General features: G+C 42.3%; 4 protein-coding genes, 1 non-coding gene and 2 pseudogenes across 5 annotated transcripts; 4 read left to right on the top strand and 3 right to left on the bottom strand.

Moving 5' to 3' along the window:
• Positions 1-2,551: 2,551 nt before the first annotated feature.
• Trnam-cau (transfer RNA methionine (anticodon CAU)) lies at positions 2,552-2,623 on the bottom strand. The gene has a single exon. It is a non-coding gene; the product is annotated as a tRNA-Met (tRNA).
• A 250-nt stretch (positions 2,624-2,873) lies between these two features.
• LOC149099429 (uncharacterized) lies at positions 2,874-4,146 on the top strand. The gene has a single exon (XM_089277585.1). The coding sequence runs from the start codon at positions 2,878-2,880 to the stop codon at positions 4,144-4,146; it is 1,269 nt and encodes a 422-aa protein (XP_089133711.1). The 5' UTR covers positions 2,874-2,877.
• Positions 4,147-14,392: 10,246 nt separating this feature from the next.
• Positions 14,393-15,585, bottom strand: LOC149099428 (uncharacterized). The gene has a single exon (XM_089278159.1). It carries the CDS (start codon positions 15,485-15,487, stop codon positions 14,393-14,395), a length of 1,095 nt encoding a protein of 364 aa, XP_089134285.1. The 5' UTR covers positions 15,488-15,585.
• A 1,009-nt stretch (positions 15,586-16,594) lies between these two features.
• LOC149099427 (uncharacterized) lies at positions 16,595-17,854 on the bottom strand. The gene has a single exon (XM_089278160.1). The coding sequence runs from the start codon at positions 17,852-17,854 to the stop codon at positions 17,027-17,029; it is 828 nt and encodes a 275-aa protein (XP_089134286.1). The 3' UTR covers positions 16,595-17,026.
• Positions 17,855-20,819: 2,965 nt separating this feature from the next.
• On the top strand, positions 20,820-29,271 carry LOC110058646 (uncharacterized). The gene is made up of 7 exons (XM_089276835.1): positions 20,820-21,453; positions 22,953-22,958; positions 23,830-24,029; positions 24,986-25,315; positions 25,557-25,629; positions 26,576-27,830; positions 28,453-29,271. Exons 1-7 carry the CDS (start codon positions 20,820-20,822, stop codon positions 29,234-29,236), a joined length of 3,282 nt encoding a protein of 1,093 aa, XP_089132961.1. The 3' UTR covers positions 29,237-29,271.
• Positions 29,272-39,117: 9,846 nt separating this feature from the next.
• LOC149099426 (uncharacterized) lies at positions 39,118-43,732 on the top strand (annotated as a pseudogene).
• A 1,126-nt stretch (positions 43,733-44,858) lies between these two features.
• On the top strand, positions 44,859-50,747 carry LOC110047783 (uncharacterized; annotated as a pseudogene).
• The last annotated feature ends 10,201 nt before the right edge of the window (positions 50,748-60,948 follow it).

Raw genomic sequence — 60,948 nt, 5'->3', positions numbered from 1 at the left:
TCGTAGTGATCGCCTTCTTTGACGAGACGAATGATCTTGGTCGAGGGTTCGGGTCCCGCGTAGATGATCATGTGGGGTGGGTCGATGGACATGACTTTGAGCTGGTAGCCAGGTAAGGCGGCCTGAAACTTTTGCAGTTCGGGAATGCCACAGGGTCCTTCGGGAACGTTGGCTCGACGGTGGAGGTCTTTGGCCAATCGCTCTTGGACAGGATAACCCTGTTTGAGATTGTGGTAATCTTGGTCACGCGAATTCTCGTTCGCGTCTACCCAGGCTTTCATGGTGACGATGGCTCGGGCGCAGCAGAGAGTGTCTTTGTTTCGGATGGTCACGCGCGACCGTTTGACGATTCCCCGCACGGTGGCGCAACTCGGCTTGTATCGTTTTCCGTTTCCGCTGCCACGACCTGGGGTACGTATGAAAGTGGTTTCCATGGTAAACGTGTCGTCGGGGGTGAATTCTTCGTTGGAGTTGAGTTTGGCCGCGAGAGACTGGAGATAAGTGGTTAGTCTTTCACTCCCTTCTTCGAATTCGCGCACGGTGAAGGTGGTGGACTGAAAGGCGTGCGTGAAGGCATGGGACTGCATGGTGAAATGGACCGTGGAGTCGGGTGTCAGGGTAGGATCCTGAGCGATTTGTTGCTTGATGGATCGTTGAAGGGCCTGAGTCAATTCTTGGCCTAGATTGTCCTCGCGAGTCACGTCTCTGTGTTGTCTGAGCGTGGCTTCGTACCGTTGTTTGTGGAGGATGTTTCTCCAGTGACGTCGAGCGCCTACGGGTCTTAAGTCGAAGTCTAGGAGGGGTCTTGTATTGCTACCACCTCTGGTTTGGATCATCACTCGGTCGTCGAAGGGGAAGGCTTCGTCGTAGGTCCGTCTGTTCTGTAAAAGGACATGAACGAGACAAAATGTTACGAACATTGCTTTTAATTAATGTAGTCTAGTAACATTCTATGGGTAAGGTGAATAACGTATACTTAACACCCCATACACGGTAATAGGCTCGATCTAACCCTAACCCTAACAATACGGTTCTTATACTGCTGTATTGGTCTACGTAGGTTCCGTACACGCGCATTTTCCTATTTCCATTTTGTGGGCATATCCGTTGAACCACTTTGATTGGGCCTAGGTCCCATGCTGCTTTGACCTTGGCGAAGGTGCGTATCTCTTTACAAAGCTCTCGCCTGATTTGACGTTCGCGCGCCTCGACGAGAGCCTGGGCCTCTCGTAAGTGGAGAATGTAGGTCTGCATCTCGGGCGGTAACCAATCCCAGTAACTCTATGAAAAAAGATTAGGGTTAGAGTTCTAAAGATGACTTTCTTACATGGGGTACACGTCATACTCACTGCTTCATATTGATCCATAAGTTGGTTCATCTCTTCATCGGTCACTGATTCATGTTGATCCATCTGTTGGTTCATCTCCTCGTCTGTCAGCTCTTGTGCCATGATTTTTTTCCAGCGCTCGATACAAGTCAAAAACTCAGAGTGACTTGAACGGTTCGAACCGATCTTTTTTATACCTACGGTGAAACGGGGTCCAGTCTCCGACCGAGTGGGGGGTATAGGGGGTAACCCCCACTCGACCGCCCCCAGTCTCCGACTGAGAGAGGTATAGGGGTAACTCCCACTCAACCCGCCCCAGTCTCCGACTGAGAGAGGTATAGGGGGTAACCCCCACTCGACCCGCCCCCAGTCTCCGACTGAGAGAGGTATAGGGGTAACTCCCACTCAACCCGCCCCAGTCTCCGACTGAGAGAGGTATAGGGGGTAACTCCCACTCAACCCACCCCAGTCTCCGACTGAGAGAGGTATAGGGGTAACTCCCACTCAACCCGCCCCAGTCTCCAACTGAGAGAGGTATAGGGGGTAATCCCCACTCAACCCGCCCCCAGTCTCCGACCGAGTGGGGGTATACCCCCCTATCCCCTGGGTCTGGTTAACACGTGACTTGGTTGGGCAGATCTTTATAAGGCGAATCCGCGCCGTCCCCGATCTTCACATGACTAGTTTCACGTGGAATGCTTCAATGTGGCTTACATGACGACGACATTGCGAAATCACTCAAGTCAAACAAGCGTTTTGTTGAGTGATGTGTATCATTCATTGATTTTCGGAAGCGGACACAACATTCCTAAAGGTATTTGAAGTAAATACGAATGTAATTTTACGGTTAGCAAGAAATTAGAAGCGAAAATTTTAGGTAAGTGAGCTTGCATGACGTTCGCCATGTGCTACTCAAATTCAAATTCAAATTCAAATTCAAATTCCCTTCGGACCGCCGTTTTTCCGTTTGCAATCTCAAATAATTCTTGAATTATGTGTCTTGAATCGTTTTTGGGATCGTAGAGCTCAGGAACTTTGGAAAAAAGCTTCGTTTTGTTGAGTAAACACACTTTTCGAAAAGACGCGTAACTCGATTCGAGTTAATATTCAACTGGCTGTTGCCATGGTGACGGAAATGCGAGATTTTTTTTTTGTGATTTTTTTTTTTGTGATTTTTTTTTTTAGATTACCAAACGTGTAAAAAGAAATGTGAATTAAAAAATGGGCGGGGCGAGGTTTCGATCCTCGGACCTCTGGGTTATGAGCCCAACGCGCTTCCACTGCGCCACCCTGCCTTTATTAGAAATAAAAAAATCGGAGTGTGTTTTTTTTTTTTTTTTTTGAAGTTTAATTTATTTAAATTGTTTAAAAATTACTACTAGCTTCCATGAAGGAAAACTTTTTTTCTAGAGAGTATTTTTTATGCTCTTTTAAATGAGATATAGTAGATTATTCTCCTGTAAATATTTGCTGAGATATTAATGAATAATCTTATGACCTTTTCCACACCCATTTTAGAACTTCTATTGACCGTCCATTACGAAAGACCATGCCTGCCAGCTCCACCGAAGCGTTAAAACGAAAGAGAGTGAAAACAAGAGAGATTGTAAGAGAGTGGAAAAAGAAGAATCCTGAGAAAGTTCGAGAACAGAAGAGACGATATCGTGCTCGACGCAAGGACGAGGTACGGTTCAATGACATTGCGTGCGATGCTATAAAATCATTAGAAAGGAAGAATGGGGCTAAGTACAATCAAGAGAAAATTCTTCGGAAACTGTTTAGAGCCCGTATTGTGTTGATCGATTTCAGGCCCACCGCGAAAACCCCAGGGCGGAGTAAGAGGAACCCAGAAAGAGCTAGAGAGTACAAAAGAGAGTGGAGGAGGAAAAACCCCGACAAAGTTCGAGAGTACAAACGAGAGTGGAGGAGGAAAAACCCAGAAAAAGCTCGAGAACAAGAAAGAAGACGTTGGGACCGACGCAAGGACAAGAGGCGTGAGGTGAGGAATGAGGATATGTATGATCCGGATGAAATTCTTAGAGGTTTGTTTCCGGGTTGCTCGATAACATCATCATCATCATCATCCATCACCACGGCCACTTCTAACGAAAGTGCCATCACCTACGCCTCCACCACGACCGCCGCCGATAAGAGCACAAGCACCACTACTGCATCACTACCACCACCATTTCCACTAAGAGCAGTAACACTAAGATCACCACCACCACAAAGAGCACTACCGTCATCCACCAACACCACAACCGCCGCCTATAAGAGCACAAACACCACTACTGCAACACTACCAGCATCACCCCCACCGCAACGCCGTGGGAGACGATTGTCTTATTCCTCCTCCTCCTCTGACTCTGACTCTGAGCCTGATGAAGGGTTGGTGGCAGAGTTGGAACGTGCGTTAGCGGAACCAGAAGACCCTCCACCGAAACGTCGTGGGAGACGATTGTCTTATTCCTCCTCCTCCTCTGCCTCCAACCCTTCATCAGGCTCAGAGTCAGAGTCAGAGTCAGAAGACCCTGTAAAACGGAGACTTTCCGAAATCAGAAAAAATAGAAAAAAGGCAGAAGAAAATAGAGTGACTCAAATGCAGGAAAGACGGAAACGAATACGAAAAGAACAGGAAATGGAAGAGAGGATCGTAGAAGTGGCTAGGGAGCTGGATCAGATGACATCCATGCTTCACGACATGGGTAGATGGTTCGCGCAGTTTGAGCGCGAAGACACAGTAGAGCAGAACTTGTGTCATCTCCCAGTCTCCAACGACTTTATGGATCAATTGGAACGTTATTTATTTTCGTCTTAAAGAAAAAAAGAGACTTTTTTGAAAAACAACAAAGCGTGTGTAACTTTTAATTACAACAACAATAAAAGGTTTTACAATTTCCAACGTTTCTTGGTTTGCATGATTTTCTTAACAATGCGTTCTGTCATGGTTTTACGTCCGGGTAATTTGTCGATGGCCTGGATCATCTTGGTGTCGGCATCCCATTTGTCCTGTAAGTTCTTGGCCCTGGAATAGTCAATGTCGTGTTGTTTGGCCAGTCGGTCCAGACGGTTGATCCCGGGGTCTCCACGCGCCAGACGTTTCTTCAGTTTGGTACCAGGTCCCATGTACTGATAACCGGGCCAATGAAACTCGATCCCAGTCTTGGCCAACCATTTTTGGATGTCGATCCCATACCCTCGTTGGCGACGGCGACGTCGGGTACTTCTCCTCGGGGGTGGAGGTGCCTTTTTCCTCTTCTTAATCCGAGTCATAGTCCAGTCCCCTTCTCCAGGGGTCTTCGAAATCTTCCCACCCTGCTTGTAACTTTTCTGTGGCTGACGGTTTGACCTTCTTGTACTTCTTTGCCTTGCCTTTGGGACTGTAACCACCGTCGTCGTAGTCGATACCGAGTGATTTCAGTACACGTCTGGCTCTATCGGAGATGGGTGCTTTTTTCTTGGACGATAGGGGAGTTTTACCTAGCGTGACTGGTTTGGGTGGAATGGTAGGTTTGGGGGTTTTCTTCTCCTTTTTAAAACCTGACGTGGAGGGTATGGGGGTTTTCAGCTCCTTTTTCAGTCCTGTCGTAGAAAGGGGTTGTGGCGGGATGATCACGGGGGCTGCGGCTGGTTGGTTGACTCCCTTGAGGATCTGTTTCAACAGAGTTTCGACGGGTGCGTCGACCATGCCTTCGGGTTCTGTCGTTCCCTGGTACGAGATGGGACCGCTTTTACCCGTCCGTATACGTTTCACCAGTTTCCCTTCCTCGGAGGCGATGGGTTTGGTCATCTTGACGGCCATGCTGTCGGGGATGCGTTTGTCGTTCAGGATGAGATGTTCTTCGGCGGCCAGACGTCCGGCTTTGTTCAACAAGGCATTCTGGCTGATCTTCCCCTTGTAATAATCTTGCAGACGATTGAATTCTTGAACGGGCACCATCATGACTTCGTTCATACCTTCTGACTCAAGGTCGTGTCAGGAAACTCGGACAATTCTCTCAAGGCCGTCTCGTAACAGTCTTGCCAGTACCGTATGGATTCGTCTTTCTTTTCCAACTCGAGTTCGAGACTTCGAACGGTTTGCTTGCCTTTACCGCACTCCCTGCACAACTCGATGCACCCACCGGGCAGCGTGGTATCTCGTTTCGTTTGACAGGTTTGGCAGAAGTCACTGAACTTTAAAGCCATGTATTCTTGATACAGGTCGTGGTACCTCTTGTTCAAGTACTCGTACGAGTCTTTCCATCGGGCTTCGCGACGATTGGCGTCTTGCAACAACTGCACGAGTTTAGGAATGGTATTGTGGGACTCGTCTTCTCTCGGTGGGAAATTGGGTATGACGTCGATCCCCTCCAGCGGGTAACCGTCCTCACTGCGTCCTTTCACCGTACACAACATGCTTTGAAACAACCGTGCAAACCGCTCCAGAACCCCGCTCCGTTTTGGGTGAGGAGATGTTCTCTTCGACGCTTGAGAGAGTTTTTGCGTCTACCCACTTCGCACAGAACCCTTTTATGTCTTTTCAGTTTCCCATAAGTCGTTGCGTTGATGGGGATCCTCTTTTTCAGCAAATTGAGAACCATCTCGCTGATGGCGTTGATCTGATCTTTGTCAGCGATTTGTAACATCCGTTGACGTTTGTTCCGATTGGCTTCTTTCAGGACGCGCGTCAGGAAAGGACGTTGTCGTCGTAACCGCTTCATCGTGGACTTATGCGTACGAGCGGATTGGTGTACTCTTTTTATCGCTTTCCTCGACGCCTGAAGGCCGTTTGAAATGGTATCCTGCGTAAGACTCCTTCGATCTTTCCCCTGTTCTTATGGATATGTTTGTCCATTAAACCGAAGGGTCCAGCCAAAGAACCCAAACCCGCTGCTCTCATCATACTCGCCAAATCACCCCCTTTCTGTCTCCTTCTTCGTCTCCTCTTCCTCCGTGCTCGCATGGTGTCGAGTGAGGTGTACGACGGCTAGTCTCGTCCTTTTATTTTCACATGATGGAGCATCGGAACTCTTCGCCCTTGTGTGGAATTTTTTCACCTCGTCTCATTCGTTCCTGCATCCTTTTGGTATGCGCCCGTTCTTGTTTGGCTCTCAGGCTTTCTATGCCTTTGGTGATACCCCAAGCCGCCTTGGGTAAACCCGCCACCACAGTGCCGATCCCTTCTCCCCTTTGGTACCGTCTTCTTTTAGTGGTTTTAGCGGTTTTACGCCTTCTCGAAGACGCTTTCTTTCTCCTCGACCTCTTGGGCATGTTGGTTCTGAATGAAGAGGATGCCCGAGATGTCATTTTTTATAGCGGCACGTGCCTAAATCGTAGGGCGTAGTCTCGAACGTATCGGTCGTACGTGGGAGATGTGAAATCCGTCACCACGTCGTCCAACGTTTGCATCTTGGTCAAAAACCCATCCAATTCCTCCACGCCACCCAGAGCGTAGTTCCTGAGTTCTGTCAGCGTCTTTTCGTACGTCGTGTAAGCGAATTGGGCCATGTCCATCTTGAACGAATACTTCTTGAAATCGTTCCATCCTTTCAGTAAGGTGGCGAAAGCCGTCATTCCTACCACCGTGTACCCGTCTTTCCACACGGATCCCAAGACGATACTCACGGCCACCGTCAGTAAGGCCAGTCCGTTGAGAATGGCGTTACACAACTTGTAGTAACCGAACATCTGCCTTCGACACCACCAATACTTGTGGTAGAAAGCGTACAAGACGTCCAAACGTTTCAGGGAATCCAAATCCACCACAGTGTTGAAAGGTTCATCCAATAAACAGACAGAAGTACTCATGACTCTTCTCTAACCAGTGCCAAACGTAGTCTGACTTTCTGTCGGGACGTTCGATCCTTTTAGCTTGTTGCTTGTATTCCCAGATCTCGTCCTTGAAGGCGGTTTCCACGGATTGGTTCTGGATGTCCTGGACTTGTCGGTAACTGTCGCACTCGTCCGCGATACGTTTCATGTCTTCGTGATCCATGCTGGTCGCATCCCAGTAAGAGTGAGAGCATCGACATAGATGCAAAAAGTAGGGGAACCACTCGACTTCACTCCTCAACATCTTGATTCGAATGGTTTTTCATCGACGAGGGGGTCGTCATTTCTTAAGTCTCACGAGTCTTCGGATCCCTCGACCCACGCCCACTCCCACACCACCAATGGCAGCGGTCGTTCCAGCTCGGATGCCTGTTTTCACGGCGCGGCCACCCAACGCTTTGGCCAATCCCAAGGCAGCACCTTTACCAATGGGTAACATTGCAGACAGGGCATTCGCAAGAGCACCGCCCCATTGCTTTCTCCTTTTCGGTCGACGACGGCGTCTTCTCATGGTTGTTGTTCTCAGTTACGTACACTGGTCGAATTGCGTGTGACGGTAGGACGTTGTCCGTTTTTATAGGTGGTCGTAATCGTGTTGGTGGTCGTGATGCCCGCAATGCGACGACCCGCGGCCGTCTGTTGTTGTTGGCGTAAAATCTCTTCCAACTGTTGCTGCATCTGGGCTTGGTCGAGAACACTGTCTCCTCGCCTCCTTCTTCTTCCTCCTCGACCCGATCGAATCGAGGAAGGCGGTGTGGAGTCACTACCACTTCCTCCGCCTCTGCCTCTGCCTCTTCCACCGCCGCTACCACTAGCACTACTTCGTCTGCGGCTGCCGGAATCACTGGAGGACGTCGGTGTGTTTTGACGTGGGACGCGTCTCGGTCGTTTCCCTCCTCGAGCGGCTCGTGCCAAAGGGGTGGACATTGTTATCCTGGGTGCCCCGACACCTGCCGTGACATTGGCGCGCGACACCGATCCAGCACTGCCGACACCCACCGTGACGTTGGTCTGCGGTGCACCCGAGCCAGCGGTGCCCACTCCGACGGGCGAGACATTGGGCAGAGGCGGTGTCGCCAGTGATGATCGCGGTGAAGGAGGCGTGTTCAGACTCGCACCCACACCCGCGGCAGGCGGAATCAGAGTACTCGTCCGAGCCGGTGTCCCCCAAGGCGAATAATCTTCCAGAGCCAAGAAGTTGAAATCGTCACTACCATAAGAGCTCATTTTTATCCATGTACCTTTCTCTTTCTATCTTCTTCTCGGCGAGTTCTCGTTGTTTATGAACCAAATAATCGAAACCTTCACCGTTATATGCGTTGATGATGGACCGTACTTGACGGTAACTCTCGCATTCCGTGACCTGTCTCATCGGTTCGTAGTCCAGCTCGTGGGGGTTCATGATGTATTTGAGCCTGTTTTTACACAGGTGAATGAATAGCGGAAACCACTCGACTTCGCTCCTCAACATGATGATGTCGCAAACTGATGGCATCGGACGAATCCTTCGTCTTTTAATACGTGACTGAGGACACGTTGATCGTCCTGACTGGCTGGATGAAGATCCAATAGCATGTAACCGTAAGGTCGATCGGTGACCTTGCGAAACGTGTCCAACACCTCCTGCCATTGCGTGGGAAACGATTGCAGAAGTAAATTCCGTATCCCCAACTGATCCCGAGGGTTCTTGAAGGCCGCGATGTAATGCGCGTTTCTGGAAATGGTCTTGGCGAATTTTCCGTTGGGGAATAGATCCTGACACAAGTAAATCACCGTGATGTTCCGATGATGCGAATGTTTGGTGAAAAGATCCAACACGCGCTTGTCGTTACCACCCTCGTCCATCAGATCGTCCAGGACCAACACGCCCCCTCCAGGAAACCATCGGGGTAACTGTTCGCTGTCGGGGATGCCTTCGTAAAACTTGACTCCACCCTTCTTGAGCTTTTGGAAACCGTCTTGCCACGATCCGTAGCAGTAATGAATACTCTTTGGTGTCTGTTGGAACAAGTCGCCGTTCTCCAAGAGCAGTTTGGTGGTGAACACCGTCTTGCCGCACCCCGACGGACCCGCTATCAACAAACTCGACGGCGTGTGAAATTGAAACGCTTTGCGTCGTTCCATGATCATGAAATGGTCCAGGGTCTCGAGACGTTCCGTTTTTATCTGAACAACTTGGCCAATGGGGTCTTGACGGCCAGGATGCGTTTCAACAGACCCAATAGGGTGACCTTACGATTGAAACAGATGGGTTTCTTCTTGGCCCGACTCCTGATCTTGGCCATGGCCCTCTGGGCAGCGGCTCTCTTGGGACGTCCTTTTTTCTTGGCAGGCGCCGATCTCTTTTTTCGAGGTTTTTTCTTGGCGAATTTACTCAAATCTCCGAACTTGTCTTCGTACCAATGCCTCTTTTTCATTCTTCTTTTCCTATCTTCTTTCTCGGAAAGCTTTGGCGTGGCAGGGGCGGCTCTCTTGTGTTTCCTACGCGTGGTCACCGTCGCCGGTAATGCACCGGTGTCCAGGACGGACGGCAGTTGAAAAGACACTTGTCTTTTGGCGGGTTGAAGTATTTTCAGATTGAGTTGTCGTTTTGGCGGTTGGTTTTTCTTGAAATGAGCCTCACTGGGTTGAGGCGTCTTTCCACCCGCTTTTCCATAGCGCTTTTCTAACCTGGCTATCACGTCGTCCAAATGTCTATGCCCTTGAAACTGAAGAGCCATGACTACCACACAACCTCTTTTTCAAAAATGAACCTCTTTTATTTCGAACAGCTTACTTTATAACAAATGACGCACTCCTCGGGAGGAACCGCTCGTGTCCTGGTGACACGGGGTTTTACAAATCTTGCGCCAGGCCAACTCGTCCACGATCAGATGTTCTACCATGTGTCCTACTTTACGATCGTTCTCCACAAACTCGTTTTTCTTAAAACGATTCAAGAACTCGTTCATGTCCCGACCTTCGGCTCGGTCGATCAGGAACATCAGGGCGTAACCGCCGCAACTCTGGCTGAACAGGGACTGCAGACTCTTGCCGTTGTGAATCTGGTACTTGAAATGATGATCCAACCATTCTTGGATCGGTTCGGCGGTTCTGTACGCGTCCAACGGTAGACCGTAACTGTCCAGGATCTCGCACTTGTTCTTGTCGGCCCACAAAGCGATCCAATGCACGCCCGGTTTGTCGTGAGGGTCCGTGTTCACAATGTAAGCGGTCGGTCCTTCTTGAGGGACTGTCCTGGGAAGCCGATCGCAAGGGACCGTGCCGTAAAAGACACAGCGTAGGGACGGATTCGTCCGGGCCAAATGATCCAATTGTATATTATTCAAGGCTACTTTCTCCATTTTTTCTTCTTCTCATTGGTACACGTCGTAGATGACAACTCGGTTCTCGTTGATCTCCAGCAAATTCTCGAATTCGCCGTACAACAAGATAGGTTTTCTCCAGGATTGGCTCCGAAATCGATCACCAGACGCAGTTCACCTTCTTGCTTGGGGTTCAACACTGGACTGTCCAAACATCCATTGGCCGTGTTGTCAAATACAAACATGTTGCATCTCTTGCCGTCCCCCCAGTCCACTTTTCGGACCATGTTTCCTTTTCCCCTGCACAACGCTCCTGAGGCTTGGAGGAATCTGTAGTAACCTCTCTGATCTTTACTGTCCCCATCGTGATCGAGCTCCAAGGTCTCGTAGGGGTATTCTTCACCTCTCACCAATTGTTTGATGGAAGCCAGATTGAATTTTCCAAAATTGAACGGATTGATCGTCACAGTTCCGTTGAAGGCAGTTTGTTTCATCAACAACACCACTAACCGATTAGGTAGCTTACTGTGGAAAGGATTGCTGCACTCGAAATGACGATTGTCGTTGGGATGCGAGTAAGTACGAATTTCACCTCTCACCGTGGGGTAAGTGGCCACTCTTCCTCCTTTCAGGCTGGTCATGATCTCTCGGTACACCGAGGGAGTCACTCTCACTTGAGACAGGAACAATCTCACTTTCACGTCGGCTTCAGTCAGTCTCAGAGTATCATTACCATGCCATCGGATGGTCCACAGGGCTGGGGCATTGAAGTACATGTCGATCTGGATCTGCACGCCAGGTAACAGTAATTTGCTGAGATGAAACACTTCCAGGAAAGGTTTGAACCTCAAAGTCACGGCTTCTCCATCCAGAAACTGGGATCGTCCCTGGACCAAATTCTTGAGATCTTGGGTTAAAGCAGTATATTCAGCGTGAGGAGTAGTAAAATCCAGCGCGTTGGCTGTCAATTCATCGGCATCTCCGTCGTCGGGTACACCGAGACAGTTGTACCATCCGCTGGGTGTCAGGATCGATTCACCGTCGTCTCGGTCGTGGTTCAACAGGGTCTCGATGTAGGCTTTGAGGTGGTAAGTATCCGTCTGGGGGCTGATGAGAGTCCCATTCAATCTCACATTGATCTGTTTGAAGAGGGTGTGGGCCAGATTATTGGCGAGTCCCATGACATCCGCTGTCAGCAGATTCGTGTTGTTACTTTTCTTGACAGTCAATTCCACTTCAAAGAAACTCTCGTTCAAGTCGATAAAGTCTTCTTGAGGATCGACTTGGAAGGTCACGGGATTGATCCCCGTATTGAACGGGTTGATTCTCACCAAACGTCGAGACGACATGCTGACATCTGTGGGAGGGGTACTGAACATGTTCAGGCGAGGGTTACGAACCCCCGCCGACCGGGCATGAGCCACGAGGTCCGTCATCGTCTACGTCGTCGTCGTCTTCGTCTCCTTCTCAGGGCCGACTGCACCCAACGATAGTTCAGGTGTTTTGATCGGGACGGGAAGATCGATCCGCCTTTATACGTTCGTCGTATCGGAATAAGTCTCACGCGCCTCGAGTCAATGGGATTCATACTCCAAAGAGGTCTTTTCTCACTTTTTTCGCCAACGCCCGTTTGATCTCTTGCGTCGCTTTACGTTTCACGGCCCGTGTCGCTCCTCTCTTGACCCCGGCGAGACCTCCTCTCCAATTGGGCTTTCCTCCCTTGCCGCCCGAATTTAAACCTTTCAGACCCTCCGTGGCCGTCTCGGTGATAAAGTCTCGGAGAATGCCGGGACCTCGTTTCTTGACACCTTTCCAAGCCATGCCGAATCCGTCTCCGGATTGCCTCATTTTATCGGGATGAAATCGTACCAACGTTCCACCGATCATTCTTTCTTAAAGTGTAACGTCACGATCGTATTGCCAGGTCCAAATCTCACCAGTTCACCAGTTGTCTCAGCCACTTGCACCTCTATTATGTCAACGACGTCTTTGCGCACGGGAATATATTGAATGTGGTAAGGCTCGAAATACTGGACACCCGCACCTGTTCTAATCAAGTTGACCTCTCAGTACATCCGTGACTTGATTTCCCACCACGCCACTTCTACACACGTCAGAGTAGACGAACAAGGAATGCGAACTGCTTCCCACCACCACCTCGAACGCTTTGTTCAGGTTTCGAAAATGCCAATTGCAAAAGATGCTGAGTTTTAAAAAATCTCCATTTCCTCCTGTATCTGTGATGACACCCCAAAAGACAGGTGATCCATCCTTGTCATGGACGTCGCCGACGACGCTAATGTCCGGAACGACATCGTCAAAAAGTTCGAACTGCAAGTTAGGTCCCAGATTGTAACCACTACTGTTCTTTTTGAGCCATCCCATTTTTAAAGCCAGTTCAACATTGATGTGGAACGCGGGGAAATGCGTGACCGGACGAAAGGTGTTTTTGTTGTCCGTGACCAGTTCATCACCTTCCCACTTGAACTTGACGTAGGTTCTCTTCCCGTCATTCGTGACATATTTGGCTCCCAATTTGGGTCCGGAGTTCTTGAAGATGCGTTGTCGCGTGAAAAAGGAGATCATGGATTTCATGAATCCGACACCGTCCACGTTGTAAAATACCTCTTTGAGGTCATCCATGTCGAAGTAAGCTTCTCCAAACGAGTAAAAACTACTCGATTCTATGCGTCTCCATGCGAAGGAGGACAAGATGGTTTTATCCTCAGAAGCGGTGAAAGAAGGCAACGTCACGTGCGCATCCGGCATGGCGATGCTACTCATTCCCACTTTCCAACCTCCTTCTCCATTCAGGCGTAGGGGACGTGGTAACCTGATCTTGAAATGGTTCGCCTTGTTGTCCGGGAACTCGCTCTTACCACTGTGACTGGGTAAGCTGACGTAAAAATTACTCATCCTTTCTTGAAATGCAACGTGATCGTGGTCACGCCCGACGCAAAGTCCACCAGTCGTCCGTCGTTCTCAGATACCTGCGTCTCGACAATGTCCAAAAAGGTCGTGCGCACCGGTAGATATAGGATGTGTCTCGGTTGAAGGTCGATCACGTCCGGATCGTAACGCACTTGTTTCAACAGGTCCGTGACTTGATTCCCCGTCACCATACTCTGTCCCACATTCGAATACACGAACAAGGAACGACGCTCGTGACCGAACGCTTCCTCGTAACTGCGATCCAAATCCGTGAACACCCAATTGATGAAACAACTCAAATGTAAGGTGTCGGGGTCGATCTTGTAAAACGTCTCGTCCCCGTCATTCTGAGCTATGATCAAGTCCGTGGCCGTGGGTACGACTTCCTTGGGAAATTCTTTCCTCAAGTGAGGTCCCAAGACGTAACCCAGTCGACCGTTTGGCAAGGTTCCCATTTTGACCCATTTCATCTTCTTGGCCAATTCGATGCCGATGTTCATTTGCGGGTAGACGCGTTTACCGTTGATCAGGAGGCTGAGGCACATTCTCGAATTGTCCAGGATGCATTCTCCATGCTCGGCCCGATGCATGACCGTGTACAGCAATTCGGTGGGATCGTCGGGTTTACTCTTTTTCTTGTACATCGTCACGTCGGCATCCGTTCGATCTCTCATCCTACGCAGGTATCGATCTCGTATCGCGTTCATCAACTCGGTACCGGTCCACGGCGTGAACTCCAAATCGCCCTCTCGCATCGCTGAAGAGACCCGACTGTGTAGGTTTATGGAGGCGTTCACCATGTCGATCCACCAGATTTCAAACAGAAGAGAATCCTTCAAGTCCATCTTACGCGTCGCGGACAGAAACGAGAGGTCGCTGATACCCACTTTCCATCCCGGCTCTCTCAACTACAACGGGTTCGGTAGACGGTTCTTGAAACCGTGGGCCTTGTTGTCCGGGAACTCGCTCGTGCTGGCATTGCTCATCAGTTGCACGTAAAAGTCGTCGACAGACTCATTCATCCTTAAAGTGCAATGTCACCGAGGTCACGCCCGAGGTAAAGTCCACCAGTCTTCTGTCGTTCTCGGCCAATTGCACCTCCACTATATCCAAGACGTTGCTGCACACGGGTTTATATTGAATCTGAGTCGGTTCGTACGTCGTCTTGAGCGAGTCGTGGGGGACTTCTCTCAAGAGATCCGTGACTCGATTCCCCGTGATGGTGCTACGACCCACATTCGAATACAGGTACATGGGACTGCGAGGCGGAGGGAGGTCCGGATGAACGACGACTCCACGATTGTAGGTCTTGGCGTATTCCTCGTCCAAGTAACTGAAGCGCCAGTTGCAATAGGGACTGAGCTGTAACGTCCCGTGGCTGTCCAAATTCCAAAATTCACGAGATCGATTGCTGTCATGGTTGGTCCAGTCTTTCTTGAAATCAGACGGGACTTTGTCGTTGGGAAAGACCTTGATCATATTCACGTTCAAGTGAACGGAGTAATACGATTCCTCGCGAATCAAACCCAACTTCTTGACCAGTTTAGTACCAAAATACACTCTGGGACGTTTTCTGTCTCCGGACTCGTCGAGGAACGTGTCGGTGTTATCGATAATCAAATCGTTCCCCTCCCATCGGAACACGGGGTAGTATTTTTTCCCGTTCGGTGCTCGTAGACTTTCACCCTCATGATCCATGTAATGATACAGGCGTTCGTGAAAACGATGGATGAGGTATTGCATGAGAGATCTGCCACTCGTCACTTTGTGTCGGTCACGGTTCAGTTCCTTTCCGCTGACGTAAAATGTGACGGGGTATCGATAAGGACGCCACGTAATCCCGTCGTCTAGCAACCTGAACGTTTCAATGGTCCAGTCCAGGCCAAACACGTAGTCGTCGTCGTCAAAGTCGTGCGCTTGAGGGACGGGTACTTGATGCGGTCGTGACGGAGGAATCGGGTAAGACACGCTCGCCAATCCCACTTTCCATTCCTTGTCGGATTCAAACAGGAGCGGATACGGCAGACGGTTCTTGAAACTGTGGGCCTTGTTGTCCGTGAACTCGCTCGTGCTGGCATTGCTCATCAACTGCACGTAAAAGTCTTTCATTTTTTCGTCTTGGGCTTTTGGGTCACGTACAAGCCTTTTTTATCCACCCAACTGTCGTACTTGACTGGCCAACCTTTCCAACGCACCAAGACTTTATCCCCTTTTCGTTTGACGATCTTGTCGATGCGGAACAGATCGTCGTCTTTCACGTCCACCTTTTGCAAATCTTGCGCGTAAAACGTGCCCTCGACCGCCGTACCGTCCCATTCTTCCACCTTGTACATGGTGACCTTCCCAGGACGCACTCGACGTATCACAAACACCTCTTCGGTCCAACCGGGTAAATACCCTTTCTTGAATTGACGGAACTTCTTGTTCAGTCTCACACGATCCCCGACTTTGAGTGGAGGTCGTCTCGATGTTTTTCCCTTTTTCTTTTTTCCGTAAAGAGTCTCCCACACGTCCTCGCTATTGGCTAAAGTCACTTGATCGGGAGCCATCTTGATACTGCGATGATACGATCGATTGTACCCTCGGACCAGATCTTGTAACACGGGCACATACGTCATCGTATTCTTCACGGTGAAGTACCGGTACATACGTTCTTTCAGGGTCCGATTGAACCGTTCCACCACACTGGATTTCGTATCCCCGCACGTCGAAAAATGATGAATGCCTTTCTGCTTCATCAAATCCTGAAACGTCTTGTTGTAGAATTCCTTCCCGTCGTCCGTCTGGAGATTGATGGGTTTTCTACCTCCTTTCAGGATCTTTGCCATGGCTTCCGTCACCGCTTTACCCGTCTTGCTCTTCAAGGGCTGGACCCAGGCGTGTTTGGAAAACACGTCCACTACCGTCAAGAGGTAACGATACCCTCGATTGTACCTCGAAATATTGATCACCTCGATCAGGTCGGCCGTCCACTGCTCGTCGATGCCGAACACCACCACCGGGACCGTGGGAAAACGACGACGTCTGGGTTTGTGCAACGTGTACCCCAAATCCCGTTGCAGGACCTCGCGAGCACGTCGTACCGAGATCTTATTGGCCTGGGCGAATCGCGTCAGACCGCCCAGACTACCGGGTCTGGAAGGATCCCGATACCGTCCCAGTAACCTTCCGGTCGAAAGCGGCTTTTGCTTCTTCTTTCGACCTTTCTTCTTCATAGTCGATAAAGTTTGTACACGCACTGTCTCCACAACTCGAAACGTTGCTCCCGTACCTCGAGATACTTCTTAAATCAATCGGGTTGCCGTTTCAACCACAAGATATAAACCACAAAACGCATCACGTTGGGTTCGACGTCGGTATAGTCAAACACCTCCAAGGGCGAATCGCTGAAATGGTCGGGGATGGGTTCACCCTGACCGTATCGCTCGTAGACACTAGTGCACTTGGAACACAAGGTCGTCCAACACCATCGATCGGCTATGGTCGTACACATTCTCGAGATCAACCAACTCAAAGCATGAGACATAATGATTTGAACCCAATTCTTTATTCACACTTTCTTATATGTACAAAAACGTCGTGCCTGATTGGTTCTTACGAAAAATCGACTCTGATTGGATAACACGAAAAAGAAGGCGAAGAAAAGACTTAGTCTGAATCTGTAAAGTAATCAACATGTTCCATGTTCTTAAGATCTCGTCCATACTTATCATCACAGTCTTCCTCGTAGGTATCCATGGCATAATATTTACAATTTCTCCAACAACATTTCCCTTTACCGGGTCTCCACTTCAGGGCTTCCTGCTCGTCCCCCTTCGCATAGAATGCTTGTCGCATACTCTCTTTACACTCACCACACAGGTCCTCCCGATCAGTGTCCATGGCACGAAAGAAAAACCGATCCTTCCACACATCACGTTGATGCATGATATCGTAGATCAACTCTTCCAACTTCAGACACGTTTCCTTGTAATCTCCCTTGCTGAAAGTCAGTAACGACTTCACCATGGGACTCTCGTCTGCCTCCAACACCCGTCGTGATAGGTCACGAGAGAAACGCAAGGGTTCAAACAGATCACGGATGGCATCGGTCATCATATACGTGAGGTTATCCGTGGCGATCAAACAGGCCCGCTCGGCGTCCAGGGTGGGATCACTACAATGAATGAATTTGAATTGACTGCTACCACTTCGGTACATCACGCGACACCACTCACCGAAAAACAAAAACACGTGTTTGTTATTCTTCATCATCTCCAAAATCGTACCACCCCAGTCAGGACGACGTCTCATCAAGAGCTGAAAAGACCACAGACTATCGGGTACTCGACCTGACGGTTCGAAGAGATTGTCAAAAATGTACAGGTCCACCTTGGCATCCGGAATGGCGTCGAGATCTCTTAAAGTGTGTACCTTCAGATCCACGATCTGTTCCACGAGGTCCCGAATCTGGTTCGAGTTGCTATAGTAAGTCATCTTGACACCCTCAGACAAACTCGTTAAACTTCTTTCCTTCTCGATCCGCTCGCTTCGTGATCTCCAAGCCCGACAAATGAGGATAGCAACTACGCACACCCCAGTCAATCAAGTGTCTCTGGAGCCTATAGTACAAAGGAGAGACAAGACGTAACTCCAATTCAATTATCCTCGCGTGTAACGGTCTTTCGCCTTCTTTTTCGATTCTATCCAAAACGTCAGAAGCTCGATTCAACTGTTGTCTAAGATCTTCAAGGATCTCTTGCACGTCTCTCTCATCCAAAATCCTACAGGTCATCACCGCGTCAACAGCAAGTCGAGAATGATTCGCTGCGTCCAACGGGCTCCTTTTATACCCGCGCCGTGGATCCACTTTCACTCCGTACTTTCCCGGATCACGTGCCCACTTCAGATCCCGCCAATCGGAACGAAGACCGTCACATGATCCCATCACACCACACGTCACTGATTGGTCAAAAACGTCCATAAAGTCGAACAACGCATTCCATCACGAGTCACTTTTCAGCAGAAGTCGTCATGGATTCACACGTCGAACCCGTCAGGAAAAAGAAAAAATTGTCCAAAAAGAAACTGGAACTGCTCTTACCCAAGAGAGTGGAAAGACAAGTAGGAGGTAAACAACTACAATCCACTTTAGATAGATGGTTATTCAAAAAACCTCGTGCCAGACTCCGTTTCAACGAACGCGTCCTCTTCAAAGAAATCACCCCAGACTTGGTCAGTTGGACCACCATCCCTCTCAAAGGCTTCTCACGACCCTGGAGCACCTTTTCGATCCAACGCCAAGAAGTCAAAAGCCAAATGAAAAGTAACCATGACAAGCGAAGGCAAAGACCGACCCCCAAGAACGTGCGAAAAACCACCCACATCCTAGAAACCATGCGACGTGAAAACACCTTGTTGGGATACTAACTCGTTCTCTATCTTCACAGACTCAAAGCTACCTGCCATTCAAGGCGGATGCATGACCGTGATCAGTGAATCACCTCCTCGAACCGTGCAAGTCCTGGAAGCCATGGGACTCGACAAATTCAAGAAAGACGACCTCGTAGAAGTACCCCCTGAAGTGGACGACCGAGGAGAATTCACCGAAGTCCAAGTGTTGGAGGAATTCGACCCCGATCAGTTCCTGAACCAACTGAAACCACAAGATTCCATCTGCCCACGTTGCATGGTACCCCTGACATACGGAAGCGTGCGAACCCCAGACGGTGGTACCTGGGAATATTACCGATGCCCCTCTTCCAGATTCTACACCAAGTGTTATGTGACCTGTGGCGTCAAAGAGGTGGGCACTTACCTGAGACGCGTCGAAGAACAGACCCACCCCTGCTACAGGAACATCGACCCGGCTCGTTTCCGATGTCTATGCAGCAAATCCCTGGTCTTAGCCACCTCCCACTCCCAGTCCAACCCAGACAGGCTCTATCTCAAGTGTCCCAAGCGTACCTGCAAGTTCTTTCAATGGATCGACGAATACCCACGAGGAGTCGCCGAAGCCATACTGATTAATGGACAGGCCCCAAACTAAGAAAAAGACAGACACAGTTTTTTGTAAAAACACACTCTGATTTTTATTTCACACTATTTACACGTTGGGTAATTTGTCCTCCGCGTCGATCATGGCTCGCATCGTTACTTGATCACAATGGTTGAAAGTACTATAATAATCGTTTATTGATTGATTGATATCCCGAAGAAAAAGAGGGCGCCGGTCAATAGGACCGTGCACACGTCCCACCCTGTAATAAGTGGAATGACCAATAAAAGTTGTTTTTTGTTCTATTTTCAGACTCCATGTCTCGATTTCCTAACCCTCAATGTCTATGGTGCAAGGAAGGATACACTTTCAAACACAGTATCAGAGACTACTTCCTGACACCCTGTTGCGACCAATTCTTTCACAGAACCTGTAAAGCCCTCCACACTGAGCGGTTGAAACCCTCCGAAAGACTCTGCCCTCATTGCAAAGCCGTGAATTTCGGACTGCCTCCCGATGACAACCCCAAAACCAAGTCCTAAAGAGGTAAGCGCTTCGATGGTCTAATGGTTAAGACATTGAGTTGTGGCCTCAAAGACCCAGGTTCGATTCCTGGTCGGGGCATTAAATTTTTTCTTTTTTATTCCCTATAGAGACGATGAAAAAATCACGCAACAAACCATGTACATTCTCTCGTTAAAGGATCTTTATTAGTGTTACAGGCATGAATAAAAATGTTTTTTCACTCCTCTGATTCTGGTGTTTTTACAATTTGTTTGATAAATGCTCGGTACGCCAACTCGTCTCGGTCCTCCCAACTGCTCTTCCACGCTTCCCATCCGTCCTCAAATCCATCCGACAACTTCTCCAAACACACAGGGTCTTTAAACGAGATGGACTGGTCATCAAACATCTTCTCAGACAGCATTCTTCTGAACCTCATCACCTCATCCGCCAGCTTCACCACCTCTTTCCTCAGAACGACATCCATAGCGTGAGAAACGGCGCATTTCATTATCTTTCCAAGAATACCGTCATGAACAGCATCCATCACCCTTGCGGCAAGTTCTTCTATCTTCTCCTCTTCAGAAACACTATTCACCTTCGTCTCGCTCTCCTCTGAAGACATCTTCTAGTTGCCTAGCTCAAAACAACAATACTCACTCGACACTCATGCAAACCCTTTTATTCCCATCCGAACCTCGATTTCATGCACGTGACAGCCTCGATCTCATGGATTGGCTATCGCCTTATTTGGACATGCGCGTCACAACCTCGATTTCATATTTCTCCTTATTTGGACATGTTGCCCTTATTTGGGCATGGGCGCCATGTTTGACCCCCCTGGACGCCATCTTGTTTATGCAAATCGAAAATACTGCCCTCTGATTGGTCGAGAGCCTTTTTAATGATATGCATCGCCTCCTGATTGGTTACGGCCCCTATAAGCGTGCTTTACTACTGATGTCCTATGCATCAAAGCTAGAACAGGGTGTGGCCACTGTTGATAATACTGTAGAGGATACTGGTACAGCTAATGCAGCAGATTCCCGTTCATCGTTGTCAATGGGCTGGGTGTTGAAATCCTCCGGTACTCAAAGAACACGACTGACTGAAAACCAGAAACAATACCTTACAGAAGTATTCAAAATCGGCGAACAGACTGGAAAGAAAGCTGATCTCTCCAATGTTTCCAAGTCAATGAGAAAAGTCAGAAACACAGATGGCTCTTCTAGATTTGATGCTTCAAGTTATTTAACTTCTCAGCAAGTTGCAAGTTTTTTCTCATGCCTTGCTTCAAAGAAAGTTGTTCAAGTTGAGGAATCTGAGGACGAAGAAGATGAACACGCCGAAGAACTGAATAAAATTCGTGAACAGAACATACAAGACTTGAGTAACGAAGTCATGGCAGAAATATCACCTCAGCATCCGATCATGTACGATACGCATAACATTTGTGAAATCGCAGCTTGCTCTAAACTCGCAAAGTTTTCTGTGCAGATGCTTCAAGACACATGTAATTTTTATCAGCTTGACATCTCAACAATCAACGTTAAACGAAAGAAGCCCTACATAGATCTTCTGATGAAATTAGTTGGTAGCTGTAGCTGTAACGCGTCACTTTGAAACGCAAACTCAAATACTGTCTTCAATTAAGATAAACAGTTGAGGCCTACAGGCCTCATCCACGATGCAGCGACAAGTTTTCCTTGAGGAACCCCCATTATCACTCAGGAATAGAGAATCTCCTTTGTGTTTAATACGGGAGAGAGTTGCTTAGATAATGAGACAAAGACCCCCGAAAGAGCTGTAACTCAGGCATAGGCCACACTAATGCATTTTCATCTCGAACAAAACGAAGCGAATTATTTTCGCCCATACTAGTGTTTAATTTTCCAATTTGTTTCGCCTGTCCAAACTAAAACGTTCGAAAACGATAAAAACGAGTTGGACCTGGGATTGTGCATGTGTGAAATAAATGTTCACATAATACCACGTCACTCACAAAGTAGTCCCACAACACGCTAGTTCTTCCCGGTCTAGTCCAATATCTCCTTTGTCTTTCATCAGTGGCAGTCCTTCCTCAGCTCTTTGTTGTTACGGCAGAATCTCACAAAACGGTTCAGGCATTAATTTGCGACCTGTTTGCGACATTATGTTTCCATGCGAAGATCGGAATCGGACGCACAAGAAAAACCGCGAACCGGAGCGGGGGGGAGGGGGGGTTGTAAAGATTTGTCGTGTCAAAAAAACATGTGGGAGTGGAAGGGGAGCACGAGCACATGTAAGACCGGGGTAACGGTAAGATCATGTTGCGAAAAGCAATTTGAGAAAAAACTTTGCCAAAGGTGATAAAATTCTCCGACTGTCGCTAAAGTATTCGAAGAGAAATTCAGCCAAGATGTAAAAAAATCTTACGACTACATTTTGTGTTTGCATTCTCTATTTTCCAATTGCCCATAATCCACTCTGTTTGCCCCCCAAATTTTGCATAAGCTATTGTTGTGAAATGCTCTTGGGAATATGTAGTTTCCTCTACAGCCGTTTTTTGGGGGAGCGTTGTGTGACATCCCATAAAACGGTTGCGGAGGAGACTAGGGAATATGCAGACCTCCCAAGAGCATTTCACAACAATAGTTTTTGCAAAATTTGGGGGTCAAACAGAGTGGATTATGGGCAATTGGAATATAGAGAATTGTTTGGTTTTGTGGAAGCGGCGAAATTTAGAGACTCGGATGAGTTTTCGGATTGTGTTCAAAATGTTTGAGAAAAGTAACCAAAAAAATTTTGCACGGCACGAAAAGACCTAGATACGAGTTTAGCGCCTCAGTGTTACGCAATGCAGGTAAGAGATGACAATAGGAGACAACTCAGGAGACAAAGATAAACTAGTCATTATTTCTATTCCTTTATTTACTCTCTTCCTACTCAACAAGATTGTGTGCTCCAAAGTGGTTACGTATCAGGATAGAAATTGTCCTACCCCTACCCCCTAAAATGGACCGACAGCATTGCGTGACGAACAAATAACAGACCGCTACGAGGATTCAAGGATTCAAGCAGCAATTGTTCAAATGTAATATTATTTTGTTGTAGCGCAAGGTAAGCAACTATCCACAAATGACTTAGTCATTGTTGCCTTAGATGCAGTGGTGATCATATGTGCCGAAAGACGGTGAAAGATTCATGGTATTCGACCATAAATACGATGACAGTTGGTGATGTTCATCGGACATTGTGTAAACAGCACGAGCGTTCCGCGCGGGCAGCTTAAAGACGGCGGTCTGTTCTTTTGTATGGCAGCATGAAAATGTAAAAAACTATGCGCACGCACAAAATGCCAGGCGCGCCTTTTGGCGGGAAATTTGTTAGCGTGACGAATGTTGCAAATAAAATCAAGGGGTTATTTTTAACTTTAAAGCCCATTAATTGTTTTGTTTGGGAAACTTGCGTGGTGAAATGTCTTCATGGAAATGTTACGTTTGTAACAGCAAAACAACTTCCCGTTGGTTCCGTATTTCTGAGGAAATCGTCGAAGATGTACGTAAATGCTTCAACGTCGAAGAAATTGAAAGCCAGGAGGACCTATGTGCTTCGTGTAGACGAAATTTAACTTGGTGGCGTGAATGCCCAACAAACGCCAGCAAATATTTCGTTTCAGTTAATTCAAGAGGACAACCCTGTATTAACAAATCGACAGTAGCTCGGAAAAATCGCAAGACTGCGTTACTGCGAAGCACTTCGCCTTCCCATGAGTTATCGCTTCTTGTGACTTTGCCCGAAGACTTGTTTTTGTTTATCGCTGGGTTTCTCAGCGTGTCAGACGTTTCGAGGCTGTGACAGACTTGCAGCTATGCAAATCAAATTTGCCAGTTCAACATCCTCTGGAAACTCTTGTTAAGACGCGACTTCCCCGAACAGCTAAGTGATCTCGACGAAACAGTTCTTTCCAACTCTTTTCTTTCTTACAAAGTTCTCTTCAAGTCTAAACGCTCGTGGGAAGGTCATCATGCGGCGATTTCCGACAGTGCTAAAGAGCTCGCTTCAAAGGAAATAAAACTTTTGGAGGATAACCAAGTTGCTCAACATCGCTTTAGCAACCTAAAAGCAAGGCTTCAATCACTCCAGAATGATCAAGATCCAAGAACGCCAGTCACCAAACTACAAGAGCAGGTAAATTAAATTTCATCAGTCTATTGCACGCAGAGCGGCTACAGCATATAAATCACACAACCTTTTAATATTGTACAATTGAACTGAATGATATTGTAATACCCAAGTCCACAGTTGAGACAGATAAGTTGCTGGGGTAAAAATTGGTTTTATAGGTATTTGTGGACAGGATATGCGTCATCGACTTTGTTGCGGATAGCTACCGTCAAATTATTTCAATTCTTACATATACGTTATCTCAAATTTGTGAGAAACTAAAAGAAGGAAGGCATCTGGCCTTGTTACTCCGTTCATTAGACTCTCCATAGAGAGTAATCTGGGTGTCAAGCTTCTGTTAGAAATGCTTGTTTTAAAAGATATGGACGAAGTTTCACGCGCGGACATTTCGTCTATCAACAAACGAAGTCGAAATGTTATCAAAATAGGCCTTAACTCAAATGTTTGATAAAGAAATCCACGTCACATCCCCAAACTGGGATTCATGAACAGCTTCTGAAGCTTTTATGTACAGAAATGAGAACTTATTGATGGAAACACGGATAATATTGGTTCTTACTGTTTCCTCGGCGGTCCGCACACCACACAACTTCAGTCTTCCCCAACAAAACAAAGAATTACCCCATGGGACAGAATGTACTCATTTGACATCATACACATGTACAGGAAATGTTGAAAATTCAACAGGAGCTATCTAAAAATGAGTGATACAATCTTAGTGAGAAATCATGCTGATAATGTAAGGAAGAGCAAATCAATAAAGTGAATCTAGGCAGAAGCTACACAATATCTAAACATTGGACTTGGCATTGTGCCATCTGTTGAAAAATATTTTCAGCCAAAAAAAAAAAAGCTATCAAACGTTAAGTGAGCAATTCTCACAAACCCAATATAGCTACATGTCTTTATTACATAAAATCATTATGATTGTTAATCCAAAATTTGTTTACCTCCAAAAGGTATTTTTGAGCATTCTCAAAAAGAAGACTGGGCAAAGTCAAGACGGCTTTGTGTATGCCCATCAAGAGAGAGGGAAACCAATGAAGTTACTTAGAGTTAGTCAGCCACAAATAGGTAGCTCAAGTGCATCTGCCAGTACATTGAAAAAGAGAAGCCAGGTCATCGAAAAACTTGCAGAAAATTTGTCATCACCAAGTACATGTACAAGTACAGCAGAAAATGATGTAATTCACCAGACAGCCATTTCTATTCGCCGAAAACAACAACAGTTCATCAATTCATTTAAGGAAGGTGGAGTAAACATCATACAGTCATTCACTTTAAACCAGGTAAAATCTACACTCTCAATGATTAAATTTACATTATGTATAATCAATAATTTATTATATCAATAAAAAAAATAGAATAACAATATGGCACTAGTGTATGAGACAATCAAAAGTTCTGTCAACCAGTTTATAAAATACATCACCTGCAGAATCTAGACAAAAGTCACTGACTTCAAAAGCAAAACTTGGTATACACAAAGGCCATGTCTCTAATAAATTAAAAGCAGCTTTCATTTTTTAGGTTGCAGAACTTAAGACTCACATGCCCATGGAAATGTTGAAAATGATTAAAAGAACCTTCAAAGAAGCACTTGGTAAGCATAGTTGTATACAAACAACACACTTTATCTATCTAACATCATTTAAACAGGCATGTACATCATTCATTGCTATTTCAACAATGCCAATACAGAAGTGAGAAAAGCAAAGTAACTTTATCTACATTGTACACTACCTAAAAACTATTAGTATAAATCTACCAGTGTTCTATCATGAATGCTGTTCTCTGATTGGCTATGCTACTCACTATATATTCTGTGATAGAGTGAGTAGCATAGCAGTGCACACTTGTTTCAAAATGACGGCCGCTTCTTGACATTTTTGGAGTGTCTCTGAAGAGGACTTGGATAAAGTTTTGAACAACTAGTAGATTTATACTAAAACAATTAGATTACATGTATTCACTCTCGATTTCTATGTGTGATAGTTGGCTCGGCCTTTGGCCCATTGACTATCATGCGATAGAAATCTCGAGCTCATAATCTAATTGTTTAATATAGGTGCGATGTCAAGGTAAACCTAATGCAGGTAGTGTACAAAACTCGTATAAAAAGATAATGACAAGCACAAGTACAGTACAAATAATATGTTTCCTGAAAGTAGAAAAAAAAATGGGCTCTTCCAATATACATGTACTTATGTTTGCTTTAAATCGTTTCACTCCCAGGAGAAATAAGTATATTAAATTATTCTCTTTAACAATTTTACAATGCCATGTAGGCAGGTATAGAGAATTGAAAAAAAGAAAACCAGCCAGGGTATATAGTCTTGACATAACACCAAATTTTCAGGACAAGTTCAGATTTTGGAGTGGAAGGGCTAGAACTGGATATGCACTTTTTCACAGAAACAATAGTTAAGACTTCTTACCAGGGATCCGGTACACTTTCAAGACACCAAACTGACAAATTGCTGTTGATTCTATAAATTCACCTAAGCATATAAACCCTCTCATAGGTCTGCTCTTTCATTAATCTGTAGGATATGACATATTTGGTTCAGAGAGGAAAATTCGCAGCCACTTGAAGTCCATGGAATTTCAATATGAATGTGGAAGTTTTGAAAGTTCTTCTGGGAAGAAAGTGTCCTTTGTTCGAGTGACAAACATCTCTGATGTAATTACCAAAACTGTGGCTCAACTGAATGAAAGTGGTCTCCTTATGAAGAAAAGCAACATTCCTGAAAATGTTTTATGGGCACTTCTCTCCGGTGACAAGGGAGGAAAATCCACCAAATTGTTATTGGAACTTCTCAACTGCAGGGAGCAACACTCGGTTCATACCGCTCGCCTTTTAGCAATTTTTGAAGGGGACAAAGACAATTACGAGTGCATAAAAGAGGTTTTTGGTCCAATCATTGAGGCGACACAAAAAGTCTTGGCTAATGTATCAGAACTGAACTTAAAGGTGGATCTACCAAAATGTGCAAGTACCTGTACCAAAGCAAATGAGAAACAAGTTTTTGAAATCAAAGGGATGCAAAATTGGCCAATGGAGCTCCAGCAACTTATCCAAAATCCCCAGAGTGACCATTGTAGTGAACACTGTTTCTATTGCAAAAAAATAACTGGTTCAACATGTGAAACATCCACTTTGCAGAGTTCTGATGGTACAAGAATGGAGTGCTGTATTACTAAATGTTGGCTGAGTTTGGGAGGAGACTGGGAATTTATTGCAAGGCTTTTAGGTCTAACAGGTCCAAATGGCACGTACTTCTGCAACTACTGTCATGCCACAATTAAAGATCTCGAGAAGGGCAAGCCACACACACCCTGGATTTTGAATAGTACCTCCAATGGCAATCGCATAAAACAGTTTTCTCCTCGCAGCTTTGAATCAATGTCATCCGATAACGAAGATTTTGTAAATGGTGGTTCAGTCAAAGCTAAAGCAAACCGATGTCATAACTGTGAGTCCAAACCAATCTTCCAAGCATCTGGACCTGTCATCGAGTCTGTGTCATGCATGCCCCTCCATCTATCTCTTGGTCTTGGAAAGCAGGCATTAGAAATTGTTGAAAATGAAGCTCTTGTTTTAGACAAGACCATTAAAGAGGCAGATGGAGAGGCATGCCCAGAACTGGCAGAAGCATTCCAAAGAAGAGAAACCTTGAACCTTGAGTGCCTTCAACAGCATCAGCAGTTGGAAGAAATTAATGAAGCTATTAGTAATGCAGAAGATGTTCTTCAGTCATTCTTAAATGAAACAGCAGCATTCCATCAAAAGGAAGGCAGAAGGTACTAAGGTCACTCCAAATAACATCTGAAAAACAATATGCAGTTTCAAAAATCTATATAGGTTTATGGGGAAGTACAAAGCTTAACTAGAATTTCAAAAAGGAAAATAAAACTAAAAAAACTTTGGTGTTGCAATCGATAGGGCTACATTTGTATTTCCCAGAACAAGAAAACCAGATTTGTTAAAATACCTGTAGGTTGTATAAAGTTCTAAAACAATAAAACTACCTCACACACCTGTAGCTTGGGAGGTTCATATTGCATGCTACATGTATTCAATACCCTTCTTACATCATTTTTGCATGATCTCTGCTTCACAATGAATATTCAGCTCAGGAGTGTACAGGAACCCATTACCTCATCCGCCCAAATATGCCCCACTTAAATAAGAGTCTAAAATAAGGTTGCTTCATAAAAGAATTGCATCAAAAAAGGATGTACTAAAACTTTTGTTCCAATCTTTGAACTTCTTAGAAATCATACTCAGAGTATTTTAAGACAGACCTTAAAATCTGGGTCTCTGCTATGAATGATTGTTAAAATAAAATTCTTATGCACTGCATGTGAAAGTCAAACAATGTCTGAATTAAGGACTACAAATATATTTATTTCAACTTAACAGGTTTACAAATCACAGAGTGGAGGCAGTGAAGGCTAGGGAAAAGGCAAGGGAACTTAGGAGAACCAGGGATAAGCAGCAGGAAAAAGGTAGACAACATCAGCAACAGTTCAAGGCAGCCCAAGATGAACTGGCACACATCAATCAGAAAATCAACGTCATGAAGGGGCCTTTCCAAACAAAATTTGATAACACTTTGGATGAAATGAACTTGAAACGTCAGATTTATCACAAGGGCGCTTTGGTTGGCAATGACGTTGCAAAAATTCTACAACCCATTCACATCAAACAAATTGTTCACGTCTTCAAGCCAATTGAAATCAAACTCAAACATGGGGAAAAGCAGGTCTTTAGTGACCACAAACTTATGAGCAAAATATCAACTCTGCTCACCAAATTGTCCCAATGTTTCAAACTTTACTCAGCAAGTACTCCTCTGTGCCCTCATGAAGTTGCTATTCTGGGAGCAAGATGTGCTAGCTTTGGCCACTGGTTTCCAATAAACTTCCCTAATACCAACCTGCTTAGGAAATTCCACGTTCTCACATTCCACGTTCCTGAGAAAGCCATCTTAATGGGGACTGTTGGAATGGAAGCGGAGCACTGCTCAGAAAGCATCCACCCAGTGGTCAACAAGCTCGACAGGATGTACGCAACAACACAGAACACCTGTGATCGCCTGGCACTGGTGGCCAAAAGTCAGTGGCTCCAAAGCCAATCTACGTTGACCAACTTCAACAAGCCTAGAAAGAGAAACCAGGGCAAGCTAGTTCTTCATGAAGAATAAGAACAATCACAACTGTTTGTAGTGTCAAACTTAATGGCCCAATTTCATCCTTGATGTAACATGGTTGTTTGTTTCTCTTTTGAACTGCGCTACCGCCAAGCATTAAATTCTCTGGTACCTATTTATACACATGGGCGAGGATCTCTCTGTGTGAGAGTTAACCCAACAAAACACATAGTCACTAGCCAAGCTCAAACCTGGATTGCTCAATGTGGAGGCAAGCACACTAAGCATGAGAACACCATGCCACCACAAAGGAAGAAAATGGGCCCTTAATTAAAACTCTTTGACAACAAAATATTATTTAAATAATATGCCACTTTCACATTTCCTATCACAAATTTTGTTGACCCCTGAAAATCTGGCATAACCATTGTCATTGGTTCTTGATGAGAGAGAGAATGAAACCAATACTACAAATATCCAAATTAAATTTCAGGGTACCAAACAAAGTGTATTAATAAAAATGCAAAATTGACAAAAAAAGACAATTTAGATACATGTATTTAACTAGACAACTATAGAGTTTGTTGGGTTTGCTGAGGTTAAAAATGTTGTAATTAGGTAATTTACATTTCACCTGAAACTGAACTAAAAAAGAAAATATAGGAGGGAACAAAAGGGCTTCAGGGCAGTTTTTGTCTAGCTGGAGTATGTGTAAACATGTCGATGCGGCGATCAATTTACAGTTGCACCAGATATACATGTTAGGAACAACTTTTCAAAATCACGATTCTTGCATGTGTGATGAGCAGCAAGTTTCATGCTGGAAGGTTTGCCTTTCTGTAGTCTGGAAAGTTTTCAGTTTGAATTGAGGAACTTCTGTGAAGCTTTAAATTATTAAAGTCAATGCTACGCAGATAGAATTCAATTTGTTTGTGGCCATGAGTTACAGATTGCCATTAATTGAGCTAGTACCTACAGTGGGAGGCTTAATTTGGTTTCAGTGAAACCAATTATTACAAAGATGTTGGCTGTATGCCTAAAGATCTGGTAGAGAACATTAATTTTCTACATACCAATGTGGTTGATTTCCATAACAGTGAATTTTGTTAATGTACACTGTATTTTTAACTTGTTAGCAAGTTCATTGCTAATCGATCCATGTGAACAAAAGTAAGAACATCACTCAATGTACAACTGATTAAAAGTACATTATACTAAAATTGTGGTTTAATTTAATGGTACATGTAATGCAGTTGCATATTTTAAATAATTCTTCATTTTTTCATAATGGGTAAAATAAAGTTCTTTTTTTTCCAAGAGGGCAGGGTAAAAGATACTGCAATCAGATATTGGTTCTTTACAAAGTCCGGATTTTCCTATCTCTGACCACAGTCAAGGTAACGTGCAGCCGATGTGTTTTTTTGAACAGGACAACAATATCGAGAAAGAGGAAAAACGAAAATTGTTTTTTACCAGCTTAGAGTGGTCTGTGAAGTGAAACACTGTAACCTCTGACTCAGTCACAGTTTTTCACCAAACAGACAGACCCTTAGCCAGTAAATAGCAACTATCATATAGTGTACAACCTGTTTAGCCCCCAAACTGTTTCCGTAGAAAACCATAAGAAAAGCAGGCAAAATTTACTATCCTGGCTAACTGTCTGATGCAGAACTGTTTTAGCTACCAATTTTCTCAGTTGCCAACTTACTTGGAAAGAACAGAAGGTAACCATTCCTCACAAATAAAAAAGTTCACGACTTAATCAGAAGCCAATGACAAAATGGTCAGTGACTAAGTACAAAGTACATGTATATCTGTTCTTGTTCAATCTACCTTTGGATCAAATTTAATTTGCCTTTGTTTTTTAAAATACACAATTCTTAGTGGATATTAAGTAACTTTAAACTGAGCCATGCATGAAGCATCCATCGTTGTCATTGCTGACTGGAACCAAGAAAACACACATCAAGCTGGTTTTAGAAGATATGTCACATGTAAAAAAATATTAATGAACTTAAACAAAAGGTAATTAAGGTACACATTCTGGTCTAATGCAAGGTCTAAAAAGGCACAGAAAAACAAATTTTTCTTTTTTACAAATTGATTTTCTTTTTTTTTTGACAGTTTTTTTTCTCTCTCTCTCTCCAGTCTCGCCTTCAGCTCCTCCCTCCTCCGCAACTCTTCCTGAAGTTCACGCTCCTCTTCCTCTGGGGTTCTAAGATAAATTTTAAGACCAAATAATCAAATTTAACCAATAAAGTTTGGTTTCAATCAGTAACCTTACGAAACAAAAAATTTAAATGCAGATCAAGTTTGTACCTTTCAACTTCATTTTCGTTGAAAACGACGCCCTTTGGCTTACCGAATTTGGCCGGTCGGCGAAAGTATGGATTTCTTAAGAAGGTGGAAAACACAAATTGTTTACTACTACCAAAAGTTTCATTTATAATCGAAAACAAATTTAAACGATACCTTCGCTTCGGCATCTTCGACGACCGGAAGAGGTTTACCTGGATCAGAAAATAAGAGTGCCCGCGCGGCGCGGCGACAGGAAAGTTCCCGCGCTTTTTGTACACTTCTGCAAAACGGCGTGTATATTAGTTCGTCTAGTTCGAATGGATTCTATTTCTAGAATTCAAAAATTATTACACAAAGAATCTTTAAACACATTGCATTACTTAACGATTGATATATACAGCAATTAGAACGGTAAAGGTAAATCAAAGAAATTATGAAGGACGCTTTCTTCGAATAAGCAATGCATGCTTTTCCTCAACAATCTCGACATTGATCAATCTTTAAGTGGACCCAGTGGGACTCACGGGGCGTCTGTTCATTCATGTTTTATTTATTTAAATAATACGATTAGTTACCAAAACAGAAATGTCAAAACTCACCTGTGGCAACTGTCTCGATTCTCCGCTATAATATCAAACATTCGGAGGCTTCACCGGTGCCTGTTGTCGACATCGCAAACCTGACCACCTTTCGCGCTAGGCTGTCATCCTTTTCCCCACTACTAAAATAAGCTTTCATTCAAAGAAGGTTTAAATAGGCGTTAACTCCATACCAAAATGTATTCTTTCACCCGACAGCAGAAATTGGTGGCAAACATCCCTTGTCGAAGAGATCGAGGGCTGTAGTTTGAGTGGTTCCGGTAACGCAGATAGCCAAAGCTTTCTTCGAACGAATCCACACTCGTAGCCATCCTTTCGACTAGAAGGGCCGGATAGCAAGTTTAAAGTCCACGAATGTACTCTGGCTGAGGCAAAACAACTCTGAAACACGAAATCGGCCTGTGGCAACTGATTAGAACTAGAGGTATCATTCACGGCACTAAACCAAAACACTCATCGAACGCACGTCGCTTCTCGCTGAAAAGGCCACTTTGCCGATTGAAAACTTTGCTTTCGGGAGGTAGAAAGAAGATAAAAAACCCTACAGGAACAAAAACCAAAACGATAATACGTTTTGCCCTAAAGAAAACAGTGCCATTAACTAACCTTGTTCGCAAAAGTGACAAAAACAAACACCACGCAAGCCACATGAACGAAGAGATCGAATTTCACATGTTACACATTCCTTCGAAGCCCCCACAATTTTGGTCAGCAGATTTCCTTCAAAATTATCCGCTGTTTACTAGCAACACGGGCTTCAATTTGATCGAGGGGTCCAGTAATGAAACGGTCGTGACAGAAGGAAACTCTGCTGCTTCATATGCGACGAATGGTGAGAGAAACACATTAAATCGGCTCTTGGACCTGCCTTTTACAGCAAATAAGGTTAGAACATTTTGAAATTATCAGCTCTGTGTCTATTTCAACTTAATGTAGTTCAAGACATGTGGCGCATGCTAAAATATATGTCTGACCCGTAAATTGAAATTTGACGACAGAAGGTGAAATATTTGCATTTTTAACATACTTTGAAAGGCTGTCGCGTCGCTCACAATCATTTGCCCAAAGAAATTTTTACAGGAATCTGTAGACCATCCTTCTGCGATTCAACCACCAGAAGCTTAATCCATTTGAAGGTTTCGCACATAGTAAAAATTAATTATATTCACGAAGTACTTTTAAGTGAAAGAAATACTTGTCTTCGAAATTTAATTATTTTGCATCCAAAAAATAACGCAGCATTTCCCCAAATCAACCCAGTACACATTTAAACATTGCACAAAACTATTTGAGTGTTTTAAAGACGGAAGAATAATGTGGTTTTGCATGCGAGGCTTTCAAACTTGTTTAATAAAATGGCGCGTCAAATGACGATTTTAACGGAATTTGGTAATTTGCATATTTCTTTGAAATAAAAGGATATTTTACCAAAAAAACTATCCAGTAGTTTTTGTCATACCCTAGCCTATCTACCATAAGAATATAAACGAAATCGAATTTTCGACTCTTGCCACAAAATTAAGAATTTGTCTGATTTTTACAGGCAGGCACTCTTAAGGCTTTTGTTTTCTTTCCTTTGTTTACTCCGGCTTATGACAATATCGCATTGTCCTTTGCTATTCAGACGCACCAGTGCATAAATTGTAGATATTTATGCACTTGTATTTACCTACCCATAACCTGCAACAAATGCAATGATTATTATTCCTCAATGGCACTGTTCCTCTTTCATGTTAGATGTTGCTTTCACTGATGTACTGCAAGTATTCCAGCCCTGTAATATTTTGGCACCAATTTAAATGGCTTCAAAAACAACCATTCTTTACCTTTTTCACCATTTTCGAGACAGCACTTGGTTATGTAATATGGTCCCTTCGATTTATTAGTAATCCGTATTATCTTCTCTTCTTTTCACATATTTCAGCAAGAACAAGAGCCACCAAGTAATTTTGACGACCCTCATTGTGAAATATTTCTACTCAAACAAGACCCAAAGGTCATTCTCATAATACCGACAAGAGTCAAAATCTTTCCTGCTCCTTCTGCTGCAATATGCCTTGTATTCTGCAAAGCGAAAATCTCCCTAGCCAACTCCAAGCTCATGGGCAACCGAGGTTGACAAACCATGCTAAACAAAAGGGCAACAACAATGTCTACTATACTATTCAAAAGAGGAGGAGGATATGGTGTGACCCCATTTATTTGCAGAGAAAGGAGGCCCTAGGCTGCTACATCAAGCATGTGCATGAAGTGATGCCTGTCTGTGATGTAGAGGATGTCACGAAGTGATGGCCAAATCCTGATGGAGTGCCATACTGTGGTCATTGTCGATCACGAAATGGGCAATTGCAGATACATCATGTTATATTATAGGTTCTTGTTATGTCATAGGACTTCTTGAGTTTGTAATGCGCACATGCTTGGCATGATATGTGGATTAAAGAGTGTTGTGTATTAATTATATTCTCTTTTGTTTATTCGAATGGTTCCGTTTCCCTGGTTGTAACATTTGCCAACAAGGATGGGAGAGATGTTACTTTGTTTACTTCCTGCATTACTTGCACACCGCATGATTCCTTCTAACATTGTTTTGGCGTTTTGTGTTTTCACGCTTGTGGTTGTCGCTGCCATAGGCTGCTATTGGGTGTCATTGGAGAATTTCATCCTATGACCAAGACATTTAAAGTTTATTCGGAAACACTTAATCGGTTTTTTGTTGCAAACAACATTGAAAGTTATCCAATGAGTGTATCGGAAGCTGTTATCGCCACAGCAGAAAAGAAAAAGGTGGCCGTAATGATTTCTGTGATCAGCAAGAAGACTTACAGCGTTCTTCATTATTTGTGCAGTCCAGTGAATCCGAAAGACAAAACATTCAAGCAGGTATGTGAGTTACTACAGCACAATTTTACACCTTTTATGATTGGAAGTCGCAGAATCCTATAGATTCCATCGTTGCTCTCAAGAAGAAAACGAAACCATCTCTGTCTACAGCGCCTGTTTGAGACGTCTGGCATCGATTTGCAATTTTGGGGAATTCTTGAACCGTTCTCTTTGAGACGAGTTTGTCTGTGGCATTCAAAACCCAGCAACCCATAAAAAGCTCCTAAGTGAAGATCGCACATTTCAACCAGCCTTGGAAGTGGCTATAGTGGATGAAATCGCAGCGAAGGAGAGCATACAAGTTCAGCAGCAACTGACCCAATCTGTAAATTCTGTTTCCAAGAATTCTTCTGTTTCGTCATCTTTATCTGTCAATTTCATTTCAAAGAATTCTGCAGTTTCACCATCCTCTGGTGGAAATTCTTGTGTACCTCCTCCTTTATGCCAAGGTATCTGTCCACACTTGCCTTCATGTTTTTCATGTGGAAATGCTGGCCACATGTGATCCAAATGCAAATTTAGAAATGCTACATGTCACAACTCTAACACAAGAGGACATATTGCTCATGCTTGCAGGAAGAATGGAGTAAATGCTTTGTGTGTTGAGGACGAGTAAACCTTAGAACGGTTGCTTGAGGAAGACAAATTGTATATGGTGTATGATGTGAATGCCATCTCTAGGTCAGAATTTCTGTTCCATTAAAGAAACAAAACAATGATTTCAGTATGCAATTAGACCCTGGATATGCCTTGTCTCTGGCACCAGTGAGTTTCTTCAAAAGAGTTTGCCCTGATGTTGACACGCAACCGACCAATGTAGTACTGTCTACCTATACAGGTGAAACTATGCACCCTTTAGGGGAAGCATACGTGAAGGTGGAATATTCAGGATTACAACACTCCCTGCCATTTCTAGTGGTACAGGAGGGTACGTCTGCTTTGTTTGGATGAAATTGGCTCGTGGACAAAAACCTTCTGCTTGTAGCTTTGCTTGTCCATGACACATGATGTCTGATAGCAAAGAAGAAAGTTCCTTGATTAAACAGGTTAGTCATTTTGTCATGCAGATGTTTCTGTAGAAGTGTACTCTTAGCGTTGTGTTGATTTAGTTGCTTGCAAAATCACGTTTGAATCTTCCTGCTTCTGTTTATTTCTCTGTTCACTAAATCAGTTAAAAAACTTACGTTAAGTACATTAGAAGCATTTTGATGAGCTCACTGACACGTTCATGGAAAATGTACATCACGAGTGAATATAATGCCATTTTCCCACGCCATTTTCCATCAATTGTATGTTGACTGGGATATGCATTTAGTGAGAAAATAGGAATCTGAAATAGGACAATGCAATGGGAGATGGGATACTAGGAAGCTCAAAAGCTATGTTGGTTACCATCTACCTGGGAAACAAGCCTTGTACCTGTGTGTTAACTGTTCTTTTAACTTCAACAGGTTTGCAAGTAGATGAGGTCAAAATTGCATATTGCTCAATCTGTTGTCAACAAATTTAAAGGATAAAAGGTGAGTTCATTTACCAACGTATCATGACATGAGAACTATGTATTAAACAGCATGAACTTGCCTCCCTCTCTTCTTGCACCATTAAGAAGTGGTTTTCTCAGTGTTGCTACATTTTTGGAATTTAGTGTTTAGAAGTATTGGCTGTGTCAATATTCTACGAGTGTCCATCCCCACCCCCCACCCCCTGGGCATTTGTCTTTCTGTTTTCTCAAGATGTCAAATACCCTGGCACAGTGGGGTATTGAAGCTGATGTACATGTTACAAGTAACATATTGTTGCTTATTTTTGCAGAAATTAATTTTACGAAAATGGCTAATTTCAGAATAAATTAAGTGGAAGCTCTTCTTGACACCACTCTTGTAACCGACCACCTTTACTAGTACCAACCACCTTTGTGAAACCCTGTTTAAACTGTGACTTAAACGTTGTAAGGAAAAGCAGTCGTAAGGGACCGGTCCCTTAAGTGTCTGCAACCACTTTTGGGATTACCCAACTGAACTTTTCCACAAAATGCTACAAAACTTGCCGCAACATCACTTTGGTGCCAGAAAAACAGTTAATCATAGAGTAATGTGTTATAGTTGAATTTCAAGTTCCAGCATGTTCAAAGAAGCCGGCCAAAAGGCTAAAAGGGGAATAAAGAAGCCACATGCAACCCATGATAGCTCATGATGAAACCCACGAAGTTGGAGAAATTTTGTGTTGTCTGCCACAAATTGCAGATGTAGACAAACTGACTCAAACAGAAAGAGAAGCTAAGTTCATAGAGGAGTCATGTTTCACAGTCGAAAACCAATGGATGATCCCTTACCCTTGGAGAAAAGACCCTAACCTGCTGCCAGAAAATGGAGGTTTGACAATAAAACATGTGATAAGACTCCTGAAAAGAAATCCTCAACAAGCTGAAGCTTTCTGCAAACAGATGGAGGAAGTGGAGAGCATGAAATTTGCATCAAGGCTGTCAAACGAAGAACAAGACAAGTATCATGGTCCTGTTCATTACAATCTAAATCACGCTGAACTGAGGCCAGACAAGAGCACACCTGTTTGAATTGTTCTCAATTCATCCCCTGCATTCCAAGGACATGCTCTGACACTTCAGAGTGGTAGCAGACCTACTGAAGCTAGACAACAGTCCAAACCATGTGCAGAGGATGACCAAAAGAATGATCCTGAGTCAAGTGGCCTGCATTTACAATCCAATTGGATTTGCAGCAGAGTTTATCATCAAAACAAAGATAGGAATGCAATGACAGTGGCAGTTGGGGTTAGACTGGGATGACAAGGTACCACTTGCAGTTCAGGAAAGCTGGATTTCACTCTTCCAGGAAATTAAGGAACCACAATGGGGCCAGACCACCCCTCAAATGGGTCGTCAATGCGTAGGCATTTTTTTTTCAAGATGGCAGCGGCAAAGGCTTCTGGGTGTATAAGTGGAAGGATCTTGGGCCAAACTAGCCCAGATTTTTGTAGCCTGGGTACAACACAGCAAAAAATGGGGCCTTTTTTTCAGATTTTATGGTTCAGTAGCTTTCTTTTGATGTGTAAATACTGGTGTAATAATGAAAACTTAACTGAGAAAAGTAGTATGATTGGAAGCGAAAATTTCAGAGAAATTCCAGCTGAAGAGTGTTCAAGGTATTGCTTTTCTAGTAAGATTTCCTCTAAATGTAAAAACTTACATTAAAATCGAAAGCCATACGAAGTTTGTTCAATATCTCTTCTTATTAAAAATGTACAAATTCATAGCTTTTGTCCTAATACAAAAAAAAATTACCATGTGGTCCTTAGGGTAACCTCGAGTGGGTGAAAAGAGCACTTTCCACTTGCTGCGTACAACCACTTAAAGAAAGAGAGAACGCAAGCGCTGGTCCAATAGGAAGCGAAAATAAGTGAGCTGAGATCGCAACTCGATGAGAAAGGGATAAAGAACGTATTCGACGACGAAAGCAAAAGGTTTGTATAAATTAACGTTTTATTCCTCGCATATGCAATTGACACGATATCTTGTGTGATCATAAATTTCATAAAATATAGGCCATTTTATTTGGATTGCTTGTGTAGTTCGTATGTTTAAAACTGATATTAAAAGACTATTTAGCTCACCCTGCCTGAGTGTTATGAAACTGGTTGATCATAGAATTTAGTGACCAGTGGCATGATGTTATACACATTAATAGTTCCATTTTAATTAATTAGCTCTTCAGACTGAGAAATTAAGCTGGACTAATCTGCAGACTATTTATTCAGAACTAAAAAACAGTTATATTTATTGTTATTCTTAAAGAACATTTTTGTTTATTTGTATGAGCTTAATTATACACAGATTGCCGAATTGGAAAATGTAGAAAATGATAGTGGTGATCAAGCCAAAAAGGTAAAAGATGACAGAGGGCCCACTATCTCAAGTGAAATCCATCTAACCAACAGCGAAAAACTTAATCTTTCCAAGAGGCAGTTTTTCAGACATAGAAAGAAGACTGTGGCTGCACTTGGACCGATCCATACTTGTGCTGGAGCCAAGAGAAAATTGCCCCGAGACAACAAACCAGTGCTTGATGGTTTGTGGATGACATTAATATGCACTGCATCAAAACCTGAGATGACACTTACATTAGGAATTCAAATATTTGCATGCAAGAGATAATTCCAGGTATTATCAACGGCAAAATAAAACATTATGAACAAAGCAAGGAAAATCAAGTGAGAAGCTTCTGTGTACTATATGAAGGAGGTCTCATAAGCAAGAGAAAGTACACAAGCATTAGAAACAGTTCAGATGTCGTGAAAGAGACTGGAAAGAAAAAGAAAAACCAGAAAACAGAATTTATGAAAGGATGTGAAGTTCCAAAAATTTTGCCTTACAAAACACTCGTGAGCTTTGTCAGAGGCATAGAAATTGGTGATGTACTATCTCCTTGGAAGATCTGGCCAGCAAACATTCCCTGGAATCAACATCTGGTGTATACAGGCCCTTGAAACCTTTTCTGCTGAGGCTTGTAGATATGTGCTTGTTTCTAGACAGCAGAAACCCCTGCCTGCATTGGTTCAATGGAGAACTAGACACTTTGCTGCATGTACCCAGGCAGTCATTATACTGAGAAGCACTAGCTATATTGCAATTGAGCTCAATGTTCTGCATTTGAAGTTGTACGAAATTCAAATGAATCGATGTGCTTAAGCTCATCTGCTTTTGATTGCATATCTCGGAATCGATTAAAAGCTTATTACACGTTTGCAGGTCTTTAGGGCGTGAAAAGAGTCAAGGTCTTTACATCAGCCTATAAATGTTTCAGTCTATTTTCCTCAGCCTTTGTCGTTGTTATTTGCGTTTCTCAAGGAAGCGAGACATTTTGAATTTCTGAGTTATGGCAGTGCGTGACATAGACCTACAAACACATTTGTCAAAAAACATATACTTATGTCATGATTTTTAGCCCAATCAGCAGTTAAAGTACTAGGAAAAGTGCTTATGTAAATGCTTGTTTGTTCAGTATAGATAATCAGTCGCCTAGATAGCCAAAGTAAGCTCCAGATGTTCACATTATTTTCCGGCGGCAATGTTAGCGTACCGCAGAGATATTGGTCTCTGAATTTGTGCAAAATATTTGGACAAATATCTGAGCTTGGGAAAATGCACAGACTTAAAAATTAGCGAAGTGCCATCTTCATTAATCGCCTATAACGTCACAATTTCTTGATTTAATCCACTAAATGGTTGTTGAATAAATTTTTTATTGCATCAGGACTGCGTGACAGTGTAAGCCAAGAATTGTTTTGCTGGGGTCAACATACATGTACATTAGTTTCTTTCAGCTTAAATGTACAATAATTCGCTACATGGGTTTCACTCTTGTAAAGATACATAACTCTGTCACAATAAAATAATGAGAAAATATCATTTAGTTTGAGATTTTATCTTTATTATACTTAACGAAGTTTCTCAGAACGTTTTACTTACTATAGGTGTACTCAAACAGATACATTCATAAACAAATTTTCTAACCTTTCTGCTCTTGTTGCTCAGACATTCTTGAGTTCATGCTGGGATTCCACTTGGTTCACAATCATACAATGATGCTTCTGAAGATGCTTTTTATCAAGTTGAAGAGTTGATAGCCCCGGTTGATGGCTCCTTTGGTATAACATGATTCTTGATAAATTCACTCAAAATGTTCGTTCATAAATTGATCTCTCGTAGGGCTTGCAGACTGACCCATTCCGAAAACGCTTAATGTCCTTTAGTGTTGGTCTGCCTCGAACGGTGTGTTTGTTTGTATATGATTTCATCGCCCCAGAAATCATGGAATCCGTGTTAACTTTTCACGACAACAACTTCTGTAAATTCCATGTGCTGTACGCATGCACAGGTGACGCATGCGCTTTAGAGACCAAACGGCGATTTGTGACTGAACGAAGGGGAAAAAAAAACAAAGCCGAAATTTAAACCCAGGTCTCACTGCCTGGGTAAAAAGGAGTTCTGCATGTAGCCATTGGTGCTGACGGTGCTCCCTTTGGGAAGGATGATACAGCAACAGGTATTATTATTGTAACTTCCAGATGATATGAGACTAACAATACATGTAATGTAACTGTAGAACATGATGATAACATTAAATCACTAAGAGTACTATCTCAGTTCCCTGTTTGAACTGAATTTGTTTGTAATTAATGTAAAATAATAGCTTATCGTGACATTAGCTCTTTAAATTAATATTATTATTATTATTATTACTTTAATATTATTATTTAGTTACTTTATTTAGAACATATGCTAGCTAGTGTTGAGCACTTTTTGATAATTGCCTCCTTTTATTTTTGCTTCATGGTTTAATTTGCATTTATAGTATACCTTGTCAGCATTTTGAACCTCCTGAACAGGGTGCAGAGCTGCAATGACAACCACCTTAATGTAATCAGAAAATGGCAAATACAATCGTTAATAAAAAAATGAAAACAATAATGTCAATTTTATGCTCATGAAAACCATTATTTATATATAAATTCTTCAGTGTGATTCTTCAGTGTAAGTGTAACAACAATTAACAAGTATATCGAACATTTTAATAACAATAATATAAAAATAATAATATGTCTGGTCTGGTTAACTAGATCTAGGGCTGTGGTACACCGTCCATGTTCCAGTAGCCATAGTGAAATTTCACGGTCAGAACTTCGTTTTTCTTATGAAACTTCAACTCCAGTGGCTTCTCATCCAAAACAATCACCTCACACCTCTCCATTTCACAATTGAGTGGCTTTTTTTAAAATATTCTCCCGGTCTACTTCAGCCCCATCAATGTCCATTCTCGTGAATAAACGTTTGGCCTTTCGAAAATCAATGATTTTGTAAAACATTTGGGTGTTCGTTTCACTAAATTCATGACCAAAATTTGTTCAGTCCAGGATATCTTTTGAGATGCACTCAAACACCTCCATGGGCATGTCCACTGTAAATTCACCGAGCCATGGATTGGCTAATTTCGGTCTTGAACTGAGGCAGCGAATAATTTTGCTGTGAACCTTTCTTAAGGCCCTAGCTACCATTCTGCGAAACGGCAACAGTCGCTGGATATTGCTATCTCTGGAGCACTGGCTGTATTTGTGTTCCAAGACTCCTACGGCATCATCAAGCTCTTTAAAGAAGTCGTTCACTTTTTTAATTCCATTCCCAGTTAAAATTTTAGATAAACAGTCAGTTTTAGTGCGCTGCAAAGCAGGTCAAAGCTTTTCAGTAAACTCTACTTTGGCGGCCATCTTTGATTTTTGTTATGGAATTTCTGAATTTTCCACCATCTTGAGTTTTATCCATAACCCACCTTGCGCTCCCGCAGACCCACAAGAGGGGTGGTTTGGCCCTGCCGTGACTAGACAGTGTCCTTTGAAAGATGTTTAACATTGGTCAATGCTGTGGAACCGCTAATGTTATGCATTTTTGCTGACACATCAGAAGATGCACTTGGAGCATGTGCCTATGCACGCCAGAGAAAGGATAACAATACTTCAGGGCTTGAAATTAACTTTTTTGTTCGGGAGCCAGCTGGCGACTAACAGAAAAATTTTGGTCCCCAGATCATAAATTTTGGTCGCCAACTTATTTCATATATAACTTGCACAAGAACACGATTTTATACGTTACTTAGCATGCAAGAAAAGTCACAATTGAAGAGCGCTGAAAACAATTAGAAACAACACGAATAACAGTAAGTTATAAAGCTACTGTTGTTCTCAGGTAATATGTCTCTGGTTCGAAGGTGATGGTTGTCTCCATAGTCGTTTTAAATGAAGCGAAGCATTAAATGTTTTAAGTCCATGGTTTTCATTGTGAGACAAACACGGGTCCTTGCGTATATTTCCTTTACTGCTTCTTTGAAATGCCACTCTTTATTTTCGACTTGCTTTCCTCGAAGGATTCAAAGTTTGGATTAACCTTTTGGCTGAATCTTCATTCCCTGCACCTAAAAACTCACGTAATTCCTTCAACTGATTGACATCTGCCGCCATTTTCGCGGCAAATGAAAAGCACATGGTGTTGAAGTGCGCCTGCAATCCCAGTTTCGGAAGAAGCCGCTGAAACAATATGGCGCACCTTGAACGCAATATCGACGTATCGACATGTCAATTTTTTGAATTATCTTGTAATATTCAGACATTATTTTACTGGGGACGGAAAGGTGAGTTGTATACTAGGTACCACATCATATTGATTTCCTAATATAAAGATTTAAAAACAAAAGTTGTGTTGTGGTTTTCTTTAGTTATCGGACAAAACGCGAGTCGGCAGCTGGCGACCAGTTCTGAAAACTTAGTCGCCAGTGCTCAATTTTTGGTCGCATTGGCGACCAGTGAGTCGCAATTTTGAGCCCTGTACTTACGCAGTCAAGTTCAGTCAAGTATTCCCGCTGAACCAGCTGACAATTCCATGCTTGGAGCTACAAGCAGCTGTTCTTGCAAGTCTCCGAGCCAAATCCATTCAGGAGGAATCTAGGATACAGTTTAAAGATGTAAGTTCTTTACTGACAGTTTGATCACCTTGGCCTGGATTCAAAGTCCATCGTGCAGCTTTACATTGTTTGTCTCTTAAAGAGTGGGAGAAATTCAAAGTAACACCGATCCAAACCAGTGGAAGCATATCTCAGTGAGCATAGTGTGGCTGACGGCCTGTCGTGAGGGATCTGCGTTAATGAGTTACAAGGCAGATGGAAGAATGGACCAGAGTTCTTATACCTACCAGAAAGTCAATGGCTGATTACGAAAGCCCCGCCAGCCCCTAATGTAGACATGGAACACCGTCAAATACAGATACTGGCCACAGTCACAGCACCAAAAGCTAGCAATGGTATTGATCCACACAAGTTCTCAAGCTGGAGAAAACTGATCCATGTGACAGCACAAATACGCAGACTAGCAGTAAAGATAGGACTGATAAAATACAATCGACTTTCGATAACTCAAACCTTCAGGGGAAATAGAAAAAGGTTCAAGTTATTGGGAGTTTGAGTAACCAGGAGTTGAGAACAAATGACTGGAAATAAGGCAAAATGATGATCCTGTGCACTTCTATTCATACAATGTACACTTTAATTTCATTAAATTAAATTACTGTATGTATGTAATGAAATGTTTCTATTGCTTTTTTCTAAGAATTTTCTAATAATGAAAAAACACTGTCTATGTGCACTTCTATCTATACAATGTACAGTACTGTACATTTAAATTAAATTTAATTATAATTGTAATGAAACTATGTTTCTTGACTACATACTCTGCAAATAGAATGTAACATAACAAAACAAAGCTTGCAAAACACCAGGGGAAGACTAGGTAATGCAGACAACGTCAGGGTACTGCGACAGAGTTCATGGAATTACCTACTTGAGAAATGTCAGTTATTAGTCCCTGACATTTCTCAACTGATCAATCTCTATTGATTATCCTCGAAATATTTTTGATGTTGGACATCAACCCTTACAAACAAACTGAATGTTTGCAGCATGTCCATAGCATGACTGAGTTCCTGTCTTGAGGGGTATTTAGGGGGTGGCTCATCAGTGACAAGCTCCTCCTCCTCCTCCTCCTCCTCTTGATCCTCATTGCTATTTGGTTGAAATTCAGCAATAATGTCAGCATCACGGGGCAGCTCAGTGTCTGCTGTTAAGAGTTCATCATCGCATTCAATCATGGTTTCAAGGTTAACTTCTGGTGGTGTATGATCTTGTTGTCTTTCTCTAAGGTTGTTGAGTTCTTCATCGAGCTCTTTGAAAGGGTCATCAGTATCATTTTCAGCACACTCCTGTGACTCCTTCGATATGCCAGCTCTTTTAAAACAGTTTTGAACTGTTATATCAGACACTTTGTCCCAGGCTGCAGCTAGCATGTTCATTGCCGATAGGGTGCTTTTCTTTGGCAAAGGCTGGTTATTGTAAACAATGCGGATGAAGAGCTGAACTGTCAGGGTTCTGTAGTGGGCCTTACGTGACAGCACAGCAACAGCAACCATCACCACAACAGCAACCATCACTACAGCAACAGCAACCACCACCACAGCAACAGCAACCAAGCTTCCCTGAACTTAGACTAAGCAGGCTGGAGGAGCCTGCTTCTCTTACTGAAGGACTTGCTTTAGTCAGAGAAACCAAAGTTATATGTTCTTTAGATTTACTCCTGGATTTGTTTAAGACCTGTCACCATTCCATTTCTGGCCAGCCTCTCATGCCAAAACACCATCTTTACTGACCCTACAGTACTTATAAATTGGACATGCCCTCATGGTCGTAAAGGCATCAATGAGGTGTATGCCAATAATCTTCAAAATGCTGTTTTAATTCTTCTCTCTGGAAACAACTTCACTAAAATTGAAAGGATGTGCAGTTTCCTTGGTCTGTCATTCATCTCAGATTCTACATTCTACAGAATGCAGCAGCTGTATCTCATCCCCTGTATCAACAAATGGTGGAACTGGCAGAGAGACCAGTTTCTTAAAGAGTTCAAAAGTGTGGAAGTGGTGGTCTGTGGTGATGACCAGTATGACTCCCCAGGACACTTGTGGAACTTGTTACTGACTACATTCTGGATGTAGGATAAATGCCATGTTGGGCTAGCATCCAAAATACAGAGAGACCAGCTTTACAAAATGCTCTTCAAAGACTATGCTCTTCCATAAACATAGTGGAAGTTGTCACTGATGCCTCAACATCAATAAATGAGATAATTGGTAAGATACAATTTACATGTAATGTAAAGTGTTCACGGTATTTGCACTTGATTTGTCAATTTATGGGACTTGTCAGTTATAAATAATTTCATTATTCAACTATTAGATAGCATTTAATATTGTGTCAACCACGATCTACTTCTTGAGCAACAACCTTCCCAAAGAGGGGATTTGCATTTCTGGGTTTGGGGTTAGGGTGGGGTTAGGTGAGATGGTCATTATAAAAAATTCCTCTCATGGCAGAGGTATGGATGTCTTATGGAACTTCTCATGTTTGAATGTATTAATTTCATGTTTGTTATGGTTTGTACCAGCTGACAATATCACAGCAGTGTTCCGCAGCCTTGATGTTTGGCATAAGGCCAAAAGCATTCGCAAGTGCTTGGAAAAGGTATAAAGATGGTGTTTAAAAGTGGTGTTTATCTTCTGGGCAACAGTTGAGTGTTCTAAGCCTTTGTGATGTGTAATCATTTTGTTGATCTGTACATGACAGTTTGCCATCAAATCCACATGCTTATACAAACGTTGAATGGCATTTAAGCACTGTCAATAACATGTGCTTTACACATACTTTTTGTTTTCTGGACTTGTGAGACATTTTCACTGTAGATGCATCCTACACTATATTTAGCATGTAATGGCATTTTCACCACAGTAAAAATTGGTCCATTTTAGGCTTTCCCGGTACACCTCTACAAAAAGGGTGACTAGCATGTGTATTTTGCTTTCCAGGTTGGAAACCTGAAAAATATGGGGAAAATACAGACCTGGTCTGGTCATATTATAAACGACTTTTGGTACTGTGCTAGCATTTGCAAGTTACAGCAAGTGATGTGGAAGCTCTTAAAGTAATGAAGGTGATGCCTCTCTCTTGTATGGTAGAGTTTGCCAATATGGTAGAATTTGTCAATACACAAAAGCAATGTGAATGGTGAATGAATCAACATGCCACAAGCATGGGACAAACAAAAAATCTGAGTCTCTGACAGGAATTGAACCCATGACCTCCTGGACACTGGGCAGGTGCTGTATCCACTAAGCTACAAGAACCCATAGAGAGCAAGGCCATTAACTGAGTTCATATGTGACAGGCATCCTGCATACTCCTAGGACCACAACTGTCGATATACACATTCATTACTGACACTGGTTCAATGAAAAGTTTAATCTATCTGAACTGTATTACATTTTTTCTAGGATACCTGGATTGGGGTACTGCATCATGTATGTAATGAACACGAGTGGGTGGGTGGCAAATGTGGCCATGGAGATTTGGTTCCAGAAGAACATAGTCTTGAATGGTTTGACCAAAGAGATAAGGACTTCGAAGCGTGCCAGAAAATGGTGCTAGAGCCTCAACTCCTTGCTAGCTTCAACTTCTACGTGCAATTCAGGTAACTGCGCATGCAGTAATATGATGGCTAGATTTATGTTTATGTTGGTATGTGTAAGAGCCTACCCATATATTTTTTTTACAAGACATTTAATACATTATCATGTTCTGTAATAATAGATCAATAACAAGTAACAATACAGAAACACAGAGATCAATAAACAAATGCAATCACAATGACATAGAAGTTTACTATATCAGTGTCCTTATTGGTGATTTGCATGCCTTATTCTTTCAGACACAGCCAGTCTTGAGTATGCAAATAGCCTTTCATTGGTTCACTCCAAAACGGTGTTTGTTTAGGTACGTAAAAAAGCAGTGTTGTTTATTTCAAAAGATTTACTTTTTGAGGATAATATGGGAAAACAAAATGGTGATGGCATGTATACAAAGTGACATGCACAATCAGCATAATCAACGTGCATAATCAGCATTTACCTTACCTGCCTTCATCTTCAATCTAAAGCCTTTGAGTTCTGCCTTTGATTTGTAATTTGTAACGGCTGTCAGATTTACTTTTACAACTCTTCCCAGTAACACCAAGTGTGATGTGGAATAATGCAATGTTTTTGCATGTGTGTGATATGACATGGTTCAATGATCTACTAACATGTTCCATAGAAAGCTGGTCAGACTTTCAATTGCTCTTCAGATTTGTAACCCCCACATACTGGTATGTACTAACTATTTCCACAGTGTAGTACCTTAATTAGACAGATTTTGGGTTGTCTATCTTTCTCTGTTTCTATTTTCAACCTCCTCAGTGTATTTATTGTAAGTATTCTTCAATAAAGTAAAACTGAACTTTAATTTTTTCTTTGAAAACATTTCTAATCTCATTCTTTTCTTCAGTTTCTTCACACACATGCATTTCAGATTGTCTGAAACAAATCCCACACAGATGACAACCTGTGCATATCTTGAATACATTTTGTATTTATATTTTGTGCTTGTAGAATGATGGAACATAAACCAAAAACAACCTACATTGTAAATAGTCCATGATAAATGAAAGTTTTTCTATCAACCAATTCAACAATCTATTGACATTTTCAACAAATCCAACAATATTTTGACAGTGATAACTTCCTCTACACTGCTTTTTGGAACATTTAAGTGAGTGAAAAAGTGATTGAAGATTTTTTTTCCTTGTGCAATGCCAATGACGATGACTTCCTTTTCCTCTTTGGTGGTTTATACTTCGGATCTTTTTGGGAGCTGCAATCCTCTTCTGTCTTGTCACAATCTCTATCACTTTCTGAATTAACATGGGAAAGGCTAGATGGTCTAAAAGATGAAACTAGTGAGACGATCTCAGATAGTCCAGACTGCAATTGATAGCCCTGGCATGGTAGTTCCATAAGTACTCACTCCTGCTCTGTTCACTTCCAGTTTGTATCTACCTTGGTAGTCTGCTAGGGCTTTACCCCTTAGCAGTGAGTACGTTTCAAGGTTGTATTTTTATTCAAGGTCCAAAAATTACATACAATTACTGTTTGTCATGACAGCTTTTAAATTTTACTCTGGTGTTTTACAATGATTTTCGTTCGTTTTAAATTCAATAATACGTTGAACAAACGTGACAATTTGGCTTTTCATGCCAACTTTGTAACTTGATACTTTTGTTTTCCTCGCAAAGGTATGTAACATGAAACTCTTGTTTTCTCCAAAACACAGGGAAGATGAGCTTGCTTTGGGGGATAAATGAAAGAAAGTTAAATATCTGACAAAGAAATGGCATTTTGTTTTTTCTCAAAATGCAAATTTTCTTATTACAGATGAACAAGAACTAATGTAATTATTAGATAGTCGTGGAATACCACTTTCTTTTTCTGTTGCCACCTTTGTTGTTAACAATAAAACAATTCAAAATCAATACACAACAATATCGATTGATACCACTGGGAAGCGTTTCAATGAGAAGTATTGAAGGTAAACAGGGCTACTTGGCCAATATTATCCTGCATCGATGAACGAGTCTCCTCAAAGACTGATCAAAATAATTTGCACTTTCATTAGGTGCCATGGAGTCTGCAGCAATATTTGAGCAATTTCTTGGTTTCTTTTGTCACAAATTTCCAATTTGCAGAATATTAAAGCCACTAACTCGGGAACTTTTTGGTCTCTCTTACAGACGCAGTTAAGGCAAGAAATAAATAAGCCGCTAATGAGAAACTTCACATTTCCCTTCTTTATTTCAACCCTGACAAACATACTATTGTAGTTTGAAAACAGCAGATGATATTTGTTCAACCGACCTGTGGGTAATTCTGAAAGATACATTTAACTTTCGCACTAAAAAGGGACAAGTGCCGCTACCTAGTACCTGACATTACATGACATAAAAAACTGCGTGGAAACAGCACATAATACTTACGATGCTAGAATGCATGCCTCTAACATGTTGGTTTCTTCCATAAGGAAAATTACTCAACATTTGCTATAGACATGTATTGGTCCAAGGACCCATTGTTCTGTACCCCCATTTTCAGTGCTATCATGCGCAGAAATCGTTTCCAGTTGCTTCTGAAATTTCTATATTTCAATGACAACTCCAATATGCCTGCACCTAATGATCCAGCTCCTGATAAACTGTTCAAGCTGTGATCTTTATTGGATCATCTCTGAAAAGTTTCAGGAAGTATATGTTCCAGCCCATAACATTTCAATTGATGAGTTCCTGCTAATGTGGAAGGGAAGATTGGGTTTCAAGCAATACATCCCCCTAAAAAGAGCTAGATTTGGTGTGAAATCATTTATGTTGTGTGAAGATAGTAGTTACACATTTTCTTTCAAGATTTATACAGGGAAAGAAAACGTAGCCCCCAGAGCACAAGAGCTTTCTCTTTCTGAGAGAGTTGTCGTCGACCTCATGCAACCATTGCTGCAGAAGGCATATCATTTGTACACTGACAACTGGTGTACAAGCTTGCCACTGTACAGGTACCTTTGCCGCCAAGGAACTTTAGCTTGTGGAACAGTCCAAAGCAACAGGAAGGGGTTCCCAGAGCAAGTGAAGAGTGCCCAGTTGAGAAGAGATGAGCTAATAGCTTGTCGCTCTGATGAGCTATTGGCAATAAAATTCAAAGTTAAGAAGGTTGTGTTTATGCTCAATACCATCCATGATGATTCAGTGGTCCATAGGCCAGACAGGAGACACCAAATCAGCGCCAGACAAAGCCAACCTGTATTGCTGACTACAACAAATACATGGGTGGCGTTGACCGCACTGATCAGCTGCTGAAACCCTATGAGGTGCCTCACAAAACACTGAAATGGTACAAGAAGGTGGCCATCCACTTTATGCAGCTTTCCGTGCTCAACAGCTTCATTGGTTATCAGAAGGATGGTCATGGAAAACCATTCCTGGGATTTCAACGTGAAGTGATGGCAGCCCTTCTCTTTGAAAATGGAAATGGTCCTGACATGGAGATTCCCAGAGAGGAGAACATCATACAACTTACTGAGTGTCACTTTGTTTCGCCAGTTCCAGCAACAGCCTCTAAACAAAAGCCTCAGAAGAGATGCAAAGTGTGCTATAAGAAAGGAGTGCACAAAGACAGTCACTACAATTGTCAGAGCTGTCTGAGCAACCCAGGACTTTGCTATTTTCCCTGTTTTGAACTTTATCATCCTAAATTCAATTACTGGGTGTGAAAGTCAACTTGATCAGAAAGCTCTCCTTAGATCAAAGTCTATTGTACATAGTAAATAATTTAGTGAAATTTAGTATGGCAACTTATGAATGTAAGTGCCATTTGTGCTCAGATTTTATTACCAAATGTCCTCTTTCAAAAACTGTTATTTGGTAGTTTTCTCTGTGAATAATACTAGTACAAGTTATTCAAAAATTGTTTAAGTTCCTTTGGATTACCAGTGAAGCAATTTTCCAAGCTAGATAATTCCCAATTTTATATTTGTACCCCCAAAATTTTGCTAATTTATGCTTATTTTTATATTAAGATGTCATCAGGTATCAAATTTCAAAAATCAATAACTGCACAAGCTCAAAATAAAAGTTTTTGATTGCAGTTTCAGAAAATGTATACTTTTGTTGGGCTAGGTTCTATTGTTAGAGTAAATTACATTTGATTCGAGGCAACTTTAAATACCTCAAAAAGAGGAAAATAGGCTTGGCATAGTTGGTAACATGGGGGCTGGCAGTGAAGGGGTTAATGAAAAGCACCCCTAGTCTCTCATTCCTGGTCTTTATGGGGCAAGGAAATGCAAGGAAATTACTACCCATTCCAGAGCAAAGTTATTTAACCATAAATCAACCTCATGCTTTGATTTTAATCCAATGGATTATGCAATCATTGACACCCTACATTTATTCTTGAGAATTTCTGACAATTTATTTATCCACCTCCACCCCCACCTCCGCCTCCAACGGACACCAAAAAACACAGAGCGGAGGACAAACAAAATGATCCTTATGGAAAAGCATCTATACTAAACCTCCAATTATATCATATAAGAGAGGCAAATCTCCAAAAGATACACTTGGTAGAGCGAAAATTTGATTGAAGGCTAAAATGCATCGCTATCGCAATTCATGAGGGGAGTCTGTGTAGGCCTGTCATATCTTTTGTACACATATACAAAACAAGAGTATAATATGCAAATTACACTGCTTAAAAACACCAGAGGCCTTGTCCTCGACTAAGTATAATACACAACAGAGCGTAAAAGTATATTATAGTACTCTTGAGCAATCTCACTTCCATTTGGGAAGCCCAAGCTTAAATCGCCTTACAAAGAAACACACTCTAGCTTCTCGCTCTACTGGATCAAAAATCCCTTACACCTCATTGGCCCTCTCCCTTCAGGGAGGACCAATAGGAAAGCTACAAAGGGCCTGACAAAGGGCCTGAAGAAGAGAAGTGCTGTTATTGTTCACATAACTACAGAGCCCAAATTGAGAAGAGAGTTCAACTAGGGAAGATCACTGTAGACAAGAATCTCTGTTCTGTATAGTAGCTGCAGAAACTAGGATTAGCTTACGTAAGCTAGAGTATACTCTAAGTACTCAAAAGTAAGCAATCAACAGAGAGTTTTAACAACCTACAACTACAACATTTCTCATTCCAGCCTACAACTTTATTGCACTGTTAGAAATAATTTAAACTGAAGTTTTATGCTCGTTAAAATTTAGTCTTGTTACAAAGTTTATTGACATGTTCATATATTAGCATTTGAACAGTTGCGTTTAATTTCATTTTCATAGAAGTAACTATCATTTTGTTTGGAAAACATAAATGGGCAGCAGTAAGCAACTCACTTTTAACAACAGCCTACAACTGCATAATTTGTATTCAAAATAATTTTGTATTGATTTTTAGACAATACTATTTACTCTTGTTACAAAGTTTTTTGGCATGTTATTAATTATCAACATTGAATAAGTTGTATTCAACTCAATTTCAAGCTATTAACTCATTAAAACACTGTTACCAAAAACCAACTAGAATCATGCAGTCTTTCATTGTCTGGTAATATGGAAAATAAGCAATAATGATACTGTGACTTAGCTATGGAGTGGGAAGCTAAACGTGTTCCAAAATCCATAATGGAATGTTATCAAGAGTTGGCCAGCTTTGATCTTGTAAAGGAAAACAAAGTCTTTCTCCAAGTTTACTATAACTTTAGCTCTTCCATTCGACACTTTCCTCTTGAAGTATGACCTGACTGCCCCTTCTGACATTCCTGACAACACAGAGAATAATGCAACAACAGCTTCCAACCTTGTGAATGATATTGCATAGCACTTATTATTTTCAGCGAGGGAAAAAAATATCATCAACAACATCTTGCAACCGAGAGCATACAACTCCACTTTGAAACACCAAAAAAATTTCTTTTGGTAAGTTTTGAATTATTTCGCATTGATAAGGGCACCTGATGCTGACTTTTCCTCCCAAACGTAATTTGATCTTGTCCAGCCACAGTCTGGTTTCATCATAAAGGACTGTTCCACAGTTTACAGGAGCATTCAATAAAATCTTTAACGGATCAGTAGGACTTTTAAATACGCGGTAAGATGCTTCAATTTGTCTTCGCACGCATTTCTTAAACATATCCAAATTTACATCACGTAAATCAAGCGAGTCAAATGCCTGAAGACACAACTCAATCTTCTCACTGAGAACGTCTTCTTCGGATTCTCCATTAACTGATTCTTCTTCATCGATTTCTTCCGATTCTTGAGATGACAAGTCATCCCTATCAGCTAAAACTGCTTCTCAAACTGCATCTGTCGAAAGATCATTACTCTGGCCTTTGGCCGCCATATTGAAATGTTTCACTTTGTTGAGCAACCGCTGACATTGCGCACCGCCGACCCGTGCCACATTTTGAGTCTCCTGTGCCTACCGTGACTATTCGAGCGGGAACGGAATTGAGAAACTTCTCTACCTTTCCCTGACTAACATTGATTTTAAAGTTGTCATGCCTCAAACAGCAGCTGAAGAGATTCATGAAGAATCGAAACCAAGCGGTCCTGCTGAAGCAACTATGATGTCAGACAACAAATTACTGCTATACCTCGGACCAAGTACATCTGGTGACGAGGATGTCAATTACACAGCCCCAAAAACACCTTCTTACTGTCCTCCAACGGACACCAAAGAAAACAGGGCGGAGGACAAACAAAATGATGCTTATGAAAAAGCATCTATACTAAACCTCCGATTAGATCATATGAGAGAGGCAAATCTCTAAAAGATACGCTTGCTAGAGCAACAATTTAATTGAAGGCTGAAATGCATTGCTATCGCAATTCACGAGAGGCGTCCGTGTAGGCCTGTCATATCTTTTGCTTTCATTCCTGCCTGGTGGTCAAGCCTCCCTGCCATGGTACAAGTGTGTCGGGCTGGTTTCTACTGCCTGGAAGTGGATGGAAGCCAGTGGGTGGAGTCAGTTTCCTCCCTGGTGCCAGTAAAGGTCCAGCCAGCCAAGAGAAAAACCGATTCCTGCAGACTTTGTACCAGTCTCTGCATGATCCACAACAAGATAGTGCATAACTCCAGGCTGTGCTGACCTTAGGTCTGTCCTTACAAAAGAATAGTTATTTCAACAATAGACTGTCTGAATTTCAAGTGTGGTGCTCAAGACTTGTTGACGATGTCAAGTGAAGCGCAAACTCTTTAAAAGGCTTTCAAACATGACCGCAAAAAAGTTGACAGTTGTTTTGGCCCTGCAAAAATTTTCCATTCCACATGTTATTGTAAGCAACACAGAGGATTAAGTTAGACACCGTGTAGTTTATTAATCATTTTCCAGCCTTCCATATGATCAGTTTAAGTGCCATTATGTTACACTTCCATGTTACAGACGTTATCTCAAATGTTAAGGATAGTTTCTTCATTTAGATTATTTTATTTTTATAGTTTGATATGTTAGTTATGTTATCTTCAATTTTCATTATTGTATTTCAGTTTGAACCACCATACGGTTTACATCATACGATTTATGGATAAGCTTACAGCGTATGGTTTAATTCTACCTTCATCTTGGCTCATGATTTGTTTCAATTTAATTTGTATGGAACATTGATCTCTGCCAAATAAACTCTATTTACATCGTAGTCAGAAGTTCTTGTTGAGTTATATCTGTCCTTGTAATTCACATTTAGTTCAAATTTGCTGCACAGCAAAGGAATTTGAAGAATTGAAGAATGCTATTTGCAATTTGTCAGTCAGTATCAACGCACGATTGTCATTTTCTTGTCTACCATGATTAATTGGATTTATCAAGGATTAACGTTCCACAATGGCTTCCACAAAAGCGCAATCACTGGATGATCTAAAGGCCACCCACAGTTTTGCCAAAATGTGACAAGAAAGGTTAATAGACTTAACGAGTTATTGTCTGCATGCAAATCCACTGACACCATTCAAAGAGTCCTGATTGAGCTAAACGAAGTTCTGGAGGAATTCAAAATCACTCATGAAGCTTATTATAACCAAATTAAGACCGTAAGAGAATGACAAGAATCTGAAAAATATTACAACTCGCTCATACAACTAGCGTCAGAACTAGAGAGAGAAATCTCTTCATGGATCATGCAACCAAATTAAGACCGAAGGAGAACAACAACTATCACAAAAATATTGCGATTTGCTCGTAGAACTAGCGTCGGAACTAGAGAGAAATCTCTTCATGAATCATGGAACCAGACACTCAAAGGTTGTTGACATCTCAAAGTGCTTATGTTGGCCCCGAGGATTCTGTGAGTAATGCTGGATTGTGTGACTTGCTCCTTATGGCATCTGTTATCTTGCACAAGCAGTACTGCTAGTGCAAAGGTGAGGTCCGCTGCAAGTGAGACAGCATTAGAGGCGACGGCACTACTCTTCAAAAACTGCATGACCTTGAAATCAAAGAATTGAGAATCAAGCAAAGAAAAGCAGAAATCCAACTGCAAGCGGATATTGCAGAGGCTGAGGCCGAGAGACGAGTGTTTGAGGAAGCAGATGCCAAGGAAAGCTGAGAGCGTGACTTGTTTCATTGGGATGAAGTTACACCAGGCAAAGCAGCATTTAAACCCGTAAAGTCTGCATTTACGCCGATGGAAGGAGGCCGCCCAGGCAATGTCATTGATAAGACAGCAATAATTCCTCAAGGCAAGCAGTCCTATGAGCCAAACGAAATTCTGCAGTGATCTAAGTACCCCTTAACCCTGAAGCACCTGAATATTGCCATACGATGGCACCAAACCAAGGTTTGCCATATGACATCAAAACCAGTAGCCATCAAGATGCATCATTCATTCATCTAATGGAGACACAAGTGATCCCACTGATTATTGCGACTTCATACACACATTTGAACACCTCGTGGAACAGAAGACCACAAGTTCACTTTCTTGCCTGTAATGCCTAGTGCAGTATACTTCTGGCCCTGCCCAGAAACTAATGAGGAGTCTTTCCATGCGAGAAGAAGGCTACATGGAAGAGAGAAGGCTGCTGAAGGAAAGAGACAGTTGAAAATACAAGATGGCTACTGCACATGTCAAACAACTCATTGAGGGGCCATTGATTAAACCTAAGAACAGATCAGTGCTTGAGCAGTTTTCCATCCAGCTTTCAAGCTGGTCAATACGTTGAAGGAAATTGGTTATGTCAATAAGCTGGACAACCCCGACAACCTCAAGAAGGTAATCGACCTGCTTCCATTTGCAATTAGATTGAAGTGGTGTGATACTGTTGACCGGGTCATAGAAACGGAAAACTGAGATGTCACCGTTAAGGATATCGTGGACTTTGTGGCAGCTAAGGCAAAAGCTGCAACCCATCCCATTTTCAGCAGGGTAGTAAACAAAAACAAAGGAAAGTAAGTTAACGGCAAATCATTGAGAAAACCACCAAGAGAAGGGGGCTTCTCGACTCAAGGCAAACCGCCACCCCCTGAAAATTCAAAGAAAAAACCTGAGTGTCCTTCATGTTCTTCTAGCCACTGGCTGTCATGCTGCGACAAGTTTTGAAAACAGTCTCTCCAGGAAAGGCAAGGGTTTGTGGATGACCAAAAACTCTGCAGTAACTGTCTCACAGCTGGTTACTTCGTGTGTGACTACCCAAAGGAAAGCTTCTGCAGAGTACAAGGGTGTATCGGTAAACATTCTACCTTCTTACATCCAAGAAGCAATACAAATGCCTCGACTGCTTCAACTATTCATAAGTATATAATATGTAAATAACTTTATGTAAAATTAGGGAGGGCCATATTGTAAACTATTGGGCAACCAGTAAATTATGTCACCTTCGTTAAATAAAGTCTTATTATTTTATTATTTAACCATAACCAAAAGCCCAATTGGAGGCCAAGGCAAAGGCGTCGACCCACCGCCTGTTAATTCTAACTCTGCTAACAATGGTTACATCAAGTCTAGTTACTTCACATCACGTAATTCAGTAACCAGGCTTGCAATTCTTCCAGTCCGGGTCAAGGCAAAGGGTCATGGTAAGATGGTGGAAACGTATAAGCCTTTTACAAAAGCTGAACTTCAAAGGAACTAAAACCAAGCTGTCAGTAACAACCCTGCAAGGTGAAAATGAGCCGATTGAATGCTCCATAGTTAGTTTGGAAGCCTTTGACCTAAGCAAGAACAACATAGTGCAGCTGCCAAAGGTCTACTCTAGGCCAAGCTTGCCTATCCCCCCTGTCCACCATGGCCTGTCTTTCCTAAGCTGCAAAAACTTTGCTCTGAAGAGAACAGCAGAAGGCAACAAAGAAGATTTTGACCCCTAAACCATTGAAACTGTGAAACGCAATTTCTACGTCAATATGAAATTCCAAGAGAGCTTCTCTGAGGCATAATGGCAAGGGACTCTTGCTTCTTGCTTGGAGTTTCTGGAGGATTGCCTTTGGTTCTCCTCCCTTTGGATGAAAATTGCGGGCTCTGCCATTCACCATTGGGCAAGGAAACCAATCATCCTGGACAGCAGAGCAACGATGCATACCAGATTACATAATTGAATGCCTTCTCCAAGGTGGATGTGAAAGTTAAAACCTGTTCCGGCAAAGATTGCCTGGCCATCCACCAACCTTTTCCAGTGGATATAGGTAATACTTTGAATATATTTGACAATTATAATCAAAATTTAATCGTTGTTTTTCATCGTAATTTATTTATTTACCTATTATTGTTTTCAGGCCTCTTCAATGTTTGTGAGAAAGTTTTTATTTCTCTGGACATCATGCTGGAATTCAGAGACCTTTTTAAAAGAGGACATCCCATGTTGAGTGTTATCATTTCAAAGCTATTGGTGCTTAGCAAGAAGTGCAGAGAGGTTTGTATAGAAGTTTGATAGCTACTCTTATATTAAGATTTGATTAGTTTTTTAAGTTTAAGTTGTTTAAATATATCTCATGAGTCTGTATTGTGCAGAGATATCCTACCTGGTAATGTTCAAGAAATCTCTTCCAAAAGAAAAGACCTGGCCCCAGTTGTTCAAAGGGTGGGTAACACCATCCACCGGATAAATCACTATCCGATGGATAGCGTAGTTTGTTTTGCGAACAGTTATCCACTGGATAACAATTTATCCAGTGGATAGCATTATCTACCCTTTGAACAATTGTGGCCTGTAATTTGGAAATTTTAAAAATAAAAATGGAAATGTTCTGGTTTGTATTTGATAAGCCACATCCAATACATCAATATTCTACCTTGTATCCCATTCTCTTTTGGGGATTGTGAGACAAAAGAAACTTAAAAAATTTTGTAATTTTGACGCAAAAGCCTCGAATCCACTTTAGAGTTTTGATATTTTGAACGTGGCCTATTGGCTGCATTAGGGTCTGTGACTTTTTGGAAAAACAACACTGTAGAGGAGAATACTTGCTTTTTATAAGTGCTGCATCACTGTTTAGTAGTGTGGAGCTCATAGGAGAATCCCTTCTTACTTTTATTTTGATTACTTTGCTAATTGTGGAGTTAATTTTAAATCAATTCCAGTTGTAGGCAAAAATGTCATAATTCTATCCTCACATATATTTTCTTTGGTTAATTACTTTCAATTCAATTTCTGCAACATTTACATTTTTAATAGGAGAATTGTCCAAAGATAATCAATTGCCCTATATAAAGGATTTACTTTACAATAGATTCTATTGTTTTGAGATGATTTCTGCGAGAAGTTTGGACAAAGTCGTCTGTGGAATATGTGACCACCACAACCACTGTGACCATTGCGACAACTACAACCATCACCACTGCCATAACCATTACAACCATGACCACCATGACCACCAAGACCACCACGACCACCAAGACCACCATGACCACTGTGAAAACTACAACCATGACCACCGCAACGACCACTGCAACGACCACTGCGACAACTACAATTATCACCAGTGAGGCCAATGAGACCAACGAGGCCAACGAGGCCAACAAGGCCAATGAGGCTAATGAGGCCAACGAGGCCAATGCCTCAGCCGTGACCAGATTAGCACCAACAACGAACCTCAAAGAGACCATCTAACCATTGATGTGTACACTCATAACATTGGAAAATCAGAGTTAACCAAGCATCGTTTCAAGCATTAGCCAAAAATGCACCAATCATTACACCAACGTGGTTTAAAAACATTATTGTCATGGATTGTAATGAGGTGGTCCTTCTTCGAAGATAAATGAAAATATGCATCAAAAATCAGATTAACGCATCATTAGCCAATCGCTGACAAGCTTGCAAACAGTGTGTGCAAACCCCATGATCCCCCACCCACTCACTCCATTTCAGAAACTGTTCTCACCTCAAGCAAGGACTCATGCTGTATATGGAGCCTTGGACTGGACAAGCAGTCAGTCATTTCATTCGACATGGACCTGTCAACACTTCTGAGTTTATCATACAAACGAATCTCTTATATCTTCTATTTATGAGTACAATGTTCATAAAGACGATCATTTCGAAACTCTTTTTTTTCAAATCTGAAATATCTGTTAGGTGCAGTTAACATTGTCACTGTAAAATCTGTCCGAATAGGTACATATCACTCTCTGTTACATAGAGTCTCCCTGTATCATTGTTAGCCTCTAGAGCTGTATTTCAGAAATTGCTTGTTTTGGTGCCTTTAGTTTCCTGCATCCACTGCTGTTCCCGTCTTGGCTCAATGTTGCCCACAATGATGCAGAGGACAAATAATGCCAAACACACTGAAAACAATACGTCGCATTAAGACCAAAACTCCACAACTCTTTTTGGCACTATTGAGATTATTCACTATCCAATAACTACATGTCCTCTTAGAGGGCTTTTGCCATAACTAAATAGTCATCCTGCATAAATGTTGTTTGTTTGTTTGTTTGTTTATTTATAACCCTACCTATTTTGACAAAAAAAACCCACTGGGTTGCCTTGTTGATGATGTTAGAGAAATTCATGGTAGGTGCCCTAACCCCCTGATGTCCCCTACCAAGGGCATCATTGCTGAGGTAAACCAAGATGCCCAGAAATGCTCTTTCTTGTGTGCGAGTTTCATCATGGAATGACCTCACTTTTCACTCTTAGGACAACAAATCGTCATAGTTAAACAGTTAGTTTACATGTTAAAACCATAGTTTTTTTTTAAACAGTTGATGACTTCCACAAGAGTACTTATGCAGGAGTTGAAGGCTCTCTTGACTATTTTCATCCTTGAAAACCAAAAGAAAATAACTTGGTTTTAAAAGCTGCATATGAAATACAGCAGTTTTCATTTGCCTCATTCACATTTCTTAGCACATTCCATCAATTTCATTTTTGTCTACGTACATATATTTTGAATGCAGAGGTTTACATACCCAGACCTTTTCAGTAAATCAAGAGCCTGTATTAAACTAAGAAACATAAGGTCACTTCATTCAAAATTACCATTCTTCATGCAGTATCCTGTATTCATTCAAGTGTTAATCAGAACTGCCATCTGCATTTATTTTGCCTTCACAACAAATAACCCACCAGTTGGCAACATTTGAAAGAACAATGTTACATCAAGGAATGTGTTCAGTGCTGCATATGTTGTCAAATTTACCTGTTTAACAATGTAGGTACTTTTGAACGCTGATTTATGGTAGATTCTAGTTTGTCCTGTTCTTAAACACAATAAACATGGTTAAGATATATGGCAAGAAGGGAAGAAAAGTGTCCATTAATTTGACCCCTGAGATGACCAGCAGCATCAGTCTTCTTATGAAGACAAAAAAGCTGTAAGACATTATGAAAATATGTATTTGAAAAAATGTATCTGCCAAACTGACCCAACAATCGATAGAGTACATGGGAGCATGGTATTTCTTGAGCAAATTTGTCATGCAGGGTGATTAACCTCTTTCAAACCCTGTAAATGTAACAAGCACCAAGCTGAAGAA

This window comes from Orbicella faveolata, unplaced genomic scaffold (assembly GCF_042242905.1).
Source record: "Orbicella faveolata isolate gen_17 unplaced genomic scaffold, um_ofav_v1 contig_46, whole genome shotgun sequence".
NCBI lineage: Eukaryota > Metazoa > Cnidaria > Anthozoa > Scleractinia > Merulinidae > Orbicella > Orbicella faveolata.
The sequence above is the reverse complement of the archived record's forward strand: the minus strand, read 5'-3'. Positions and strand labels throughout refer to the sequence as shown.

What these genes read in the sequence shown, in the direction of transcription:
- LOC149099429 (XM_089277585.1), top strand. Translation starts at nt 2,878, where the DNA reads ATGCCTGCCAGCTCCACCGAAGCGTTAAAACGAAAGAGAGTGAAAACA.
- LOC149099428 (XM_089278159.1), bottom strand. Translation starts at nt 15,487, where the DNA reads ATGAAAGACTTTTACGTGCAGTTGATGAGCAATGCCAGCACGAGCGAG.
- LOC149099427 (XM_089278160.1), bottom strand. Translation starts at nt 17,854, where the DNA reads ATGACTTACTATAGCAACTCGAACCAGATTCGGGACCTCGTGGAACAG.
- LOC110058646 (XM_089276835.1), top strand. Translation starts at nt 20,820, where the DNA reads ATGTCCTATGCATCAAAGCTAGAACAGGGTGTGGCCACTGTTGATAAT. An exon ending in AGTCATTCACTTTAAACCAG is followed by an intron (nt 25,316 to 25,556) that starts GTAAAATCTACA and finishes TTCATTTTTTAG; the next exon opens with GTTGCAGAACTTAAGACTCA. An exon ending in CATCAAAAGGAAGGCAGAAG is followed by an intron (nt 27,831 to 28,452) that starts GTACTAAGGTCA and finishes TCAACTTAACAG; the next exon opens with GTTTACAAATCACAGAGTGG.